Genomic DNA, 63114 nt, shown 5'->3' with positions numbered 1-63114 from the left:
AGCTCTCTTACAGTAGATAGTCGAATAAAATGCAGTACAGGAAGGTATAGGACAATAACAAGACGACACCATTCGTTTCCTTGCATTACAACGTTTTTATCTTCATGCACTTGTAATATAGATTTTCAGTTTCATGTACACTCATAAGTCAGCATGTTGACCATCAAGGGATCCTTTATGTTAATTAAGGTGTTTGAATAATTCATGTGTTTGCCATCCTTAATGCTAAGCTTGGCAAAGGCATCAGGAGACAGATGTGTTCGCTCTTAACCAATTAATGATCATCCAGGAAAAGAAGAGCAAAGCAAATCTATAGCTGTTCGTGGTGGCCATAATGAGAAAACAATGCCATTTAACTCTATTTCTGCATCAGTTGTCACCAAAAAATGTGCAAGCTAACACTTGAGAACTGCAGAGTAGTCACTCGTCACCAGCTGTTGAGGTTGATTGTGTCTTTGCACTTCCTTGAGTGTACTGATGAGACCATTTTGTGTACTGCATGTCGTGTGTTGATATTGGTGTCTAATTGCAACTAATGCACATCTTTAAAAATCAGCCTTGATAATTTTTCTTTTAATACACAAGCTAATTATGCCTGTAGCTGTTAATGCATGCTAAGTGCAGGGGATCGTTGTGTCATTGACAAGTGGAGAGTGAAAACATTCATTAGAAAGAGACTATTCCACAGTAGGAGAATCCATACTGCGGTGCGAGACATGGCCCGACGCACAACTAAATCCCAATCATACGATAGATCTTTTCATTGAACACCAATGTGTTAAAACAAATACCAGCAGTACAGATGCAGGCTAGCCGCATATCCATGGTGTGTGCTCATGTGCAGGAGGCCTCTCTGGAGAGGAAATGTATGGGAGAGAACCCATTTGGGTGACATCCTCATTGTTTGTTCCATTTTACTGCAGGGTTCACTTATGTATGAGCCTCTAATGCTGTCAAAATGAAAGTAAACACAACTCCCAACTGCCTCCTTTTCTCATGAAGGAAGCAAACATTTCATTTAAAGTGGCACTCTACCGAGCCAGGCAACAATTGTTGGGTTAAGTAAGTTGGGTGAAGCTGGAGAGTTTTCATAACACTTTTTTCTCATAGATGTTTTCTTGTGTTAAATTAAAATAGAGCCATGTGTTAAATTCAAATAGTAAATTCTCTTAGCAAGGCAGTGTCTGTATATAGTATAGTCAAATACGTTTTTTTGTGATTGCTTACACAACTTTTGCGGAATTCGACTCATTGTGTTGAAAGGTCTAAAATATTTTTAGAATTTCTTCTTTTCTGATGATATAGTCTGGGTTTGATTTTTCAGCAACATTGTTAGAGTTAGGTACATGAGTACAAGTATGTTGGCCAAACTCAACATACAATAGTATGTTGTTCTACACACTAATGAAAATATTTATTTCTCTCCACATCGTAAAATCAATCCGTGCATCAATGCATTTCAAAAGGTGGCCTTTTTCGCTGAGATTCAGGATTTTTCTTGTTGCTTTGTTGGCTTCCGTTGTTCTTGTAAACTGGGATTCACGTGGTTTTTTTTTACAGTCCTTTCCTTCTGATTGATGAGTCATCAATCAAGCAATTTGGCCAGGTGGCACATGTATTGACCAACTGGTTCATGGTTAGGGCATTTTGAATGGCAGTGTTTTGAAAGTGACTTCATGTCAGATTCCTGTGTCTTATGTAAATAATTGTGTGCAGTGTTTTGCAAAAAAGAGCCACATTGAGTTACAAAGTGGGTGCTAAGTATTATTATGTTATATAATTTTAACATCTCACTTATATGTCAAAATAAATCTCTGAAATCAAAAACAAACAAATCTTTTTGGCATTTTTGCAACAAAATGAGATGCACTGACTGCTGTTTTTTTCCAATTGCAAGACATAATAACTGGTGCTTGTGGCTGCACTAAGTCTTGTAACTCATCTATTGACCAGGAATACTAAACCTCAGGTGCATTGTCTGTTAGAAATTAGAAATTCTAAAACACACCTTTTGCAAATAACTACACAACGTTATCCTAATTAGACACATTGTTCTGAACTAAAAGCCTGAGTGTGTTGTTTGCTTAACACTGACATTGAAATGCAACACTCAATTATGAAATAATTTGCATCCAGAATGCAGATGTGAAAATATCTGTAAACAATTAGATCTCTTAGAAATCAGAGCTTGAACACAAAAAAATACGATTCAGGTTTGCTCTTTGATGTGCACAACATTGAAGGCTAATTCTGTAGAGTGAGTACTGACTGTAATTACAATTTACTGCATGTTTATCTACAGTGCAATACAATTAACTTTTTTGTGTGTTTGCTAAGAGAATACTAAGAGTGAATGTAAGCTATGAAAAGACCACATGTAACTCCTGTTCACAACTACAATGGAAGCCAACACAGCTTGTTTTCAAAAACATGTATCAGTAATTGAAAACATTGATTATGTTCTCCTTTTTTCTCTGACAATATCTCTGACAACTCAAAGTCAGACGATATCATTAAAAAAGGAGAAATATTAAAAATGTTTTAGATTGAGCAAAGCTGTGTGAAACGCATTCTAAGAGAATCAGATCATATCAATTATTGTATAGATTTGAATGCAGAGTTTAATTTTGAAGATCTGAGGCGTTCAGCTATTTGTGTGTGGTTGTGTGAATTGTGTGTCGTGCTTTGACAAAATGAGCCCTGTTTTCTCAATCGCGCTTAAGCAATTACAAAAGAACTGTAATGCATTTGTTTTACACGCTTTTTTGAGTAAGCTAAATAAATATTAACAATTGTATCTGCCTTTCAGGCCCATATCTGTTCCCTATAAAGAGAAGGTAATGTGATCCTGAAGCCAACCAAAGACCATGTGTGATTGTGTAGATTCATGCAGCTTCATATGAGAAAAAGAATTGCCACTCTCATGAGAGGTAGCCTGACCTTGTAGGTTCAATAGCTTTATTGATTGCAGATGTCAGACAACCTAATATTGGGCAGCACAATTGAACCCTGCAAACAACGTACTCACATCTACTTTATGCACACACACACACACACACACACACACACACACACACACACACACACACACACACACACACACACACACACACGCATGCACGCACACACAGGATGAGTCAATGGAAAACTGGTGAAATGAGAACTAAAATATTTATAGGTAATGAATATTCAGCTGAGAGTACTTTTGTTTCATCCCCCACATCAGTTTTACAGTTAAAACAGTTATAGCTGCTTTATTAAATGGAGCAGCCGCACAACCTAAACATTGGGGATGTCTCGGTGAGAATAAACACGCGGTACATGAGGTTCGGTCTCTATGGAAACAAAGAGTTTCTAAAAGCATGATATAAATGTGTACATCTCCTTCGTGCTGTCAAACCTCTGAATATGAGAGCAGGGAAGACTTCCTGTCTGAGAATTCATAACACATGTTCCATTCAACAATCCCCTCTTCCCACCCTTTACCACACTTTACCACATTTAACACCTCCCCTCCGCCCGTCCTGACTGAAACGAAAGCATTAAAGCAATTTTGATTTGCTTATGTGTTGCATTGGCAGAATTTATAACCAAATGAGCTGCACTGAAAATGTCTGTTCAGATTGACATGAGGACGTGGGCAGTAATGTCTGCTGCCACCTGCTCCGTTCCCAATGTTTTCTGCTCAGCAGTGCAAGGCCACAGGCAGTGAGTCTAATTCTGTCTGCACTGCGAGTTCAAGATTTAGAGACCTTTTTCCGGGGCAGTAAAGGCAACGGGAGATGACGACGTCAGTGCAATTTCATCTTCAAACTTCAAGGTTGGCCCAGAAGTAGAGATATTGACTATCAACAAACAACTGGAAGACACTCTGCTGGGTGGATCCCTGGCATCGGGTGAGAAGCGTATAGGACATTACATTTTGCACACTATCAACTGCGAGGTGGCTGCTGTTACAGACTACAAATACAGTTTAAGTGCCCTTGAGTAAGAGACTGAAGCTCAAATTACTGTGATGCTGATGTATAGCTGCTAAGAGTAAGAGACTGTTTAGCCTCTTTGTGCCTCTTTCAGCTGCCTCATGCTGGCTGGAAAACTAATTGTCACAACTGAGATTTGTATATCGCTGTTAAAAATACGTTATTTGGCACATACTGCTGGTTGATATTCAACTTCTCAATGACTCGCTTGTGTGAAGCTGTCTTTTTGTTTTAACAGTCGTCTCTGCATCACAAACGTTGCGGCGTTATATAATTCAAAGGGGACTTCTGAATAAACATAATCCACACACAGGAAAACTGCTCGAGCAAAGAGAAGCAGTGGTCACAAGTAGACCCTTACTAACGCCGACTACAAAACACTTAACTTTATCACACTTCAAACCACAGCCTCTGAATGTCCATTGGGGTGAATCAACACCTCTGAAAGCCTTTAGCACAACTGACCATTACGACTTTAACCAAATTTGTCTGTATTTTGCCCATTGCATAGACATGGATTAATTTAGTTCTGTGACTGTACAGCATTTCTGCCATCTGCCAATCAGCATGTCTGCCAATCAATTAATAATTGTGTGGCATTTTTAAAGCAATCAAAATAAGTCATTCTCGCAGTAAATTACTTGATATCATTAATGAAACAGTGCTAGAGATAATTATAGCCTCTGTTGCACTGCAGAGGAATTGTAAGTGCTGGAAAATTATGATCCAGTTTAGGTTATGACCACATTTCCAATAAACCATATTGCTTCCTGTTGCAGAGGAGGTGGCTACTGTTCCCTCCCCCAGGCATTACCCTGGATTAGTTTGTTAGAGTGGGATAAAGCTGATAATGGATAGAGTAGGTGTTTCATCAGTCTTTCACTCACACCATCTGTTGTTGCATGAAACCTTCAACAGTATGACTACTGTCATGTCCATCCTTTGTGCCATCAACCAACCTATTTGTGTCATAAATGTAGAATCCCTGTACTTAATAAAAAACATCCTATCTTTAGGCTCTTTCCTCGGAAATTACATTCCCATACTTTTGGTTATAATAAAAAGCACTTTCACGATGATTATTTCTTTGAAATGATGCAGCTGAAAGGTCTAACTCTAACCCAAATCATAACACAATATGTGTACATCCAGATACAGCAGTTTTGGGCTTTTTTTTTTCTTCATAAAACAAGCTATGATTTACAGTTTTATATATCGATCGCTCTTCCCTCCTTGGATTTTAAAAGGTTAAATCCAGAGAAAAGCATGCAGAAATGTCCACTTCCTTGTATTCTTGTTCAGGTATCGCGTTTAATCAATGTCTCAACGTATCTTACAGGGGGTTTTGTTACACACTGAGGAGACACAATAACTTGTTTTATACTGCCACAGGTTTTTTTGGTGTGGATGTCATTTTGTGTCATATTTACTGTGCACTGTCTATGACTTGTCCCAGTAAACACTGACCTACTGTTGAAATCTGAATCTAAACCGCTCTGTGCAATACACAATAGCATTCAGCTTGATAAAACTGACATTCTTGTAACGTACAATAAGCAGTGAGTGTCAACCAAACAGAGATACGTATGAAAGAAACAGTTCCAGGATTGACTGCCGTGGTGCAACAACACGAGCAGAAAGAAGCATGCATACATTGTTTTGGGTGAATTGCATACATGAAGACATGCAATAGAGTTGTGATGTCCCATGAACCAGTTACAGTTTAGAGAATGTAAAAAACCATGAGATAAAGTGACTCAGAAAAACTGCCCATAATAATTACTGATAATTACAGTCATAGTGCAATGAAGCACCTTTATTGTAAATTCAACTCATCAATACATTAACCTTATACGTTTTTAAAATATTGATAATTCATAGATAGATAGATAGATAGATAGATAGATAGATAGATAGATAGATAGATAGATAGATAGATAGATAGATAGATAGATAGATAGATCAGACCTCTCAAGCTGGTTTCTTATTGCAGGTCTGTTCTGTATTAGCCAAGCAAATTTTTCTTTATTGACCTACAGGAGGATTTATATCAAAGTGGATATTTCCCATCATTAGCCCCAGCAGAGTCTCCCTATCAGCAGCAGTGGAGAGTAAATTCTTGATCCTCCAGTAATGGACCTCCACAGCCATGGAATTGCAGTATGCAATAAAAGGTATTCTTGCCCATTAGTCTTCTATGCAAACCTGTTAAAAAGAGCCTGGCTAATGAACCATATGGAACTTCCAAAAATAAAATGAAATCAACAAGAGAAACTCAGTGAAATAATATAAGAAAGAGGTAGAGAGAACATCCATATGAAAGGCTGTGTGATATATTTAAGTGGACTGGAGATAACATTCAAATCATTTTAGATTGACAACGCGGGTGAGATATGTTGCTCTGTTGTATTATGGAATAGAGCAAATGGGTATGAAAAAGGGAAGATGAGTTATGATTTTTATGAATAAGTAACAAAAGTAACAAAAGTGAGAGAGATGTAAGTTTACATATGTGAAGCAATAGCTGTTAAATCTTTCATGAAATAATAAAGTAGGCTGCATCGTGTTTCCTCCAGTCCTGACAAATTCACAAATTGCCTTCCATTTCTGCGTGTGTGTGTGTGTGTGTGTGTGTGTGTGTGTGTGTGTGTGTGTGTGTGTGTGTGTGTCCTTTTCATAAGAGCCACTTCTTCAAATGCACACATTTTCAGCACAAAGCCTGAGGAATTTCTGTCAGGTGTGCAGTCAGGAGTTGAGCAATGGTCTGTGATGAAGAAACATCATAATTAACATCTTAAATCCCATTTGAAGTGTGTGCATTTGAAATTTCCTCCGCTACTTGGTTGAAAATTGCTGTGTTTCGCTGTCTGTTAACCGACCTGCAGAGCGAGCGAATTAAGCCGTGATGTTTTACCCTGCAAAACTGGGTTAAACATGGGGGTCGCTGCATTGTGCGATAAGCACAGATCTTGCAACCATTCACACTTTTCTTTGTGCTTTCCCAAAATTAGACAAGCTAGTAATACAGGAGAATTTACATTGAGACCTCTGAATGGTTGAGAAATAAGACCATGACTTCTGCAGCTTAACACAGGCATTTAAGGCACAATGTGCATTGCAATAACACACACACACACAAACACACACACACACACACACACACTCTCGCTCTCGCTCTCGCTCTCTCTCTCACACACACACACACACACAATGAAGGAAGTAATACCTTCAGGGGGTTGCTATTAAGATGGTTAATCCGTGGGCCTCGAGAGGAGCAGGATAAAATATTCCTGGAGGAAGCTTTTCACAACAAGCTCCTAGGATCAAGTGCATGAATAAATTACAGGCATAATTAAAGGAAATGTCAAATGGCTGCTGTATGGAGCATTATTAACGATGCCCTGGCCATGTTGAAGGAACCTGGGTCTGAAATGAGGATGATGAATGCAGGTTTAATGGGGCTCCTCCTGGACTGAGGGACTGCAGGATCCTCGATAATGCAGTTAGGCTTCCCTGAGGCTCAGTACACATATTGACCTGACTTTGATGTACACAAGGAAAACATAACTGTGGTAGTAAAGAAGAGGGATTTAGTGTTTGTGACTAACAGAAAGAGAGAAGTAATGAAGGCCAGTTGAGACAGTGTGATTGAGAGATGGAGGAAGCGAGTCGGAATAAGAGAGCAGTTACTCTCCAGTCTTGTCATGGGAGATACATCCTTTCACCATGAACCAAAGCTGTCAGCGGATGCTTATCAAACACAGTGAAACGTCAGCTTTTGCAACTCAGTAGCAACCCAATTTCTTTCAGTTGGCGAATGCAGTTTTGAGTTTTTGTCAAGTCCAGCAAATTCAATTTTCTTTGCAGAGCCCAGAATCACAAATTTGTCTCTTCGCAATCTGTACGATAATGCAGCACCCTTTATTTATCCCTAGAAACTCAATCAGATAAGAGCGGGAAAAGGCTTGAACAAGAAGTAAAAAAGAGAAACCTCAGTAAGAACAATAGAGGAAACCCTCTTCCAGGATCAACAGACATGTTATATCCGAAGAAAAGAGTCTTACCCAGCATTACAGCATGACGAAAGAAATGGCAATTTTAGTCAAATAACATAAAAGTAGATCCTGAAGTAAAGTAAATAATTCAGAAAATATTGAGAATGTCTGGCAGAGTACTGTGGATTAATGCTGCATAAAGGCAACATCTCAGGTAAAACATCACACTCCTATTGCAAAATAAAATAGTGCATAAACAGTAGTGGCATAAACAGTTTTTTTTTAAAGCAGACATTTTGGCTTGTCACAGCATGAAAAGCACAGGTGTCCCGAATAACATTAACGATGGCTCTGTTACATCCAATACCAGCATCCTGAAACTGAAGCAGATAAATCAAATTCAATCAATTTAGTTTGCGTCTGTGTTTTCCCTGCTGTGACACGTCAAAATGTCAGTGAAAAGGGCCAATTAGAAAGGGAGAAATGTCAGCCGCATTAATACCATCCATTTGTATTTGTGTGTTTTAACCGCAGGTCCCTGCTCCATTGCATTTCCGTAAAACAACCAGGTCGTTTTTTTGTGTGTGCAGTGATGGGCACAGTGGAAAACAGGTTCAGTTGTACCCACGAGACTTCAGTCTCCTCCAATCACGAAACTAGTTTGAGTGATGTCATTCAAGCCCATGCATGCCCCGCTTGTACCCTGAGAAGAAGCCACACTCATACATTGTTGAGTAATTTTAACACCCAAGTCTGCAGCTCTATGTATTCAACCACTTGCAGCTCATTCGACTGGTTGCCTATGTGTGCTTCAGTACCGATGGCTCTCTCCGAACCCACATATTATAACTGGCAGCCACTCCTAGCTCATAAGCTCCCACGAGCTGATTTCAGACGTTGGCTGTCCAGCATAAACAGCCTGCTGAAGAAGACAAGTGAGCGGTGAGAAAAGCGACCAAGACCCATGTTTTTTAGGGTTTAGTTTTGGAAACGGTACGCCCCCTTGTCGTCAGACATTTCTGCTTTACAGTAAATATGCCAAGTGATGATAATTTTCCTCCATAAACTGTCTCATCTAGCACCTAGAGTTCCTCATAGATGGGTTCTCACCTGTCTTTCTCAAAAACTGAAATATGTTCCTGTCTATATTGTCAGTTGAAAAACACAATACAATAAAGTAATTTTACCCGTGTTAGCATTCAAAGTTTGTCCTAATGGTGCCAGCTGTCAAAGTGTCACAACAGCTGTATTTTTTTATTTGAAATTACATAACTGATGGGTAATTGAATGTCACAATCCAATGATTGTAGAAAAAAACACCTTCTGTAAAACAAAATCCAGTTTACTAGTCCACTGTAAATTCACATATTGTGTTTTTTTAAAGACATTGTGCAATGTGGTTTCAGATCTCAAAATTGTCTCTATAATCAAACTAAAGTGTTGTGGAAAAAACAACATTCTTAGGTATCACTAATTGTTTAATTCGCAAAACTCAGCTTGTCTGCATTTTCCTTTTCTGACTGAGCCCTGCCTTAAACTCATCGAAACTATGGAAATGCTCCAACTGCTAAACTATTGAGACTTATACTGCAGAAGCCCTGAAGTGTTCACCTCTACTGCTGTGAGTTTGGTTTGGAGAATCGCCTACTAGTGGTCAAATATTGCTTATTGCAGCTTTAATATTCCACTTCCACACAATATCACTGTGATTCAGTTTTAGTTTGAGGTAATGTTCTATGTTGCACTACATGATTTGGACTATAGAAGTAAAATAAAGTGCTGTTTGCCTTGGCTATACTCTAGTCATGACTGTGCAGCGTCCCTTTGTAGACTAACCATATGTTGCATGTGGACCATGAGCAACTCACCAAATACAATCTTTACAAAGGAGCTTTTTGCATACTTGTGTTGTCTAAACCTCGGAGACAAGCCATGAAAAGTAAATACAAACGAGCCCGTGCTCCTCTAATAGCTGATGAATCACGGAGGCTCACAGTTCCGCTGCAGCGCTGCGGTCTGACGCGAGGAGGCGCACTCCCCCGGCAGGTGCGTCTCTTCCTCCCTCCCTCCCTTACCTTCCCATCCCGTCGCTGCTGGTTCTGGGCTGCTCCTCCGTCGCCTCCTCGCCGCCGTGCAGCCCACTTCTTCTTCGCAGGGGGAGCTGACTTGATGTGCATAATAAATTATCTCTGAGAGATTCCCTTTCAAGCCCAATTCCAGACCTGCGCGCGTTGGATTCGAGAGCGTAAACACAGGCGAGAGTCGAGCCTCTTAACCGGGGATGTTTCAAATGTGATTCAACACGGCGAACAACGTGGGTGTTGTGTGCGTGTGTGCGTGTGTGTATGTTTTGCTTTTTTTTTGGTGGGGAGTGGAGGAGAAGGGGAGCGCAGCGGTATGAAACGCGTGTGTTTATGCCTCCTGCTTTACCCGTTATCTCTGACTGACCAGCGGCTCAATTCTTCACCTGTATGAACGACCTTGCGATTGTGACCGAATTTTTTCCTAAAAGGGTTTCCATGGAGGATCAATCTGTCGCTTTTTCCGCGAGGGCTGAATTTGGTTCCTGCTGGTCTCAAGATATTTCAAGATAAGAGGTGAGAAATATTTATATATTAGCCCATGAGCGCGCTTGGCAATTGTGAACGTGACGAAATACAGAAAGCTAAATTATTTACACAGTGATATGTATATGCTAAAATATTTATTGACTGTAACAGGCCCACGTGTCGGCCTGTCTTGTCCACTGTCCCGAATTGGCCCATCAATTCTTTGACAATAATAATTTAGGCTGGAGTAACGTGACGTGCCCTCCCAACTGCAGCCAATTCCTCCACACTAGGGTAGTCTGCTTGCTTTTGGAGAGGCATGCATTCACAGGCACAGGCACGTTGATATATTGTTTGAAAGAAAGAGCTCTTTTCCAGCTCGGCCGTGCCTTTCTTTGTCAAAGTGGTGTGTAGACGCTGCTACATTACTCCCATTGTAGCCTCTCACTGCTCCTGAGGTTCCTACCTGGTGTGGTGCAGCATGTCTTCACTTTGACTCGCCCTGTGAAATGTGTTGCTGCAGGCCAACACTAACACGTCGGTGCGCATATGGTGCTAGTCTGCACAAAAAGACACCATACATACGCAAGTGTTCCAAATGTATCAAAGGGAATCAATACATTCAGCAAGCCATGAGAAGTGTGACAGCAATGATTGTCTGTATGCCTCCTGAGATACAGTAAGTGTAAAAGGTACACACACACACACACACACACACACACACACACACACACACACACACACACACACACACCATGTCTTCGCTGCACATTCACCAGGTAATTGCATGCTGGTATGCCACAATGTCAGCTGGAATATCTGTGATGAATGCAGCTAAGGCCTTCAAAGAAAGTACACTCCCACTCTGCCAGCTGGGCTATTTGTTCAACCAGCGTGGTACTTGGATGCAGGCGGAGTGAGATGTAGGTGGTAGATATCGTGATTATACATTATTTAACCCAGTGGTGTCTTGGTACAGGAATGATCCCTTCGTGAATGAGAGCGATTCTCCCTGTAAAGCTTTCTCACCTCCTCCTATCAGTGTCATTGATAGCACCATTATCCATGAGTGCAAGCTGCGAGTGTGTGTGTGTGTGTGTGTGTGTGTGTGTTGGCTATATGTGTGTGCGTGTGTGTGTGTAAACAATCTCATAGAGTATGTACATGCAAATCCCAGAGTGACCTGCTCTTTGTCATATCACTGACAGACCTCCATATTTTGCATTTGTGAATGATTTATTAGATCTGAATAAAACAAAGGAACTTATTGCATCAGCTGTTAAGCGGTGGCATCCCTGACAAAACCCAATTACAGATGCAAACAATAACATGCATAGTCGACAGTATAGTCTAATACCCACTGCACCTCCACACACCAATCCTCAGTCCTGAGGTGCCAGCAGTTTGCACACTGTGGGCCTATCACTGAGGTTTGGCATGCAGGACTCGTCTTGAGAGGAAGCGTACCAATCCAATTTAGCAGACTTTGGGTGGAAGAAGAAAGGACCGAGCAAACATGAAAGGTAGGGAGGAAAATTCTGCTTGAGACCCCACGTGTCTGATTTGACATCCAGGCAGCTGACAAACAATTAGACCCTCAATAAGTAGCGCTCTGAACCAGGCTCGCCCCAGGATTAGACCACAAATGAGCCGCACATCACGGCTTATGTCTTCTAAATGGGAAGTGTGTGTGTGGAGGCAGAGTTCCCATGGTGAGAAAGTTACTTTGGTGTGTAGGTGTTTGTAGGCTGTGTGACATTTAGCAGATTGGTGTTATTATCTGTCTCTGCCCTTAATATATCTTGAACACCTCTTGAAGAAGAGTGTGTGTGCGTGTGCGCGTGCACGCAGACCGGCTGCATGCTTTCACACACTATTGTGCATCAATCTGCATATACGCTGCACACGTGAATGTGCGTATCTGCTCACTCAACTGTTGTGTTATAACTGGTTCTCTGTTGTGGATATGTTTGACATTTCATAATTGCATCATTACTCGCTCGGTCTCCTGCAAGAAGTTGGTGTATCGCAATTTGCAGCACATGTTACAAGCAGACAGACACTTGCCCTTGATTATGGACCTGGGTGGAATGGCTTCCTCATCAGGCTGTTTTGATTCACCGAAGCATGTGGGGAGACACATGCTGCGGTGGGTGAATCTAATTGATTGGATGGCACCCAATTCCCAGGTCCAAGTTTCCTCAGGCAGCCAGAGTGAATCCGTCCAAGTGAAGGATGAGCTTAGGCGTTGGTCGCCTCCCTAATAGATTGGCATGGGCTTCTTCCCATATGCCTCTGGTATCGCCCTCAGACATCTCTGACTGCAAGTTGGCCGAAGCCCGGCACAACGTGACACTTGCTGGATCTTCACTGGTCAGAAATGTAAGAATGGACAGAAGTAATGAGGCGCCTCTTGCACCAAACCCCACAGACGATTTTATCATATATATATATATATATATATATATATATATATATATATATATATATATATATATATATATATATATATATATATATATATATATATATATATATATATATATATATATATATGCTATCAGTCTTCTACTGATGGATGATTACAAGACATAATGTTGAAAGTGAGACAAAAATAGTGGGGTTCGCCGAGTTTTGTGTTTTACAACAAAGTCCTTGTTTCAACAGGTCAAGCGCCCCTCTCTTGGAGAACACGAGTGCCATTTCAAAGCTTATTGGATGAAAGTCCCATTTGCCCTTGGCTGCCAAAGATGACGTTGCCATGGAAACAGCTTCTACTGTTATCAATCATCAACTGTCTGGCAGGTAAACCACCTTTTTATATGAGTAATGATTCTTTCCCGACATTTACAGTTGCGGAATGATAGCTGAAGAGGTGAAAATCATGTCAGTGTCAGAGATGATAGGATGGCCCAGGTTTAAAGGGACACTCCTCAGTATTGACTTCCATTTACAACAGAAACAATACTCCTCTTCCTCTTCACTATACCTGGGACAGTAACCCGAGAGTTTTCCTTCTCTGTCTTTTATCTTGTCCTTGATTTTATTAACAGAAACCACAGAGCAAAGAAAAGGATTACAACTTATTGTAAGATGTTCTTTTTACATGTAATGTATAGCAATTTACCAATGGATGACTGATCTTTCATCATATGGAAATGCAATTGTTTTAAATGCATAGGAATGGCATCCTACCAATATTGTTCATCTGGTTCTCTCGAATAAATCTGCACTTTGCGACAACTCAAGATGATATGAAACGTACAGTATTTCCCATTTTCAGTAATGTCTAATCTTCCATTGTGAGAGAGCCTCGCTATTAGACCTGAATATCCTATTTCCCCCAGAAGAACAGGGAATTGTGGTGGCCAGGACTGCACTTTTTTTTGTATTGTTACACTCCGGCTGTTACTGTTTTTCTGACAGATTGCCTGGACAGTGGATCATACCATGGTCCAAGATGGAGGATGGAGCCAGGTGACTTGTTCATTCCTATGGACTCCATCGAAGAAGAAGCTACTCTGACCTGTGACGCAAAGGGAACGTCACCTCCTCAGTACAGGTAAGACCAAAATGAAAGTGTGTGGAAGCAGTAAGAGTTCCAATTCATGTTTACTTTAACGACTAAACCAAGTGAAAGTCAATAATCCTCATGTCTGTCTGAAAACTGAATTACAAAAACACAATTTGCACCACAAAATGCTGTATTTTAGTCGGTAGTAACCATCTCCATTTATTGCTTTTCTTTGCTCAAACTCAGCGGGGCTCCAGCATAGAATCAGCAGCACTTGCTTCTCTTTCTCTCTATTCTTCACTATCATCACTGAACACACTCAGTGTCTTAAGAGGACCGTGTTTAATGTAAAGTACTGTGATCAGTAACCTTTTGGTGCGTGGGGACATAAGATAACATCGTCATTACTGAGGATTATTGATCAAAACCCTCCTTGTGTCAATATTGGTCAACCAATGGTCACCTTTACAATATCGTTGCAATATTGATATTACGGTATTTGGTCAAAAACATTGAGATATTTGATTTGATCCATAACACCAAGCCCTGAGATATGTGAAGAAAAGAAATATTTAACATGTTTATGCTTTGAGTGGAATGATGAAACATAAGAATAAGTATAAAGATGTTTCACATGAAATAGGCAGGTGCTTGCTCTCCTTTGCTTTGTCTCCAAATGAGACTGAGATGCACACAGACACTCTGCACACGGCTTTACTAACTCATATTGACTAACACGCCGCTAATCTGCCTCTGTCAGATATTATCTTTAGTGACACACGTGCAGCATCTTAATGCATCTTTAAATCTCCTGTCGTAAACGCTGTGAGACCGATGCAGGTTGCTAGACACCAGTTGGCCTGAGCAGGCATTGATTACAAGTGTCTTTGGCGTTCAGCAGTGGAGTTACTGCGGCACAGCCAGCACAGATGAGCCGAATGATGGTGGTGTGGAGTATGTACACTCATTATTTCAGGCTTTTCACATACCCCTGCCTCAGACCAGGTATTTCCATGTACTGATTAAAGGTGAGATGAGCATGTTTAACGTGGTGTCTTGTCAAGTTGGCTGTGCTGGGCTCTGCAAGTCCTTGACACCTCTCTGGCTCCTCTCTTGAAGTGTAAATAGGCTCACACTGCTCCCTCGCCCCTTCTCTCATTTCTCTCTTCTCCTTTCCTCTGCCAATCCTGTCACTCACAAAGAGATGAGACTGTCATAGAAGGCACACCGCGGCGGCATAATAATTCATGGGAGAAAACCACATCTTATGGAAAAGCATCTTCTCCTCAGCGGGTCGTAAAAAAGATGCATTTTATTTATTTAAAAAAATCCAAACCGAGGGCGACATGCCTTACCTTTACTTGACCTGCGGTTTGAAGCCTGAGGCTGTGAGCAGCAGGATGATCCAGAATACCTGAGTTTCTATGCGGTCAGATGGTCAGACGACATGTGTTCACAAAACGAGTCTCAGGCAGGGTAATTTGGTTTTGGAGTTGCTATTCGATCACCTGCCCAATGCAGGGGACTCTTGGATAAAGATAAAGTGGTGGCTCTTGGGTAAAGAGCTGAATGCATTCGAGTGGACACAGTCATCTAAACACACATATGGATATGGATGTTTTTCTTGCCGAGCCAAACCTTATTATTCAGTCTGTCAAATGGTATAGCCTTAAGAAATAGGGTTAACCCCAATACATACAGAAAAACAGCTATAAGTGTCTAGAATATGGCAGCTAGCACTCATCAACATTCAACGGTTGGGATATTCTTTAAGAAATTATTTTGGAGGTTAGACTTGAAAGCTTTTGGAAAGTCGGCCATTATGGCCTCCACGTCTTTCATTTCCACTTAAGTGAAGTAGAATAGCAGAAGGTGGCTGAAGGAAAGAAATTGTTATTTTGTATGCTTTGAGTGCAATGATGGAACATTCTTCAAAAGTGCTGTGTCCTTGAACCCACCAATACTCAATGCATTTTTGAAGAGCATTTACAAAGAGATGATTGTTGTGGAAGAAAGTGTTTTCTTGCTGAATAATGGGGCTGGTTTAAATCAATTGAATTTATATAATGTTTTTGAGAGTTCTTTTAGGTGCTTCGTTTATTTGATAACACAATCTTCACCTGCTGTGCAAAGTCTTTTTTTAAATGGATGTGATGGAAGGTGAAAGGAAGCATAAAAGGCATCCTTTGTTACTAAAGATCAGTGTTACCTCTTGCCAAGCGCTAATGTTTTGTCCTAATGAGAAGTCAAAGGTGGAATAATGTCACATTATGTAAATATAATGTGACAGAGAAGAGGTGATTATGGTTAAGACTGATGATAATATCTAGGATGGCTTCTAAAACCGTTATCTCCTGCTTCCCTTAAATAGCCGTGTGATACTCTAAGATTAAACTTTAATTATCCCTGTGGGGAAAACGGGATCGCTGCAGCAGCAAATAGTGGTAGAGCAAAATAAAGGAAAAATAGAAATGAAACAGAAAAAATACAATATAAATAAGAAATGTGCATTTTAAGGGTTATATTTAAGTCGATCAAGGGTTTGCCGGCCCTCCGCTGCGCGTCGGGCCTAACAACTCCCTTGAACAGTACATTATTGCATGACACAGTACTGCCTCTCGTACCTTATTGCTTTTATAATACGAGTACCTGCGACTGGTCAGTAAATCTGCGATTTACTGACCTGGTCGGTTGGAAGCAGGTGGAGGATGACACGCAGCCACCGATGTAAAGAAGTGCTCTCGCTGCTTCTGTCCGTCTTTTCTCCGTCATTTTTCTCCTCCATGATGTTTAGAGAGCTTGCTGAATAAACTACACCTCGTGACTCACTCTCAACCAATCAGAATGCTTGATTTGATCTACCCGTATTATAGTACGGGTAGATCAAATCAAGCATTCTGACTGCGATTTACTGACCAGGCAGTCAGTTTTATAGTCCCGTATGTGCGTCCCGTACGGGACTATTTTCTCTGTTGCTGAAATGCGATACACAACGTTTGGTGGCTACAACTATTTTGTGCTGAAAGGGAGCTTACTATTACTATTTATAAAGTCGCAGGTACCCGTATTATAAAAGCAATAAGGTACTCGAGGCAGTACTGTGTCTACAATAATGTACAGTTCAAGGGTTTGTCCTTGAACTGCGCGTCGGGCCTAACAACTCCCTTGAACAGTACATTATTGCACGACACAGTACTGCCTCTCGTACCTTATTGCTTAAGTAACCAATAGCACCAGTGTATGTTATAGCAATATGGATTACAGAACAAATAGAACAGGGACAAAACAATATGCAACAATCGTGGAACATGTGCAGAATATGGTCGGTAAAGCATGAAATCATCAAGAAGAAAAGGAAAAAGAATAAAGCAGTTTATAAAAATGTGAGTCGACAATAATGTAGGACTAAAAAAAAAAAAGACAACAAAAAACATTCAAAGGATTATCCATATATTTACTTTTTACACACATTTATTAACTGCATCTTCCAACTTATGACTACAGAAAATACTTTCTAAACAAAGTTTCAAACAAGACTCGAGGAAATACTTTTATTTGAAACTTTGTTTGGAAAGTTAAAGCGCTGCAGGAAAAGAATGAAATGCAAAAATTACAACTGTACAGTTCGTGCTGTTCTCACTTCAACCTGCAGGCCTGCAGATTCTTCGACACCAGCACGAATGTACAGTATATTATTCTTGCTTCAAGTGAGAAGCAAGTTGAAACTGAGTTGTGTTCTCCACTCGCCTCCTGTCAGACCACCTTGGTTGGTTGGAAGAAGTGGACAGTGTGTTTTGCCAGGGACTGATGGTGTCTTTGCCCTCGCAGATGGTCATTGAATGGGACTCTCATAAATCTGGGCCTGGATCGCCGGCGGCGTCTGTCTGGGGGCAACCTCATTATAAGCAGTCTGGACCGCTACCAGGATGTAGGAATGTACCAGTGTATGGCGTTCAACACTGTAGGAGCCATCCTCAGCAGGAGAGCAAGTCTGCAGTTTGCCTGTAAGTTGAAGTCAGTGTTTGTCACTTTTTATTAAGAAACGGTGTGGAGGTGAAACTGCACTTAGCAAACAATGCAGACGCATGCCAAACTAGGTGGTTGATATTTGCAATATTTATGAGCGCTGCCACATTTAATGCTGAAGTAACATGGGGGCAGTTTGAGTGTGATGTTCATTACTCACGTACATCCAAACTAAGAATGACTACTTCACTTTTCCTTGCTTAGCTCTGTCAAAAGTATGTGGTGTTTTATTGGATGTACTCTGAGGTAAAGTAGTCAACCAAATTCCTAAATGTAGTGCAGGAAGAATACCTCAATAGGGGCTGAAACCATAGTTTAAACAGACTGAAATTATAATATGCCTCTTTCTACCAACATAAGAAAGAAGAGTAATGCAAATGACTAAAAGAAACTACAAACATTGCTTTTTAAAACAACTGCATTGTCACAAAAATAAGACCGTAGTGGTGAAACCAGCGAAAATCTCAAATGAATTAAGAAATGAATACCTACTATTTATGTTCCATCTATTAAGGCGCCTTCTATTCATGCACATCTCAATTAAATAACATTTCCCACCTTCTCTTGGCGGGATCCGGCCATGCAGATATTTTTGGTTGTATTTAACAAGCTTTTAAGATGAGACATAATGACTTAAAAAAAACACAACCACAATAATAAGTGTTTGCAAAAATAATTTATTGGTTACACTGTATTATCTGCACACCTCTCTGATCTGAGTTTTACCTATTTTCACCTTCAAATGGATATAGTCCAACTGAAAAACGCGAAACCGATTGAAGCGAAGTCTGTGCATCATACAGAGTAACCGGAAGATATACCTGTGTGGCTAAATACCACCAGGGCTAAGTAGGGAAATGTGTGTGCGCTTTTTGTGATCCGAATCCTTTCACTATTAGCATGCCCTGAAAAACTTATACGATAATACTGCTATTATGTGCTTTTTATGTGACCTTATAGAATACTACATAAATGGTTACTTTAACATACTATAGCTTTACAATACTACATTATACCATAGCTTTAGCTACCTTGGTCTTGATGTATTCCTGTTAGACACTTTTTCAACGTTCTCTAGTTGTGTAATGGCCCTGGTTTAGGGGTTGCATCCTATTCCGACATGCCAAGCTCAAGTGGTTGCTCAGCTTTCTTAGATATGTACACAACTGGAGTTATAACCTGTTTTTTACCAGTCTAGTACTAATATCGTATTCAGGTCCTGAGCTCAAATGTGTGCTTTACAAAAAAAACTCATATGAACAAGCACTTTTCTGTCTCTCTGTGTCTCTCTCTCTCTCTCTCTCTCTCTCTCTCTCTCTCTCTCTCTCTCTCTCTCTCTCTCTCAGACGTTCACCAAAGTGCAATTCTCATGACAATTTCCTTATGGGCTTGTGCCAGTGTCTCACTGAAAGCTTTTGCTCAGCTCTGTTTCCACTGTGATATGTGAGATCCTGAGGTGATCTTTCTTTTCATGTTTTGCTTCCCCCTCAGACTTAGATCATTTCAAAGTCCACACCAGGAGCGCAGTGTCAGTCCGCGAGGGACAAGGAGTGGTGCTTCTTTGTGGAACGCCCACTTCCTCGGGAGGTAAACGTTTGTCTTCATCACTGTCCGTGCACTTCTTTAAAAGTTCTGGTGTCGTGTAGATTAAAGTGTAAACGTGTCACCTTTTTAATCATCATATTGAATGTCACATCTCATTCTATCCACGGTCGTTTCATTTGCGTCCCTTTTTGTCTTCCAGACCTTACGTATGCGTGGGTCTTCAACGAGTACCCCTACTTTGTTCAACAAGACAATCGGCGTTTCGTCTCCCAGCAGACGGGAAACCTTTACATCGCCAAGGTGGATCCCTCTGATGTGGGTAACTACACTTGTGTCGTGATGAACAGCATCACGAAGGGCAAAGTTCAGAGCTCACCCACGTCTCTGATCCTCAGGACAGATGGTAAGACACAGCCCACGGCCATGATGTGACAAGCATGCCGCTCAGCCATGTATTGAGGACCTTTTCTTTCAAGGCGGCTTTAATCATCGTACTTGCATGAGTTGCTCTTTGTCCTGTCGTGCCTCACTGTTGTTGAGTCACCAAGCGCTAATGCTTGCAAGTAAATAGTTGCTGCTCAATGTAGGCCAGCAAACAAAGCACCCAAATCTCTTCTTTGCTGACTTGGCTTTCTTATAATTCGTATTCCCTTTAAAAGCTTTCCCTGTGCTTTTACTTGAATTCTCAAGCCGGTTCTCTTTGCTCTGTTGTTCTATTCTCTGTTACGCCTTCATAGAAAGAGTGAATAAAGATTGCCTTGGAATGAATTAAACATGAGCCATACGTCACTGGACCATTACATTGAGTGTTCTGGTGGCTCAACCAGTTAGTTTCCACTCAGGGTACTGTACATGGAACTGAATAGATTTAAATCTCGTCGCATCAATTTCTGATCCGGGCCTTGACTGTCTTAAACACTGATGCAAACAATAAAACACCAGCAGTTGCCCACTCAAGCTTTGAAATAATAGATAAACAGCCAGACTAGCTGAAAAAAAAAAAGATTTCAAATTCCACTCTGTCCATTCCAGCAAGAAGATATTTAAATTATTCCTTGCTGGTATTTCACTGCACTCTTGCGACTGCACATTTAAGTGATGTACTACTTTGAGTTTACCCATGAGAGAATGTTTGCTCATGTGTCTTTTATTTCTCCTCTGTTAGTTTTACAGTGCTATTGTTTGGTACGTAATGCAAGCCATATTGCTTGTAAGTCATGAATAATGGACGACTGAGCAAGTTCTTGTGCTTGCTCTTCATAGGAGTGATGGGCGAATACGAGCCGAAAATAGAAGTTAATTTCCCAGACAATGTACCCGCCGCCAAAGGATCAACAGTTACGCTGGAGTGTTTCGCCCTCGGGAAGTAAGCCGAATTCCTTGAAGCATGTTTTCAATCTTCTGCTGTCTTTCATACCAGACCTCTGGATTTCTATACCGTAAAGTTACCGTGGCAATTATATTTCTTAGAATGTGGCGTCAAGACATGATTGGTCTGAAAATCATGTGAGAGAGCTTTTTTTCAATTGTTGGATCGTGTTAATTCCAAACCATTCATCAGCAGGAAAAAGTGAAAAATACAGTGAAAAGGCTTTTAAGCTCAATCAAATACTTTATAGCACTGGGATTATTACCGACACCTGCAACCTGAGTGACACTCTTGAAAAGAACTTGAATCAGAATCTCTGCTCAGGTTTTCTTCCTCTGTCTCCTCCAGCCCAGTCCCAGAAATCACCTGGAAGAGGGCTAACGGCGTTCCCTTCCCCAGTAAAGTCAAAATGAAGTACTCAAATGCAGTGCTGGAGATCCCCAGCTTCCAGCAGGATGATACAGGAGGATACGAGTGTGTGGCTGAAAACAAGATGGGCAAGAACATTGCCACTGGCCGACTGGCTTTCTATGGTAAAGAGCCTTTTGTTTGGCTAGCTAAGACGACACCAAACATGTTACGGATAGGAGGAGTTGTTGTATGTTGCTGTTAGCATGTGACTTTAAAGATTGCTTGAGGTGTTTGAGAGTTGCTATTCGGTAATATGATAATAGTTATCATCTTAGCAGCTCATTGTTACATGTACAGCCGGGGAAAAAGGCATTACCTTCTTCAGGGATAATAAGCGCCGTTGGTTTTAATTTTACTGCAGTAGTTACATTTGTGGGTTCTTGGCTCACTTCAGCCACTGTGAATTTGTGAAAGAGGGAAAATGACACCTGTGAAATTTGAATTGACGGTATGTAAAGTGCCTGCGAAGTGAGCTGTGCTTATTATGAGCACAACACTCTACCCATGAAAATTCCTGAAAAGCTGTAAATATGTAAGAGCTAAGAAGCTAAGGAGCAGTGTGTGCTGGATGGGAAGCAGGCCGGGGTGATCTTTATTAAACACAGAATTAAGGTGACAGGTTGGGGTGAGCGGAGACGTCGGGTGCACTTCAGCCGTCATGAGAGCTTTCTGATTTGCGGCGTAGTGTTTTGTGCTAATCTTGAGTTTCCACAGGCTGCTGACACATTTAAGTGATGAAACTGAGTGATACCCTATATTCACTCCTCTCTCCTCTTTAAAGACAAACCTGTTCTCCCAAAGCTTTATGATTTCCACTTATTTGAGCTTTCAATCTACGCATGCTTTCCTTTGAACTATTTTGGATGAGGAATATTTGGTGAGATAATACAGCTCCTTCCAAATCTGTCCCCCTGGTGAGTATATTTCTGTTCCCTCAGCCAAGCCTCAGTGGATGCAGGCCATGAAGGACACAGCCCTGGCCATAGAGGAGAGACTGTACTGGGAATGCCGAGCCAATGGCAAGCCCAAACCCTCCTACACATGGCTGAAGAACGGCCAACAGCTACTCTCAGAGGTAAATTACTGCCTGTCTTCTGCCACCTACCGATGTTTCATTTTAATGACTTAATCCGCAGCTTCAGCTCATCCTTTCATTTCCGAGAGCCTGGCGTCAAACACGCGGCTGTTTTTCCAAGTGCAATTCAGAGCGAGATGAGAGGAGAGGGTAAACATCTGAGGTGTGCCAGTGATGAGACATGGATGTAACTGTCTCTTATTCTGCTCTACCTTGGCAGATTACACAGTCTTAGAGAGTGGATCAGTGTAGTCCCTGGGAGATTGCTCCATTTCATCGGAATGGAGTCGGTGGTTGTTTTTCATTATTCATGGTGCATGTTTTAGCTCCTCCAGATTTAGGGACAATGGGTTTAATCTACTGTGAAATATACTGTGTACCACTGCATACCTTACCCCAGACCACCAGGGAAATACATAGCGTTAAACTTGACTTGACTTAAACTTGACGTGTTGTTGGTTTCTTTCTTAGTAGCACTTCATTATGCTCAGAGCAAGTCTGATTTTGTCATTAAAATACGTTTCTTAAATGCTATTCTTTAATTTGATTTTAAGAATATAATTAGAGTTGCAGGATTTAAAGTATGATCAGCATGTGTTTGCTGTTAAAATAGGTGTATTGTCTAGTTTTCATGATTCAGTTTCAGATTTACAGTATATGGCTTATGATGAGCATACTGTTGCATGTTCTATAATTCGAAGGGAGAGCTTAATCCTCACGCACAAAACAAAAACAATATAAGATTGGACTGGGATTCGTCACCTTACACGTAGCGCCTCAAACAACATCTATTCTATCAATAATGTCTGATGATGCATGCACATGGAAAAATAAATTACTTTTTTAACAGGAACCTTCATTTAGCCACACATACACAAGTCCTACATGCTCAGTTGTCACTACAGGATATAATTACACGCTGTAAAGACTGCTTTACATCATGGAGAGAACAAGCATGTTTGGGAAACAAAAAAGGTTGTTTCATTCACTGCAACATAATCCCGATTTGATCTACGACCAATGACGATGCTTCTAACCCAATCCGATGCTTATTGAGCTTTGCCAGAGGGAAAGCTACCTTTAAGTCTGAAGCAATAATTGCTTTCTTTCATCCTTTTTTTCACAGGACAGAATCCATGTGGAGGATGGAGTCCTGTCAGTGGCGGTGCTGACACCAGCCGACGCCGGCATGTACCAGTGTGTGGCTGAGAATAAACACGGCGTCATATATTTCGCTGCTGAACTAATGGTTTTAGGTAGGATGGCATTTATCTCTCCCTTAAATCCTCCAATCATTGTTGTCAAAGAATCTTAAAGGTCATTTTACTGTCATTCTTAAAGGTTATCTGGATTAGCGGATAATGGGGTCAGCAAAGAGGGTTTTGTGGGGGCCAAACACATTTAGAAAATCTTTTCCCCTTTACGATATCCTGATTTACTTTGATGTTAAGGTGAGGATGAGGTGACTGATACCGAATTCCCAGTTTAACAATAAACAGTCAAACCAACAGCAAAACCAATCAAAAGATAAAATATTTTTTGGACAGATGTCTTCATGAATCCATTTTCTACATTGAAAATAGAATAATAATCACCAGCAGTGATTCCATTTTATATATATATATATATTTGTTTCATGTTTCAAATGTCTCCATTACTTCACGATTTGATAATTTCTGCAGATCAAACTGAAGCATGCTTCAGATGCCTTGTGAGATTTGCTGCAGTACTAAGCACAGTTTACTATTTCCACACAGCCTCTCCTCCAGACTTCACAGGGAACGTCCTCAGAGCTTTGCTCAAAGCCAAGGCAGGAACCACAGTGACGTTAGAGTGTAAACCCCAGGCCTACCCCATCGCCAGTATTCTATGGAAGAAAGGAAACCTGCCTATCCACACCAGTGACAGGTGATGCTCTGAGACCACTACTATGATGCCATAGCATGAGACCGATGACTGTTCAAAGTTCACTAACAGAAACAATTCAGTATTTTTTCTTCCTGCGCCCTTTTAGTTTTGCTCTAATTGGTTAATATTCACTGCACTTACACAAACTGCTCGATGTCTATGACGACATGTAGACCAACCAAGAATCTGAGTTTATCTATTGATAAAAATAAAAAAAGTAGTTATATTGCAAGATGCTGTCTCTGTTTGTACAATCCTATAGGATCACACTTTCCCCAGATGGAACATTGAGGCTAGCCAACGTGAGCAAGTCTGATGCAGGCAGCTATACGTGCTTCGCTAGGAATAGATTTGGCATGTCGAGCACAACTGGAAGGCTCCTTGTTACCGGTAAGCTCAGCTGTGAAATAGCGGAATGAATGCTTGTGCATCCCACTTAGTAAGCAGAATTTGTCGCTCAGTATGGATTAATGCAGGAGAGAGCTACTGTACCGTGAGGACTTGAGTCAATAACTGGTGGGTCGAAACATAAACAAATTTCGGGTTTTGCTGTGAGGAGCTTGTCAAAACAAGGGACTTCTCCGTCCTCGAGGGACTTTACATAACTAAGTAACAGCCTTGAATGTTTTAGATACATTTTTTAAATGTCATTTTTGTGCTTATTTAGTCATTTTCGGTTGTGTGATTGTTACCCAACCCAAGTGCAACTTGCTCTTGTCTTTCAGTAAAATTATTTTGAGTGGTTTTGTGCGGCTGCGGCTGCAATAATGCACTTGGAAGGTGGTTGAGAAAATACTCTATCATTGTTTTCCTCAAAGCATTTGAAACAACCAATTCACTGCAACAAATGAAAGTGCCCTGAGTGGAGGCAATGAAAGCGCTAGTGAGGAGGTGTTACAGATGCTGTTATTGTCGAGCGTGTGTTTCCAGTGGAGTGATAGTTGAGTGTTCTCTTATTGGTTTTATTAATGTGCTGAACGCTATTGTCTGCCGCTGTAACTGCCAAGGCCTGTTATTTTTTTGTAATGCCTGGGTTATTTTTCAAAGCCATAATGCAGTTAGCGACACAGGGCCATGACCCAGACATTGATTATCACCAGCCTAAGAACTGAGGGGACACTTTTTACTTGTGCTTTTTAAATCCTTCAGGCATTCTATAAAAGGTAAGAGTGAAAATCCTCTTCCTTTGTGCTGCACCTTCGTTATTTGATTCCAGCAGATTCATTATCTTGACTTTTGAAGCACGACAGACTTAGCCCAATGATTGCTATTGTAGACTTTGAAGCAGTGCCCTTCATTTTGGTGGTGGATGCACAGAGCAGCCCATTACATGAAGTTTTATCTGATCTGCAGTGTATTGTAATTGCTATCAGGATTTGAGAAGATTATTCTAGCTGTGTCAGCCTGGAGTATTAGGCCATTTTAGTAGTGGCAGGCTGCGTGTTATCACATTATTCGACTAAGACTTTCATGAGACCTTCCTTTATATAGATAATACTCAGCCTGTGACTTAGTGTATTACAGAGCATGTGTTGGCTCACTACTGAGCGGCTATTTCAGAAAATCAACAATACGCTGCTCATCTCGCAATGAAACGTCTCATGTGCTGTGTGAGATTGGCAGCCAGAAATGACTCCCTCTCACAATGTTTTTTTTTTTTCTTGGGCAGATCCAACCAGAATCACCCAGGGGCCAGTGGACATGGAGATCATTGTGGGCGAGAGCATCGTGCTACCCTGTCAGGTCGCCATTGACCCCGTCCTTGACGTTTCTTTTTCCTGGGCCTTTAACGGACAACTCATCGCCAAGGGAGACGGTCACTTTGAGCTAGTGGGCGGGGTGAGTGACCCGCAGTCATACTTCTTCAGAATGTGTGAATGGGCAGTTGGCACCTCTTCCCGTCTTGCTTCACTTCATCCCTGCCATTAGTTAAAGGAGACAGCTGGTGGTTTGACATCATGAAGATTTACTGTGGCTAGTTTTGCTGCAATGGGTGTGATACCATCCTTTTGTGCAATTCTAAAGTGTCCGTGGAGGCATATTAAGCTCTGGGAATATGAACATCTTTCTGCTATTAGATCATTCAGCCCCCCTCGGCTTCCAATTCTACTTTTGTGAATAAAAACATAACTATGCTATGTCAAAATATATTTTACTACATAGACACCATCGTGTAGTAATGCATTAGTCTCTCTGGCATTGTGACAAGTTGTCATCTTTTTGAGCACACTTCTCCTCCTCAAGCTCAGCCTTCTGAAATAATCTTTTTTTTTTATCTTGATTCTTGAATTATTCTTAATTCCTACTTTAACATAGCCTGCTGCACAGCTCCTCATAACAGATACACAGATACACATCATCAGAGGTGTCTTGGCAGAGCCTCAAATAACAAAACACTTTCAGAACACCCTCACACCCTGAAGATTAACTATTCTTCATGTGTGTGTTTGACTGACAATGTTCCTATCTGAAAAGAGACTTCCCCAGAAATGTCCTCAGTCCAAAGAGATTATCAACTTAACTTTGCTGCTTCAAGGAAATTTAATTTCCATAATTAAACCACGTTGGCTCTTCTGCCACATTTCCCTGCCAATACCAAGAGAATGATTTCACCACTAATTTACCGTTTGCTGCTTCCGGGTGTCCTCACAGATGAGAATCCAGAGGCCCTTTTTTTCTTCTCCAGCCGAGCAAAAAACTGCTGAACTCGATAGTAAAAGCTTATTTGTGTAGTTTTTCACAACAGTTCTTGAAGGTCAGGATGATGACCTCTGTAAAAAGCAAAGGGAATAGCAATGGCCTTGTCAGACACAAAAATCCCATTTGCTGCAGACAATTTTGGTCCTGATCCTTTTCATCCCGGCGTGTCTTGGAAGTATGTGACTAAAATGTTGTCATATTCAGGATTTCATCGTTATGTTTCTCTTTTACGGCTTTGACTTCGAGAACAGTCAAGACATGCAACAATATCTTTGCTGTAAAATATCTTTTGAAAATCAGGCTGGATTTTCCTCTGCAAAGTCCTTGCTAAATAACTGCAGGATCTGCTAACGTTTTTTGGCACCGCTATTTACTGCACCTTATATATGCCTCACTACATTCTTTAATAAGCTGTCAGAAGGTCTGTTATCTTGTATGCTACATAAAGCTTTCTTTCCTCCTTGGTAGAGAACAGCAGGAGATCTGATGATCAGGAACATTCAGCTTTACCATGCCGGCAAATATATCTGTGTGGTGGACACAGACGTGGAGAGCCTGTCAGCCGTGGCTGTATTGATTGTCAAAGGTAAGAAAACCGCCTCTCCGCTCCACAGGCACTAATTAAAATAGGGCGAACAGCCAGAATTGTTTTTGGGTTCCTTTTTTAAAAAAATAATAAATTGGAGGTAAAGTGTACTCTGCATAGATCTAAATTTAAATATGTGGATACCTCTTCCATCGGTTAAAAAAAAGGGGGAAATTATTGAATCTACACTTATTGTTACACTACACTTACTAAAAACGGTATATGGTAAATGACTGCACCTGTGTAGCGCATTTCTACCTTACAAACGCTTTACAATCTGCCTCTCACTCACATATCGAGAGGCAGAGCCGCCTGGCCAGACGCTGGCCCGTCCTTTGGGAGCAACTTGGGGTTCAGTGTCTTCCTCAAGGACACTTAGACATGTAATAGTTATAAAGTGGGTGATAGATGTAGCCAACAACCCGCAGTGCAAACATGTCTGTACTCTGTAAAGGTTAACAAACAAAGCTTTGTTTATAATAAACATCTTTGGTGATATTATATGAATATGCATATCTGGGAATATAAATAATGCTCGACTGCCAGGGCATATCATGGTCACAAGGGTTTTAAACTCAAATGGGTTTGGACAAATATGCCCATATCCTCAAGATTGTGGATGTCATCAGACAGTCCACCGTATTTATGCCTTGCTTATCGCTAGTAGCAGTCACTTGATTACGTCAAATAGAGGAGGCTTGCTTTTCTTTTGTATTGCATTCAGGCATGTTTGTGGAAGATAACTTGACAAAACTGTGTCCAAATGTTCTCTCTCTTTTTAATGACCAATTTTCAATATTGCGGCATTGTACTTGGCAGTTGAATGTTTAGATGCCTGTCTGTGCTCACTCATGCAGTATGTATAACTCCAGAGAGACACGATTGTCAAGAGCTACATCGGGCAGAACAAAATAGAACAACTTTGGTTTTGTGTTTCGGGTAGAGGGTGAGAGAAGGGAGGCATCTGGCTTTGATCAATACGTCAAGTAGCCCAGCAAATTGACACTACGCAAATGTCAGATGAGGTGAGGGATGATATTGGTGTCGGTATTTGAAATGGTTGGATCCATATAGTTATCTTGTAAGGATACCCACCAGTGATTCAGCTTGGCATGTTAAAGATCTTCAAGGCAAATTCCATTAATAAGCACTTCTTTGGCTGAGGACTAAGTGGAAATGCGGCTGTTTCTCAAGCAGAAGCAATAGCGAGGCCATGGAAATGGATTGGCCCAGTATTGACCGGGGAGAAACGTGTCTGTGATTCAGATTGTGCATTATTTACACTTCCTGCTCGTGGCAGCTGTCATGGATGGCTCATTGTTTGGATCGAACAGCTCCAAATGTTGGGCAACAAAGCATGAAGCTGGATAGAAAAAGTTGCTTGATCACAACTGCAGACCTCTAACAAACTGACAGGGATCACATGTAAAGTATTCTCTTTGAAAACCTCCACTACCTATATACCTATGACCCATGAAGGATACTTCAAATGGGTAACACTTTGAAATAATGTGCAACGCCAATTACTATTCTTGCAGTATATGAACCATCCAAGATACAGGGCTTTGGTCACCCAGTTTACAAAGAGGAAAACATGTTCTATTTCATCCTTACTGGCGGTCATCCAGGATTCATAGAACTGTAGTTACCTTCATAACTTTCATTTTCTACCTCACCTCCAGTGGTACCCATGCAGGTACTTTTGTATTTGCCCAGGTTGTGTCACATCCAATTTTGAGAATGCAAACACCTCGATATAATGGATAATAACCAGTGGTGGAAGAAGTAAGCTTACTTAGATCCATTACTTAAGTAAAAGTACAAATACAACAATCTATAAATACTTCATTACAAATAAGAGTCCTGCATAAAACGTCTTACCTAAGTAAAAGTCTAATCAGCTAAATGTACTTAAAGTGTTCCTTCAGAAAAAATGTGTCCTGTGACAGATATATAATTATATATGACTTTATGAGATTAATATTATTAGTAATTAATACTACTGTAGTTTTAGCTATTTTAGGTAGTTGTGCCCAGTGGTTCCCAACCTGAAGGTCAGGCCACAGTAAAGGGTCACAAGATTTATCTGAGGGGATATGGACATTATTGATGGGTTTGAATAGAAGAAAAAAAACAAAGATCAACAAGATAAATTGTTTTCATTTTGTATCTACTTTTTGCTTTTTATGCAATATTGGGCAACTGCTAAACAACTCATGAATAGCTGAAAAAAGCACGGATTGCACATTTACATCACAGGTATTTACATTAAGTCTATGAAGGAATAATAACAGATAAATGCAGCTGAGAAAAAAAGTACGCTATCCCTCTTACATGTAGTCAATTAGAAGTGCAGTACTTAAATACAGTGCTTGTGTCACATACTTTTTGCCCCTAACAGAAACCTATTTTTAGAAAAAATTGGAACTACCAGAAAAATGTCCTGTGTTGTGTGGATTATCCAAAGCAATGTGGACACTGAATCTGGACAGAGATGTTGTTGTTGATTTCTTTAAATGTATTTCTTCATCCAAAGCAATCTATTGACCCTAATTTATTTTGCGGTGGAGGCAGACATCTCAGAGTCAGATAGCTCAAAACCTTGACAAATTAAACCAAAACGTTCCCCACGGCTATATGGAGAAAACACTCTTCCCTCAGTGGCTGATGTTTACATGGCTATAAAAATAACATTTAAATGTTAAGTCTACAATGTGAATAATGCAGAACTCATTTGACTGTGATAATGAGTGTGTCAATGTGATTGCGCTGTAGGTTAGAGCGATTGTGATCGCAGCAACATATATATATATATATAGACTAGACAATAATGCCAGTTATTGTTGTTATTGGCAATACATGCATTATTACAATCATGTAATATATATCAGCCAGTGAAAGCAGCTCAGTCATTTTTCAGGGTGCTATTTCTGATCCAGTCTTGCTCCACTCGTCTCGCGGCACTGAAGGTCAATGATAATCGCTCCTGACACAAAGACTCTTGAGTGATCATCTAGATGCTTGTTTTTCACAATGGCAGTGGAAAATGTTTTAGATGCCACTCCACGAGGCCTCACAAACACTCCACCGGGTGGTGGTGGTTATGGAGAAGGTCATGCTACACAGATACCATCATCGTCATTTGCATTCAAGCCACTCGGTGAGCACTCGTGCTTGTTTGACAGTTGCATCATCATCATCGTCCTGGACGACAGTACATAGATTTGGCACATACATGCTGCATAAACCGTTGATTGTGTATTAAAATAGTGATAGTACAAAAGGGAAACACGCCAACTATTCAACATTTAGTAGTGTTTTATCATTTTTATTTTATCACTTTTATTACATACTATTATTCAGATTTCTGTCTGACGATTGTGACGCTGTATCTTACAAATAGGGGTAATATTCAGCCCAGATCTAAATAATACACTGTGTCTGGAAGTATTCACAATACAGAGAGATATTAATTTGCCCTGTGCCAAGTTCACAATAATAACCCAGACAGTCTGTCCATATTAATAACAGATTATTTGAACACCCTCAAGACACTGTCAGCACCCGTTTGCCTCAGCCAATGAAATATAATTAAGAGGATAAGGAATTGATCCTTGATTATGTGCGCCATTAATATGTATTACTGAAGCCAGTGTATTAAAGTTTTTTTTAATCAGGAGCTGCTAATGAGTTTTACAAGGATCAATATCTCTAAAGCCAGGGCTGTGAGGCCAAATGTATGTGGGCTGCACGTTCATGGCTTTTGTAAACAAAAAACAATTGTGGTTCAGCGGTTACTTGTTTAGCACACATGTACTTATAGATTTGGCACATACATGCTGCATAAACCGTTGATTGTGTATTGAAGTAGTGATTTGAATGTTTTAATAATTAGAATATTTTGCCTCTGATTATAAACCTCTTCAGAGGCGGTAAGGAGTGTGAGCGGAGCTACGGGCGTTATTATTCTGCGGTCGGTCTCAAAGCTCTCTAGTGGTCTATTATTTCTGATGAGCCGACACGTTCATTAGAACAGGAAACAGAAGATGGGGCTAAAGTAAAACATCATGCCGCTTAATTGGTAGGATAATGAAAATAAATGATAAAACTCTGGTGCTTCAGGGCTATGAGGCCCTTTTTCATCTTTTACCTTTTAATTTGACTCCCTGCATCTACTTACATCTGCTTTTCCATCGATCAATTACTGGGAGGACCATGAAAGGGAAGGAATACAAGTTGGCGTAATATTGGAGGATAAATCTTGAATTAACTTTTAATTCCTTGCGAAGGGCATTAACTTCTACTCGCACTCAAAGCTTTTAAAAAAACATGTCTCTCTTGCTAATGTTGATTTCAAGCTATAAAGGCATCGTACCCTCTTGAAGCGATATAGTTTTGGTGGAGGTGTTTTTTATGCAAATGTTTTTTGCTGTTCATATTTTTCTCGCACACATTCACGTCCACATTCTGCAGTCTGTGCCTCTGCGTGTGCGAGTGCCTCACAGTGTGTGTTCCTGTGATTGAGCCAGGCCCCCCCAGTCCTCCAGACTCTGTGACGGTGGAGGAGGTGACAGACAGCACAGCCCAGCTGGCCTGGAGTCCCGGCAGAGACAACGGCAGCCCGATCACCAATTACCTCATCCAGACTAGGACTCCCTTCACCGTGGGCTGGCAGAGGGTTAATACAGGTGGGCAATGCTTGAAGATTAATTTCTATCTTATTCCACACGTGATGCTACTCAGATAATTCATGGGTCCCCACAGAGAACGTCTCTTACTTCTCTCGCCGCACCATCGGGGCAGTGAGAGCGTCGGGTCAGCGACAGAACGAAGGCTCAGGTGACGGTCGGGATTCAGTGTCTTACTCAGGAGAACAAGAGGTCATTGTTGCTGCTTTTACGTGATCTCATCCAAAGCACTTAAATGGCCTTTACATCTGCCTCGATCAAAACCAAAATCCTTTTTCATCTGCTGAAGTCAAGTCTGTGTGGATGTCTTCTTGAGCTCTTGATGCTGTGGAGGTGGAATGCACCCATTGCAAGTTGCTTTGGACAAACATGTCTGCCAAATACATGTAATTCATTAAAATAAATTCTATTAGTTTATTTGATGGGGACAGTGCTCATTGTTCAATGGAAAACTGTAAATGAGCCATAGTTAGCCAAAAACGTTCATTTGTATTTGTTGTCCTTTGCTAAATGTTGAAAAAGCCCTCGAAATTGTCTCTGATATAATTAATATACAAACCATAAACAATGCTCAATAGTACTGTACACATCCACCAACAAGTAATACCAAAATATAGCACACAGTAGTTGGCTACAATCCCTGCTAAATAAGCAAATGAGAGAAAAACTAAGCTATAATAAATTATTATTATTTCAACAAGGGATCACATGACAATGGGTAATGTAAAAGGGGTCACCTGACTATGCAGTTCCCCTCAGTTCTATAAACCTTTTTACTTCACCATCAGGTTATTTCAGCGAAGAACGTAGAAACTACCGGAGTGGAGCATTTAGCGCATACAGAGCCAGACACTTCTCTCAGGAGACATATAGCTTAACTTGGTCGTCTGCTGTTCACTCTTCCTTAGTATTAAGAAGCAGTTAGTTAGCAGCGGCCTCCTCTGAGCTTTCAGCATTTTAACAATTGCATGTCAATTATTTTAGGTTCTCCTGCACAACACAAGGTAATGAAAACAAGACAAAATGTCCATGGCATGTCCTTTTACAGACTCTTCATCACAAAGACGGAGTATCTTTCATTCAATATTTTGTACTGCGTATAGATTTGGTTCTCTTGTTTTATTCCACATGTTCAGCTATTTCTATGCTTCTATTTTTATAGTGTATGTTTTGTGTTTTATTCCAGTCCCAGAGCGAATCGATGGGAACACACTGACAGCCACTGTAGTGGACCTCAACGCCTGGGTGGAGTATGAGTTTCGGGTTTTGGCCAAAAACAGTGTTGGGGCTGGAGAACCCAGCCCTGTGTCAGTCAAGACCAGGACAGAGGACGCAGGTACAGTACATCTGATTCCCTTTTTCGCCCTCAAATAATTCCCTCTTATCAAATAGCGAGTGATCTTCAAAAAGAAAAGAAAAAGGTTTTAGGACTGCTATACCATCTTGTTTCGTTCAACTTTCGCAAGCCTGAAGTGATCCTCATATGGAGGTCTTGTGTCATGTAGTTCCTGATGCGGCACCAGGTGACGTGGGAGGAGGAGGTGGAAGCAGATCAGAACTCGTCATCACATGGGAGGTAAGCCATCAGTCTTATGCTCTAGTCTGTTACACAAATTGCCTGCAGTTAATCATTTTTATCCTTGAGTGAGGTGCTTAATATTTCTCGCTAAATCAAACCCCCTTCTCTGTTTGGCTTGCAGGTATCATACATTTTAGGGGCAATTGAAGTCTAGCGCTGCAGTCGTTGTAATTTCTTAGTTAAAGAGTCTGCATGTAAAGCAGCAACAATGTATACACAAGCAGAATGGACAGTTATTGTCATTAATGAGTTTTGGATCTGTGGTGAATTACTGTTCACAATGACATTGCTCAAATCTAGTAAACTAGTAGGGTAGTCGAAAAATAATAGAATAGTGTGAATATTAAAGAAGTCATTAGTTGGCTAAATCTATCTCATTATTTGAGTTTTCTCATTTAATTTAATGCGGAAATAACTTTTAATTTCAAAAGCTGCACGGACATTTTATAATGAGATTAGATATTTTTCAAATGGCATTTTACTGCTCATTTCATTTCGTCAGGTGGGTCACAAAAGCAATTTATGGGTCACGCAGTTCTTTTGCCGCCATGAGAGTGGGTGGTGATGGTGTCAGCCCTGCGGCGGGATGAACGTGAGTGGTTTGTATATGTTTTAATATCACTATAGTTTTGTGTTTCACTCTCAGCCTGTCCCCGAAGAACTACAGAATGGTGAGAGCTTTGGTTACATCATTGCTTTCCGCGCCTTCGGAGAAGTTAGCTGGACCCACGTGGCCACCTCTGCCCCTGGTGCATCGCGCTACGTGTACCGCAACGACAGCATCGCACCCTTCTCTCCATTTCATGTGAAGGTTGGCACTTACAACAGCAAAGGACAGGGTCCCTTCAGCCCCGTGGTCACCATCTACTCTGCAGAGACTGGTGAGGGAATGAATGATCATGAGTGAGGGGTTTTTGCAAAGCTACAAAGCTTTCTCTGTTTTTGAAAAGGACAAAGACCATGAAAATGGTTTTATTGCATTTACTGGGATGAAAGCGCTGGAGAGATAAAGAGAAATCTTTTTACAGGTAAAAAAAAACATGCAACATGTTTATGTAAGGCTAGGCAAATGGTCTCCAAATTCTATTTTGAAGTGAAAAGCGGTTGGCATTTAGATCTATGCTGCCTCTGAGAGGGGGTCAGTCTGAAGTGTAGTGTTGGACTATTTACCAGCAGCACCTGTGTGTGTGTGTGTGTGTGATGAATCATCCAAGTGGAGATCAACAAGAACGCGGCACAGTCATAAATGTAAAAATTCAAGAGATTTGTTCTGCTTGTCTCTGTTGGAAGAAGGCAGCAATGCTCAGTATCTTGTCGTCTGTTTTCAGAGCCAAGCGGGATGCCAGCAGGAGTTTGGGCCAGAAGTGTCTCAGCCTCGGAGATTGAGGTGAATTGGCAGGCTCTCTCCTTCTCCCCTGAAAGGGTTCTGGGCTATGAGGTACATTTTACCCTTTTAAATGGAAATAGAAATCTCACACACACACACACAACACAACACAACACAATACAACACAACTACAATGCTTGTCATCACCCGTGTTGTACCTCAATGCCATCACTTCCAAACTCTGTGTCGCCATGGAAATGGATGTTTCAGTTGGCCGACTGTTATAGCCAAAATTATACAGTGCTTTGTACCGACACGGCGGGAAAACAACATGTCAGAGCGTTTTTAAGAGAACAAAAGGAAATTGCCTGTCCACATGCCTTTTCAAGTGGCTGTCAATTATGGGTTATGGGTATCACGATACAGAACTCATGATAGTCTGGGTGCGCTGCAACATCAGACCTCGTCGCAGAATACCAAGAAATGCCCTCACACCAAAAAACTGCATAATTATTCCAAAAGCAGCCTTCTGTTGTTTGTTTTTACAGTCTAACAAAGCAGCACCCTGGGAGTGAAGTCTTTTTCATTGTTCACTAAATAGAATAGGAATGAATTAAATTACATTTTAAACCCAAAACAGTTGCATTCTATTTTTTACCTTCAAGAAGTGGGACAGCCTGATTGCCTCACCTGCATACTTGTGGCTAGATCATCAGGCTGATCAAAGGGCTTTATTATAAGATGTTGTTGTTATTCATTTCTTCCGTTTCCCATCTGAGCTACCCCAGCGATGTTGACATCAGCTAACATTGACTAATGATGGCAGAAAGGTAGATGATGGATACTGTATCTTCAGGTTAATGGTTATAAAAGTTACTTATTTTATGACCAGTAACTTTAGTTGGTATTCGATCTGTATTATTTTTATTGAAATGCATATCACAATCATAATTTTGATTAGTGGAAAAATAAATATAAAATTCAGCAACACAGATTGATAGATTGATTGTAGCACTGAAACAATTACACAATAAATCCATCAGCCGAATGACAAAGAACTCTTGATTGTTAATTTTGATAATTGATTAATCAATTCAGTCATCAAGCAAAAATCTAAACTGGTCCTACATCTCGAACATATGATGCTTCTCTGTTTTATATGATTGTAAAATAAATACCTTTTGTGTTTTCAAGTGCAGGTTGGACAAAATAATAATTTTGATGCTGCTTTGGGAACGTTTTTGACGTTTTTATGATTTAAATAATGTCTCAAAGATCCATTAAAAAAAAAAGGATAATTCACTCCCTATTGTCAGTCTCTTAGTTGTATCTGAACATAGTGCAACAAGGTGTTGTAAAAGTCCATTAACAAAGGCTTTCATAATGTCAGATCAAATATCCTGCTGGAAATGTGAAAGAAAACTGTGATCTCTTTTAAGAGGATACACCCAGTCAACCCTTTTAACAACACCACATTTCTCCCAAGACATCAGATACAACTACTCGTGCTGTATGTCACATTTTGCTCCAATCCCAAACAATATATCACGGTTAAATCCCAGATGACACACTCTCTGTCTTGAACAGGTGGTATACTGGGAAGATGACACTAAACCAGAAACCATGGGGAAGATGAGGGTGCCTTGGAACCAAACCTCCGTCACAGTGAGCGGCTTGGCAGGAAACACGCAGTATTTCTTAACAGTCAGCGCCTTCAACACAGCGGGCACCGGCCCCTTCCTCCCTGCAATCAACGTCACCACCAAAAAGCCACGTAAGTTGCAGCACCCAAGATGCCCTGCTGCTCGGGTGTTTGATTTTGTGTTCACACTGGTTTAATCCAAGTAAGATGGTACAAACAATGTCTTCTTCTCATGTCATTCTTTGAAGTAGTATAATTCCAAAAGAGGGAAATTATTATTCCTGTCAAACGAAGTGACAGCCATGTGTTTTTTGTACTGACATTGAGAAAATAATTATTTCTAAATCACGCAGCACCCGCTCAACCGCCGCTGAATGTCGAATGGACCCTAATTGGCTTTCAGCTGTCTCTTTACTGGGAACCTGTGGTGGCAACGGAATCAGAGTCAGACGTTACAGGCTACAAAGTGAGTTTTACGCTCTCAATATGCTCCACAGTAGCATGTTTATTCCTATTATGAGTGAGTCTAAACTGTCAGACTCTTAAGTACATTGCACTATGTGTCACCCACCTTGTTTCTCCCCAACATCCAGCTGTCATACAGGAGACAGAGGCACAAAGAGGTAAACACACTCACAACAGCCAATTCAACAGCAGAGCTGACCCTCCCCGAGGAAGATGACGACTACGTCATCCACATTCAGACGCTGAGTGAAGGAGGGCTGGGCCCGGCCTCGGATCCCATACGAATCCACCAACTAAGTAAGCGTTGTTGCTCACAGGTGCGGTGGCTAACACAGGAAAGTTCATGGACTAGTTTAAGTTTGGCTTGTCTCTCGGGTGGAATAAAACAATGTTTTTCGGTATTGAGTTGTAGCACGGAAATATGCTGATGCCACCATGTCCTAGAGAAACACAACATTTGACATATCGATTCACCGGGACCTCAATTGCTCACAACTTCTATATTTTATTATTTACCCGCTCTTGTAAATGAATTCACTTAGTACTTTTTAAACCTGACAGGGACATTTTGTTCTCCGTTGACTCACCATTACTCGTGTCCCCAGCCGCCCTCGTCGGGCTCTTCCAGGCTCATATTTTGCAGAAATATGCAGCGCAATCCATCTCTGTCGCAGAGGTTGACTTCCTCTTTTACTAGATGCTATTACTGTCCTGTGGGACTCCAGGGGGGCTCCTCTTCTGCTCTAAATGCTAATTTGCATTGTTGATATTCTGTGTTGAATCCCTGAAAATAGCAATTGAGAGAGATTGAATTCCACACTGGCTTTTCTTTTAAATTTCATTTGAAAAATAGGCAACTTTTTTCCCGGAGACTCTTTGGATACCGCAAAGAAAAAAGATGTGGGCAAAACACATTAGCAGGCAAAACAGAGTGCTGTGTTTATAGAAACTAGGAGCTCTGAAGCATCAGAAGTGGTTCAGGATGGTTTTTTTGCATAAATAATATCTTTTTTTCCAGGAAAAGGCTTTATATGGATGTCATTACAGGAAGATATTCAGTGATCCATATGAGCTAATTGACTCACTTAAATCATACATGAGAAACTAGTGATTAGAGCAAACTGCACCAGGCTCCGTTTCACCAAATTCCCTTAATACATTTTTTACTTACAATTGCAGTCATAAGCCAGGACATGAATACGTTTTTACCACATTTTAAGTTCCCCTGTGAAACATCAGTATGTATGATTTATGATTTGGAGATTTAAGTATCTAATTTTCAGCTAGAGGGCTAATCTGTTTTCAGCTGTGTCTACAGGTGACATAACTAAGAACTCAAACGTAAGATAAGGAATACCATCCGCTTCCTCCAGCAGTATTCACATTAGTTCATTGTGGTTTCTTTTTGTGTTCCAGGTATGAGTGCCCGCGGCTCCAGAGCCTGGAGTGCGTACATCTCTCCCCTCTCCCTGCTCATCGCCATCGCAATATCAACATTCAGGTCAACGTCGTGACACCATGACAAACTCTGCTCTATTTTTCAACCTTCTTATTGGTATTTTTTTCCTCAAATTTGTGAAAGTTGCTGAGTTTTTTTCTCTCATTTTTGGAGGTGACCACATACTATTTTGCAGCGTTAGATTGCGGGTATGAGGCAGCACAAGAGTGGAGCGTGCTGTCAGGCACTTGATTAACATTAAATGCTTGAGCTTTTTCTTTACGTGGGTCTGACATTTTTGCAGGTTGGAACAATGCTCCATTTCAACTCTATTTATTTTCAACTCTAGATTGATACAGATGCCTTACTTCCATCCATGTGCCAAAGTAGTTTCAGCCTTCTTGTTGTTGCTAAGACAGCTGGTTTCCTCAACATTTTATTCATCACAGTTTCTTATTATAGAAGGTCTCAGTGTACCGTGATGAGAAGATGTATTTTGTATTTTTGAATATTTTCAGTTTTCCTCTCCACATCTGAATTGGCGAGTATGAACATGTTTATTCACCCGTGCCCGTGCCTTTGGAGATTCTTGTAACGCCGCCAATCATCGACACTAGTCAGTCAGTGTTCCAGAACGTTCTGCAACCGCCTTCATCCTAACCTGCTCCATTAAAGTTGTCCCAGATGAAACTCATAAAACAGCTCACTGTGCCAGTGCAGCCATTTACCTTTTATCATTTGATTGTTGGAGAGCTGAATGTGTACCTTGAGGTTTTAATGGCTCAGACCAGCTATTGTTATGGCCCGCTGATTGATGCATTGGACTTGACTCTGCATTCACAACGATTACATCTGCCTGTATACAGCAGTAGTGGGAGAGGTATATGACTGCCAGTGTATTTCCTTCAACACTAATGCTGAAACAATCAGTCATTCACCAGAAAATAATCAACAACAAGTCATTTTGGTCATTTATCAAGGAAAAAATGCCAAACATTGCAATTGCCACAGAATCCAACTCGGTGGGTATTATCCCACTTTATACCATGGCCACATGCCAACAAACTGTTATATGGCTTCAAAATAGAAATACCATTCAGGCATTCAGTTACTTATATCACAATATGATATGAATTTTCTGTTTTTACTGTGAACATAATATCCCCATATTGAAACAATTATTGCATTTTACCCCCGGCTTTAACAGCTTTCTGACACTTTCGTTGAACCATTCCTTTCAAGAGTACTCTCTGAACTCTGCAGAGTACTGATTGCACTCAAATCATGAAGTAGCTCTTTATCTTGCAAGTAACGGTAATGGTAATTTCTCACAAAGTATTTCAATGAGTGCTCCAAACTTCAATAGCATAACAGTGTAATACTTTCTGAGCAATCTTGACCTCTGGAACTATAGTTTCATAAAATAATCTCCCTTTAAGGTACATTTACTAGATTTCAAGCCTTGAAAATGGTAAATTTACCAGAAGTGAGGATTATTTTGTCAAATCAATTGGATATTGGTGCATTCATTTATGATAGCAAACAAACACCCGTGTCAGAAGTGTCTGGTTATACTGGCCCGTTACCAGACATAAAGGGACACCTGACAGCCAATCAGGAATCCAGAGTGCTCAGCGGCCATGGCATCCATGGTATAGTGTCTTGGGGTATTAAACTTAGTCACACAAAACAAGATAGACATTTGAAAACAGCACCGTGGGCTCTGGGAAATTGTGATGTGCATTTTTCTGAAGTTTCTGACATTTTGTAGACTGACTGATTAATAATCGTTTGTTGGAGCTGGAGTCTACATCCATCTGGACAACACACAGGAGCTGTGCCAGCGCATAACGTCCATAATCATCCATTGAAGTCGAGACGAGAGGTTTAAAGTGCTGCCAATTGTGCCAGTCTGATAATTGAAATCTAGCTACCAGCTTAGACATTATTTGGCAACATGTATGGTCAGCTGTGCTTTAATACTTTGTTAATCTGTCTATCTTGTCAGTTGTATTGGCTTTTTTAATGTGGTACGTGTTGTCATTGTTTAGTTATATATTTCAGCCAAACCCCACTGCTCAGGTGTTCAGACCTGCTTCACGCTACGTTTCAATAGCCCTAAAGTGGCAAGAGCAGATATACCAGTAATCTGTCAGCACACAACACAAGGGTCTATTTAACAGTCTGACTTGAAGAATGGAACGCCTGATATGTGCCATGATTTAGCAGACATTAAAACATCTTAATGAATTAGAGCAGGCCTGAGGGGCTTCTGTGGGAAAGGGCATAGGAGTAATGGTCCTAATGACACCCACACAAGACTAATGTATCAGGATTTAGGGAGAACTAAATCAGGACAATCCCATCAAGATGACACCAGGAAGATTCACTGTGTGTGCGTGTGCGTGTGCGCGGGATTGGTACCTCACCCTACAATTTTTTTTTGTTCCAGAGAACCATTCTGCTGTTTAGGGTAAAAAATGGTTTAAACTCATTTCTTGTATTTAAGCGTGGTTCAGGGCTTTGGGCAACTGAAGCATTGTGGACATTCAAATAGAGTAATACAAGGTCAGTATGGAAGGTTGAAAAAAAAAAAAAACGAGTTTCACCAAGGGAGGTTGAAATGCCTGTTTTTCTATCAAATTACCATGGATTGCAGGTGCAAAGAAACATGTAAAAAAAAAAAGATCCAGAATGTCCAAGTTTGTATTACATGTGAAGACAAAAGACTTTCTGCCCACAATGAGTGTTTCTGAATGCGGTCTTTGAATCCTGTTTTGTTGTTTTGGTGGCTTTACGTGTGGTTAATCTCTGTACATTCATCCATTACAGAATGTCATTGTTAAGCTAACAAATGTTTACACAGGAAATGCATCTTTCTGGCTGATTTATTGATTATATGAACTTAAAAAAGGTCGACATTACGCCATTTTTTAACTTGTGTCTAGGGTACATAGAAGCATTGCCAACCTCTTTGTTTTTGTGGCGTATCAGTACTGTGGAGATGTTTTAAATTTGACTTTGATTTTCTTTTCTTTTTTATGGTTCCTGATTGTTTATTTTGTTTCTAACAAAAATGCTGCACAAAGGTCAAGTGTTGCTTTAAAATAGCGATTAAAAGCCGGTGCAATGAGATCTCTCGTGACTTCGTACAGTAAAATATACTGTATGTATGTTGTTGTGATTTGAAGCGACACCCCCAACTGGGAGACCAAACTGTGGTGTCCTACTTCCAATTGCAATTCTGTGTCAAACCCAGAATCTGAAAAATACATGAGCAGAGCGAAACATTTCTTAGCGGTTGCTCTCACACACAGCCTTTTGGTGCAATGACACAAACACTACCTGTTACAAGGTAGTCGACCAGTGCACGGTAGATAATACCACTAGTATTATCTACTGTTAATTTTTATATCAGTACAATGTCACAATTTTCTTACTCCTCTCAAGATCAGAAAAGGAAATAATTGAGTTCCCTAAAAATTTGTAATTCTCAAAAAAATATTGATGAAGAAATCGATTAGAGCTCTGGGTGACAACGCTTGGCCTTTCTGTTGTGCCTCCTCAGTATTTTGATGTCTGGGTGATCTCCATGAGATCGTGGCCGTAATGTTTTCACATTGAAAAGACGTCAGCAGATCTTGATATGCTGAAGCTGTGCATGTACAATATTGTTTGGTGCATTTGTGTTTTCTAAATGAGGGAGTTAATAAAAACAATTCACTGAGGATTTTCTTTTGGATTTCTTTGAATTATGTGTGGTACGGTGTCATTTTCAGCATCAGCAGTTTTAGTGTCTTTTACTGCAGGAAGAATTTGAGTGGTGCCTTGAGGCACCATCAAAGCTATAAAATGCATAATATTATGAAAAAGCATTTAAACGAGAGTAAATGGCAGCAGTAATATCCTATTCAGTGGATAACGAACAAATTTGAAATGATTTTTGCTGCATATAGTACTTGTTTTAATATATAATAGGAACCATCATCAAAGGGAATCTAAGGTTTTGAATCTAAAAAAATACACTTTCTGAAAGTAGTAGGCAGTAGCTTTTGCAAAGAATACTGATACTTTTCTTTTTATTATTAGAGCATATATCTGTGAAAGTAAAGATGCCTTCCACTTAAACAAGGGAATGACATGGAAAGCTACTGTGAAATATTGATTGAGCCAGTGTTGCAGAGATGCTTTTAAGATAATAAGAGGGAGAGGACCCTGTGAAGAGATCAATAGGAAGAGGAAGTGAAGAAAAGAGAGGTTTCTCCCTACACACCACAGATCATCCATAATGAGCTGGTGTGTCAATACTTCGGCAATGGCTCCTCACATGCTATTGACCGCTGAATCACAACACTAGGCTATTGTAGAGACATGATTAGTATACCCGCAGCATCACCTCTATTGCTGAAAACTGCTGTGTGCAAATATTCAGATATAGATTAGATAGCTCTTCCAGAGATATTGGCTTAGACATGATTGGTGTATGTGCCTTTCCCCAGTAGCACACAAATACAGTGCAGATGCTGTAGCTTAGTCTTCATATTGCAAATGTCAATACTGCCCCCTCATGGCACCAGCATCCTGGTGCAACACTGTGGTCAGATTGGATGGGTGAGCCAATACAAGGAAGGCAGTGTCTGCAGTGATACTGCAATGGATGAACTGGTACATGGAGGACCAGAGCCTGGCTATGCATTGGAGTAATGACGAGATTCATGACCAATCTTAATTTGGATCTCAATCTGAGTGGTGGCAATCAGCACAACATTAAAATAAAGATAAATATCATGCACGACTTCAGATTCAAACACAAACATTTTACATGTGATCATGTGGCAATATTTCTCTTAAATTCTCAATAACGTGTAGAAGATAATATAGTCCGTCGTGTGGCGGCCCGTCCACTCCACGCGGCCAGGGGGCGCTGTCTCTGTCTCAACTTCCTTCTGGCAGCGCAGAAGAAGAAAGCGTTAAGGCCGGGAGCTGCTTCCTGTGGCTCACATGTACACAAGCACCCAACAACATGATGGCTTCGTCTAAGAGTAATGACTCCACAAACAGTGGCCTTCAAGACTCAAATTCAAAAAGCAACGACGAGGAACCAGACGAGCTGTGTCCCGGTTTTATAAACACGGATGCTTTTGTGAAAGTGAGTGAACAAACCGAGCTGGTCGCAGCTTTTGAGTTGAGCCTAGCCGTCAGGTGGGGGCAACGTGGATGTGCTTGTTGGCTGCGAGCTGTGGTCACGTTATGAGTTAGGTGTTGGTGGAAGACGTGCACAGCTATCTGTTGACAAAAGACTTGATTTGATATTTATTTATCTTAAAAGTAATTGGTAGTGGTCGACGATAGGACACTTGAGCTCCGCTGGTGCGTTAATTGGCTTCAAAGATGTCTGTTTCAAGCTAACGAGACATGTTAACGCGAGACCATGGTCGACTCGTCTCTTTATTTTGTCGATTAATGGTTTGACTCTTCTCAAAGTGTTTGTTTAAGATTACTGATTTTAATTCAGGACCCTATGTGAGTTTAGTCAAACTCTAGCTAACGTGATGACGTAAGCTATTAAAAAGCAAACAAATATCCAAATTTGAAAATGTCATAATAAAATGGTTAAAACAAGTCCTTATCAAAAACTGGATTTATACATTTTTAGTCATTCCAGTAAATGACATCGCTCATGTCAATTTTAATATGTATGTTAACTCCCACGTTTCAGTGTTTAGGAACAACCTTGTTGTGAAAACATTTATACTAGACGTTAAACCAAAAGAAAAACAATACTTAACAGACATTGCTGTGTTTCTCTGACCTACAGTTTAGATTGTGCACTTTATTATCTTGCTATTGACTAACCGCTCAGCCTGCCTCTGCAGTATGGACTGGGTGCCGTGGTATCTGCCACCAAAGCCTCCACCGGCTTGCCTCAGACAGGAGACGAGTATGATCTGTATCGGAGCTTCCCGGGATTCCGGGATTTCTGTGAAAGTCAAGGGGACAAGCTTGTGCACTGGTGAGTATGAATATGTGTGTTGCTTCATTCTCAGTCAGACCTGCACCCGCCCCTTCTCTTGTGCAACTGACAAATTCAGGAATATGTTCACCCTTGTGGTTTTGATGCATCCCACCTTTGGAAAACGGTGGTCGTGATTGATTTGAGTCGTGTCGTATCGCCCCAGTTTGTTAAACACTACCAGACTACACACTGCAACAGTCTCAGTCAACTAACACTCGTACAATTTTGTCAACTAATCAATTAGTTGTTGAACTGAGTCTCCCCTCAAAGATCACACGCAGCACCACTCTAAATATTGAGAGCCATATCTGTCTCTTAGGCAATTCACTGCCGCTCAATATTTCCTGTTTACGTTTGTCAAAGCAATGACATCACATCCTGTTTTGATGCTAACTGTGTGATAATTGTGCCACACTGAAAGAATAGAAGAAGAAGAATTTTATTAGTCCCACAGTGAGGAAATGTATTCTCTGCATTTGACCCATCCGTAGTATTTTAAGGAGCAGAAAGCAAGCCGTAGACATGCAAACACAATAAATTCTCTCAACTGTGTCCCCGTGTCAGCATGAGTCAGATAATGCAGCACCACGGCTGCAGATCTCACTTGAGAGACCAGAGCAAGCTGACGGGGCTGGAGGAGAGGTTTGACTTGGTTGTGGACTCGAACGACATCATCCTCGAAAGAGTGGTATGGCCTACATCTTTTGGTGTTTTTACAAGTTTCATCATGGAGTAAGTCTTTTGAAACCAACCACGCTCTTATATCTGATTTGCAGGGGATTCTTCTTGATGAAGCTGATGGGGTGAACCGGGGCCAGCAGCCTGTCCTGCCTGCCGGGTTTCAGCCTCCCAAGATTGTAGTTTCCAGCTGGAATCGCACGGTTAGCTAATTAACCGCTCAGCTCTTGCCATGTTTATTTTTGGGATGCTATAATTAGGTTTAAACATAATGTGCCAGTCCTCATTTAAGCATTGGAGAGGTTATTTTGGACACTTGAATATTCATACCGGCCCAACACACCTTTTGGTAAACGGTGCTTTTTATCGATCAGGGTTCAAGCTCCAGAAGTCGTACTGAGACGTTCCGACTGCTCCATGCCAAGAATATCACGAGGCCTCAGCTGAAATTCAAGGAAAAAGTTGACAACAGCAACACACCATTTATACCCAAGATCTTCATCAAGCCCAATGCAACAAAGATTCTTCCTTCTTGTAAGTTAAAGCCTCTTCCTCACATCTGTTGGTGCCGTAAAGTCATAAACACGTGTAACATATCTGTTCTCTTGCTCTCCAATCGTAGATTTCACCAACAAACAAATCCGTAAACAGAGACCTGAGGACCTTGATGTCCCAGCTGCCCTGGCTGACCTAATTCACCAACAGAGGACTCAGGAACATGTTGAAGACATGTGAGACTTGTCTCTTTTGTAATAATAACATTTGGTCTTTTTTGATTTCCCTTTGTCCGTTTTAACTTGTGATTGTGATCCACGTAGGTTTGCACACCCATACCAACATGAACTGGATCATTTTACAGTACCAGAAGGCCTTCTGTCTAAGCCAGAACCGCAGGTTAGTTATAGTGCTCCTATAACCATGTGATCCTCTCACTCTTGGTTGGGTTTCTACTAAATCTGTCGGATTGTTTTTTTAGATGTCCAAGCCGATGGCGGAGACCAAGTGCTCCTTCATTGACACTCTGGAGGATCTGGTGGCTCTGAATGAGAAGCTTTGCAAAGTGTCTGAATTTGCAGTGGATCTTGAGGTACGGGATTAGAAGTAATTGGATGTACAGGAAGTAATATCATGTGATCCAGTACCACAGCCAAGCAACTGGTTGTGCCTTTGTGGAGGTTAAAATGCTGATATTTTCTGTCGGGAAGGCATTAATTACCAAGCCTGTATGTTCTTTTGTATAAACGTTTTATTAACACTCTGTTCTCTGTCACAGCACCACTCCTACAGGAGTTTCCTCGGCCTCACCTGTCTGATGCAGATCTCCACCAGAGAGGAGGACTTCATCATCGACACCATTGAGCTCCGCAGCGAGTTGTACATCCTCAACGAGGCATTTACTGACCCGGCGATTGTCAAGGTAATGGAACTGCTCCGCAAATTGATTCTTCCTGTATCCTGTTCTGTGATTTAAATTACCTAAAGGGAAGATGAGATTACATGTCTGATTAGATTTTCAAAATGGGAAACTGTACAAGGTTTCTTTTTTTTTTAAGAATTACATTTTGATATGCTACAACAATGAAGTGAAGATCAGAGAAAGAGAGTAACTGAATATAGCCGTTGCATAATTTCATATCTATCTTATTATATTGGAATATGTTATTGTGGACATGTGAGGACCGCTATCGTGCCCAACCAATCACCTCGGTGCCCAAGCCTAGTGCACAGCTATGAGAGATAATTCTAGTCAATTCCTTTTTGTTTCCGTTTTATTTCCAAATGAGTTGTTTTAAATGCTTAAACTTAAACAAGGAAACACTTGTTCCACTTGTAGCATTGCTCTGCGTTTTTAAAGCGGTGTCCAGCTTTGTCTTTAAATGCCCAAATATCAGCACTTAAGACCTTAGAATTACCTCAAAGGAATTTTTTTTTTTAGGCAGATAAAAAAATGATGCCTAAACTCCCTTGTGAACTGGTTGCGTCTGAACCGTTGAATCTTCTACCTGGAGAAGAAACTCTCCAACAGTTGGAATAGGAAGTTTGATAAAGTTGGTGGGTGTCCCGTGGGGCGTGTGTGAGCCACTGTGACTCACACACTGTAGGATACCTGTGAACAAGTGTGTTGCGTGGGCTTGAACCGCAGAGAGATCTGTGAAAATAATCCAAATGGAAGAATGTCACATGGTGTCCCCGTCTCTTCCTCCCCCGACCCCTGTTTTTGGTTAAAATATTTTCTGTATTCTAAGCAGTTTGTTTCTTTCTCAAAAATAAATTAGTAGTTTTTCAGGGAGGTTTCAGCTGAATATACGCTCTCCTGTTCTCAGGTATTTCACGGCGCCGACTCTGACATGGATTGGCTCCAGAGGGACCTGGGCTTGTACGTCGTCAACCTGTTTGACACGCATCAGGCCAGCCGGGCTCTGAACCTGGCCAGACATTCCCTCGACCATCTGCTCAAACACTTCTGCAGTGTGAACTCAGACAAACGCTACCAGCTGGCTGACTGGAGGATTCGGTATGACGTTTTATATTTTTTTGTTTAAGAGTTCCTTTTTAATTTCGTAACTGGAAAATTGATTTCAGATTGTTTGTAGTATTACTCTTAAAATATATTATTATTGACTTCTAAAAAATGTCCCATCACTTGGCCTTGTAGCCCCTTGCCAGAGGAGATGACGCAGTATGCCCGGACCGACACCCACTACCTTCTCTACATCTACGACTGTGTGAGGGCGCAGCTGTTAGACTTTAACCACGGGCAGCCAGGTCTGCTGCAGAGCGTCTGGAACAAGAGCAGAGACATTTCTCTGAAGGTGAGCACAAACCTCACTTCATACAGCAGTAGGATTAAATCAACACGTACTGGAAAAATGCTGCACCTCGTTTTTGTTTTGTTGAGGATGTTTAATGGGTGCTGATGGTTAATATAGTCCATTGAAACAATAAGTTCCCTCGCTATATTGACAGAGAAAGCATATTTCTCCTGCTCGCAAGGCTACATTTTAGAGTCCGCTAAAAATCTATAAAAAAAATTTTTATGAAATGGTCTCAATTTAACACTGATGACCTACATAAGGAAACGAGATCATACGCAAGAGGATTGGCTATTTCTTTATATGTAGTTATTCTTCATGCTCGTCATCGGTGCCGCAAAATCGGATGACATCATGTAGGTTCTTCTTTGCCATGCGTCACTGTTACGTCGCATGACTCTGCTGGAAGTAGATCAAATCTTGCTGCAGGATAATTCGCACTATATCAACACTGATTTGGCACTTAAACAGTGGCAAATGAGAAGTAAGCATAACTTGACCTTTTGTATTTAGTAGTCTAGTCTGAGAGGGCGTTACTGACTTACTGTGCGCGTTTCATATCATACATCATTGTTGGTTACCTGACAAACCAGACTTTTTAAACATTTCTGCTGAATTTGCAGTCAGTGTGCATGATGATCTAAATTGGCATCCCTTGTCGGCTGAAAGGGAGCCAACCATTTTGTTTAATCTTTACTCATCAGGGCATACCAATAAGATATTTTATTGTAACTTTTGTTTTCAATTTTTTTTTCAATTACGTTGTCGTTACCATTTAGTCATGAAATAAAAAAGACATTGACTTATCGGCCAAATTTCCATTGACAGAATTAGCTCTGTCTAATAGTGATGTGGTTTCTGTATTGCTGTCATATTTTATATATTCTTTTCTGACATTTGTCATGATTCCCTCCGTACAGAAATATATAAAGCCCATATTCACAGAGGCATCCTATTTGGAGCTGCAGAGGAAGCAGAAGCGGTCTTTAAACACCCAGCAGCTCACTGCCTTCAGACTGCTGTTTGCCTGGAGGGACAAGCTGGCCAGGCAGGAAGATGAAAGCACCGGGTAGGCTGTTTGGAAATGGATGGACTTGCTGTTCTGGAAATTCGCTAGAGCCCTTTTCCTATTTATAGTTGATGCCCTGCCAGATTTGGCAACCCACATTTTTGTGACAATCTCCCTGCTTTTAGGATCCTTCAGTCTTTCTACATCTGTCTTAACATGGAGTTATTTGTGTGTTTTTTAGGTTCACTCTGCCAACTCACATGATGAACAAGATCTCTGAGGAGCTGCCAAGGTAAGTTGAATAGATTTCCCGCTTAACTTTTGATTCATTTTGTTGTCCTGTTCTCTCACTTTTAGAACAGGTGAGTTTAGTGTTATTATTCAAACCCTCCAACCGAGCATTTTGTCTTTATCGACTCAGGGAGCCTCAGGGCATCATTGCCTGCTGTAACCCTGTACCCCCACTGGTGAGGCAGCATGTCAATGAGCTGCATTTGTTAGTGCAGCAGGCCAGAGAAATGCCTCTCCTTAAGGTAAGAAAAGATGGGTGGCAACAATGTTTCTCGTGGTGTAATTTCAATGTGAAGTCACTTGTCGATGAAGGTACCTAAATGTTTTCTAAACTTCACACAGGCTGAGGTTGTAGGTCCAACGACAAAAGGACTCACAACCATAAAAAAGGTTGGTTAAAAACTAATCAAACAAGATGGCATTTTTTGATTTTGCTTTCAGTATTTTGAAAATAAACCATGACTGTGATCAAAGTAATGTGATTTTGTATAATTTTCCAGCCAGAAGTCACGATGTTTGGTCCTCATGATACATCCAGGGTCCCTGAGAGCGATCTTCAGCAGTGTTCCAGTGATGGTAAGCTTGCTACACATGCATGTTCTGCATTATATTTGAGATTTTAATATTCTAGCCCATTAGGCCTAAAAAAAAAATGATTTTTTTCTTCCAGAAATGCCTGTCAAACAAGGGATGCTCTTCTCAGAGGAAGAGGACGAAATGGATGTTAGTGTACAGAATACATGTGGTCTCGTGGCAACAGCTAAAATCACCCAGTTTGAGGTAGATATCGACTCCTAGTTTACTTTATTCCGCCAGTCGATTTGTATGCAGCTGTTTTACCTAATGTGAGAACTCGTTCTTTTTGAAGGAGCTGGAAACACAGAATGACCCAGACTCCATCTCTGTGGCTCAAATGAAAGCCAGACGTATCATTGAGTCTTTTGAAAACCCTTTCAGAATGGTAAGATATGACATGATTAAGCCTCACTATTGTTTGCATTGCATTTTATTCAACCGGGCACACAGCATTCAACTATCTTCTTTGTAATTTCAGTACTTGCCCTCGGGTGATGTCAACATCAGCAAGAATGCCAAGTTTGACCCATCTTCGAAAATATTTGAGGTAATCAAAAAGCGCCTTATAGCCATCCACATCCAGACTTATCTGTGTTTCCCGCTTAACGACAATTTTTTAACGACTAAAGTCATGCTCTCAAATTGAAAGAACACGCTCTATATAATAAGAACTTTTTTATTTACTTTATCCTCTGGATGGAACTGTCTGTTATATACACCTCAGCCTTGTGTAAACAAATACACTTTAAAATGTTTAAACTTACATCAGTTATGGTAGTCACAGAAATGTGAAGTTTTTTTGATGATCTGAAAGCTATAGCTTCTGTTGCGCTTTGCATTAAGACTCTCCGAGGCTTGAGAATCAACGACAATATGTGTGATATCGGACATTAAAAATAACAGATTCAACTTATTTACAACATGGTCCTTAAATGTTGGATGTTTCCAGACAAAACACAAGCTTTAAAGCGTGAAACTAAATGATGCAATCATGAAATCCAAAAAAAATACATCACCACATATTTAATAAGAGACACCCTCATCAAAACATAGTATTGAATTCATATTTTTGGGATTTACAAATACTACATTTTTCTTTCACCCAGTCGCTCGTTTTTTTTGTTTGTTACCTTCATAACCATACCTGAAAGCTGTATTTGTGCTGGGCAAAAAAGGAGTAGCTTGATGATTGTACAATCTGCTGTTATACAGTCAAACATAGCCAAGCAAGCCATGCGAAAACGGACACTTTTAGACTTAGCCTTAGCCTGAAGAGAGTGAAAGGTTTTTTTAGTTCATAAAATATTTATAATCTTGGAGGAGGCTGTACGTTAAATTACAATAACCAACCAACTCCTGTTTACAGATTAGTAAAAGGTGGAAACTGCAGAGTATTGAGCAGCAACAGAAGGAGTTGGAGGCCAAGAGAGAGGCCAAGAGGAAATCTAAGGAAGAAGCAAAGGAACGTTCAAAGAAAATTACAGGTAATGAAGTCAAAATTGCTCTAAATGTACTTTTTTTTTTTTTTTTTTCTTTTCTTTTCTTTTCTTTTCTTTGCAACGTCCCTCATTGTATTACATTTGTTGTTGATTTCCGCAGAGGAAAGGAAGCTGGCTAAGCAGAGCTACCAGGAGTCTCTCCAGAACGTTGCCACGGTTCGCCAGCAAGCAGCTGTGAGTTATTTGCTCTCTTGTCCGTCCTTTTCCTCGATGCTACTTTAGATGGGCTTTGCGCTCTGTCAACTTCACTGTTGATGTCCCTGTCGGGAAGGTACATATTCATGAAAAACACGGTGTTATATTCTTCCATGAGCCTGGCACGGCATATTAAAGATAGTGCTGTAATAGGCAGTTTAACCCTCTGCAATGCCCCCCATTTTCTAAAGACATGGCTGATATTTCTTTACAGCAATATGGTGACTCACAAGCGAGTGAACCACTGCTGCCAGTCTGCATCTCAGGCATGTCAGTGGCCTTTTAATATTTATATCTATCACATGATGTGCCTGGGGGAAAAGAATGCACAGCGTGGGATTGCAGCATTAGAGACATGCACCCCACCCATAAAGCGCTTGTCTTCTCTCCTGGGGAACACAAATAGCTTATTTCTGCCCAAAAGCCCACTTCCTGTGTGCGGCTTCTGTCTGGGCTATGTCTATGCATCCTCCTACCCGGTTTCTTCTACATGCTCTTGCCACAACTGCAAGAAATGCTCAGTGAGACAAAAGTCTTGGGTCTTCATCTTAATTTCTCGGTGCTGGGAGGCAGAAAGAAATGTCTCCTCTGACCCTGGTGGCTGAACCACTTCCCCTCTGCCTTTTGACTGTGTGGGCTTTGAGCCATCAGTCACGAGTGCACACATTAGTGGCATGCACCACAGCAGTCCATTGTGTGATGATGAATTAAGTGAAAAGTTAGTTTGAAGCTGAAATGGCGGCTTCAAATAAACATGTTGGTGGCATGCATTATAGTCAGAACTGTTGGCAGCAGAACCTGAGAGTAACACTCCTCAACCTGCCAACTGCGGGCAAATATTGGCTGTCGGCTAACTGTTTCAGCCGATGCTTTGGCAGTGAAGTTTTCTTGTCTAATTTTAGTTTGAAAGAAAGGTTTCCAAAGCTTCTTCTGCACTGATATTATCACTGCTTTTGGTTTCTAACATAACTGCTTTTCTCTTGTCATATTCATAAACAGTTGCCTCAATTACATTTTTTTTTTTTAAAAGCATGTTGGATAAATAAATCAGAAATGATCCCAAGGAGAACACATGATATGTTAAGACTCACAAGTTTGATGCCCAACCATAAATATGACTTGACATGTATGAACTCTACATGTAAAGAATAAAGGTAGATTCTGAGATCTTGACATGAAGCTGCAACCACCTTATTATAGCTAGTTGGTAGTCGGAGTATAACTTCACCCTGAAGACTGGTTGCACTTCTTCTATGGTAAAAGAGTATTGTTGCACTGATTCCAAACGGTTAAAAGACTAAATGGTTTCTGGGCCTGCATGTCCACAGAAATAACAATTTGATGCAGCAGTGCATGAAGCAAAGTGAGAATGTCAACCTATAGATGGCAGTAAAAGCTGGATTTTCGACTGCAGACTTTCATTACCAAGTCAATATAATGTTGACGTTAGTAGGTCCATTCTTTCAACCTAACTATTATACAGTGACATTTTTCTGTGGGGTACGTAAGTGTGCAGCAAAAGAAAACCTTGTTTGGCAAAAGATGTCAGCTAATATTAATCTCTTTATAATTCCTTTTAATCCCTTTTTTAAGATTTCAGTTATGCATGATATGCAATTTTTAATATTGCACCATAAATAGATAAACACCGGAATATTAAAATGTCAAACGTAATCAAAAAGATGAAGTTGTTTGATTACTGGTATAACAAAACTGCACCCACGTACCGCTTATCCTCAAGCTGGGGACCGTTTTCCAACAGTGGTCATTATCTTGTTGGTTTACCGAAATACATCCATTTAAGAATACATTTATATGTTTGGTTATTCTAAGGATTGCACAGAATATAATGCTGCTGACCAATTTCACTAGGAATATGCAAAAGGCGGCGGAACGAAAAGGGAGAGGGTTGCCAGTGAGATTGGAGAGTCAACTCCCAAACCGAGTAAGAAGCTGATGAAATCTGCAGAAAAGGAACCGCCTCCCCAAGAAGACTTCAGTCCCTTTGACTACAGTCGGTCAAACCTCAAAGTCTTTGCTGGTAGGCATCATCTCACTACTTATTTACATTCAGCTTGGTGTACAATATTGTATTCGAAAAATAAGTTCAACTCGGTGCACCTGCTTTGTTATTACAGGTACGAAACCAAAGGACAACACGCAGTTTGATCCAAATCGGCAAACTGGTTTTAAGAAAAAGGTATTTGTTTATTAATAAAATAGTAATAATAAATGTGTTCCTAAAACAATATGTATTTCAAGAATGCATGATTTAATTAACATATTGAATTCAACAGAAAACTGCCAAAGGACAAAAATCCAATTCTGGACCTGGAAACCGTAGTATGTCGTACATGACTGGAAAATCCGAAAGGTAATTAATTATGTGCAATATACAGTCGCTTCTTTGCCTCTGCAAATTCAAACATCTCAGTATCTGAACCATTCTGTCTTTTTCTTCTTTACAGATTCCGGCAAAACTGGCCCAAAAGATAAACTCTCGTTCCAGCTTATTTTGATTTTTTTTCCTATTTCAAAGTATTTTTTTCCCCATCCTGCAAAAAGTGTTCCCATTTTTTTCCCTTCAGAGTGAAATTCAGTAGTTTCACTATTTAATTAATTTCAACGTTTATTTTCGTCCATCTTAGGAACAGTTTACTCTGTAAATATGTGGAAGCACAGACCTCTTTATAAAGATGATTTTAGACGAAAAAGTTCTTGTCTCCTTTTTGTCTTTTTTTTTTTTTTTAAATAAAATATATATATTGGTAGGGCAGTATCATGAGGTATCATAGTTATATGGAGCTTTTTTCTTATCATTCTTAAGTGGCCTGTCGAGTGATTTAAGAGAACTTTGAATTTTCTCTAAGGTAGGAGCTACATTTCAAGTGGTACAGACCTGTCATAGGAGTCATGTGCAGTTAGTCTGCTATTACCCGAACAAACAAAATGTCACTAATGAAATGTATATTTCATAAAAATATTGCTTTAAAAAAAAATGACTTCATAATTATGTTGACATTATCCTCTTTAACTCTGCAGTTGAAATTATAATATAACAAATTGTCTATTGATGCTATTGTACAAAACAACATTATCATTATGAAACTCAAGCTGCAAAATGACTAAAATTCACAGTAATTGAAAGTTAATAAGGTCAGTGGGAAGTGTAAACGAGCGCTTCATGGCGAGACAGCGCAGAGACAGATGGATGTTCTTTCTATGCAGGTCCATGCAAGTGGCTGTTCAGGAGAACATCCTTTAATGCCCGACAATGCAACATAACCTGTTGTAGCACCTATTCGTTCGTCCATCTCCGTCATTGAGACTTCCCTGTGACGCCCTCCTGTTGCAGTAGTTGCTTGTTTGGCTGTGACGAGATGTGTTTTCAAGCCGTTATGATATCGAACCATTTTTTCACTTCAGTGACTGTACAACCCTCCGTTGACATTTCCCCCAATTCTTACTTTTAGCAGGTCCCTGATTCCGCTGCTGACGGTATTTAAAAAGTAAAGATTTTCCTTTTTGTCTCAAAGTACTAGAAAGTTATTTTATTATTTTGTGCCATGCTCATGAATTAACGCATATTGGGGCATAGAATGCCAGGTAAAGTGTTGACAAATGAAATGATCCCTGTCTCGTTGCAGGTGCGTTCGGTTTACCAACCAGACATGAAAATCCCTCACCTTTTGGCGAAATTCACCGTTTTGAAACCAAAATATGTCATCCACGTGAATCACGTAGATCCGAAGAGTTTTTGTTTTTGGGAGGGGGGGGGACAACTGTCCGCCGTTTCTGAGATTGGAGTGGGACACGGAAAAAAAAACTGAGGTCGTGTTCATCTTAGCAATAGAAGATCTTTGACGTCGCGAGTCTTGGCCAATCAGCGTTAAGATGTTTACAGCAGCTTCATTTCCCTCCCACCAGTTTAATAATAGCAACCTAGTCAGCTAGCTAACACGTTAGCTATCGTTGGAGAGACAGCGAGTGAGATTACTGGCAGCGGAGAGTCCGTGGCAGCGTGTGACGTCAGACAGGAGAGCGGCGACTCAGTTCTACCTACCGACACCTGACTACATATAAGGAGAGGACAATGGAGATTTTATCCAACTTGTATTTCAATAAAAAACTCGAAATGAGTTTCCTCTGTAGGGTGGCCGGGCTACTGTTTATATTTAAGGGTTTAAGATCTACGTGTAGAAAAAAAAAGTGTATCCTCCAGTTAATTATAATCTATATAGTTATGCGGTTATAATCGCTGTCACACAGAGAGAGGTGCATGTTCAGGTTTACTGGTGGAAACATTATTCAGTGTTCTAGACTAACAGTGACGTTTCCTCAAAGTAAAGTGGTATAACAGTATCACATAATATGGTCAAATAAAATAAAAAGGCTGGTACATTATACATATTATGGCATATAAGTGTAATATTATGAAGTGAAATGTAGTAGTAGCAAAACAATATTCAGTATAGTACAGCAGTATTGCATATTGTAAGTATTAAGTCTACAAAATATATACACACACACACTACTGTTCAAAAGTTTGGGGTCACTTAGAAATTTCCTTATTTTTCAGAGAAAAGCACTGTTTTTTTTCAATGAAGATTACATTAAATAAATCAGTAATACAATATACATTGTTAATGTGGTAAATGACTATTCTAGGTGGAAATGTCTGGTTTTTAATGAAATATCTACATATGTGTATAGAGGCCCATTTCCAGCAACTATCACTCAGTGTTCTAATGGTACATTGTGTTTGTTCATCGCATAGAAGACTAATGGAGGATTAGAAAACCCTTGTGCTTAAAACAGTTATGCTAGAGAGAGAAGCTTTACAACTGGCCTTCCTATGCATAGCATCACATGTGTGGGTTCCATTATACTCTCAAAATGGCCAGAAAAAGAGAACTTTCATGTGAAACTCGCCAGTCTGTTCTTGTTCTTAGAGATGAAGACTATTCCATGAGAGAAATTGCTGAACATTTGTCTGGGTGACCCCAAACTTTTGAACGGTAGTGTATGTATATGTATGTATGTATATATATATATATATATACATACATACATACATACATGTATATATATATATATACATACATACATGTATGTATGTATGTATATATATATATACATACATGTATGTATGTATATATATATATACATACATGTATGTATGTATGTATATGTATACATACATGTATGTATGTATGTATATGTATACATACATGTATGTATGTATGTATATATGTATACATACATGTATGTATGTATGTATATATGTATACATACATGTATGTATGTATATATATGTATACATACATGTATGTATGTATATATATGTATACATACATGTATGTATGTATATATATGTATACATACATGTATGTATGTATATATATATGTATATATGTATGTATGTGTATGTATGTATGTGTATGTATGTGTATATATGTATATGTATGTATGTATATATATATGTATATATATACATATATGTGTATATATATATATGTACGTGTGTGTGTATATATATATATATATATATATATATATATATATATATATATATATATATATATATATATATGTACACTTGGGTATTGACAAAAGAAGGATTAAAACCCATAATGATCATAGTTTGTCAGCTTTTCGACGAGTGACGAGGACACAGAAGCAATCTGAGTGCAAGGCAAAAAAAAACTGAAGCTCGAGCACATTAAATATGTGCAAGCAATAATATATCTGAGTGCAAGCATACAGTTTAATCAAAAACAGCAAATCCATGCGCAAGGAGGGGCTATTCGTGTTTAAAGACAGGTTTTATTTTAATGCAATGTAAAGTCAATGAGTCATGCTCTCAAATTGAAAGAACACACGATCTAAGACCTTTCTTCAGAGCTATTATACATTTTGGTTTACTTTATCCTCTTGGTGGAACTGTCCTGTTATATAAACCTCAGCCTTGTGTAAACAAAGAAACTTAAACAAGTTTAAACTCTCATTAACAACTAGTAAAAATGTAAGATCTTTGGTGATCTGAAAGCTATAGCTTCTGTTGTGCTTTGCATTAAGACTCACGGTGACTTGAAAATCAATGACAATATGTGTGATATCAGACATTAAAAATAACATATTAAACACTTATTTACAATATGGTCCTTTGATGTTTCTCGTCGTAACACAAGATTTGAAACGTAAACTAAACAATGTAATCTTAAATTATACAAAAAAAACATCACCAATTAATAAGACATCAAAACCAATTAGTGAATTCATATTGTTGGGGATTTATATATTTACATTTTTTCTTCCACACGCATTTACTCATTTTTTATTATGTTTGGACACGATGTCATCTATTACATGTTACAGTAACCTTCACAAACTAATCTGAAAGCTGTATTTGTGCTGGGCAAAAAAGGAGAAGCTTTGATTATTGTACAAACTGCTGTTATACAGTCAAACATAGCCAAGCGAAGACGGACACTTTTAGGCTTTTCCTTTAAATGTTTTGGAGAGTAAGTTTTTTTTTGTTGATAAACTATTTAAAACTTTAGAGGAGGTCGTACGTTAACATACAATAAACGAACGATCGTCCTGCCTTGTGTTCTGGTATGCGCATGCGCGGTGGTTCTTCTTCACGTGGGCTCCAGCCGACGGGCGTCGACTACTGGTGTGAAAGTCAAACAAACTATACAGGAAACGATTCGTTCTGGCATCCCATTGGCTCACACAACTACACGTCACGGACGTCAGCGGCACCCCATTCGCTATATAGCGAGGCGTCACGTTTAGTCAGACGACGATCAAGTGTCACTTGATCACATTGCCACACTTTCAAACACGTTAGTGTTATTTTGTGGCCGCAGAAAACTGTCATGGAGCACATAAAGGATGGCTGGTTCACGGAGTCGTGCGCGCTGTGGCCGGGGCAGGCGATGAGCCTTCAGGTGGAGGAGGTCCTCTACCAAAAGAAATCCGAGTTTCAAGACATTATGGTTTTCAAGAGGTGAGTACTTTGAGCTACAAAACTTGGCTAACGTCGCTAGCTCCTTAGCGCCCGCCAGCAGTGCATGAGCAACCTGAAGCTCGTGGGGTTTTTGAGAAGTTTTTACCCCGCTGGTGACGTTAGCTCACCTGCGAATTGTTTCATGTTCTCCCCGAACATGTTTGAGCTCGCGAACGAACTAGCTAGGTAGCGAAATGACCACATAGAGAAAGCTACGGCGGGGGGATAACTCTGAGTCGGTGGAGAGCCACGTTAACGGTATCCGATATACTGACAGGCGAGTCTCTGTTTGGGTTTAAGAACGTCAGCAATCAATGCGCGAGACATCTGCAATTCAATTCGTCTTATTGCCATGAAGGTAAAAAAAAAACAACTAAGAAAAAACATTCATATTAATACGATTGTGTACTTTTATTTGTATGCGTTGGGAAGATTAACACAACGCTAACATGTGCTGCATCTTGCTCAAGTTATGCAAACCATATACGTTTTTCGTGTGACTCTCATACTTTGCTGTGTCCTCACTTTTCAGTAAAACCTATGGGAACGTCCTGGTTCTGGATGGAGTGATCCAGTGCACAGAGAGAGATGAGTTTGCCTACCAGGAGATGATTGCAAACCTCCCACTGTGCAGTCACCCTTGCCCCAAGAAGGTATTGCTCAATGTGTGTTGTTTGGGTAATGAAAGCTGCTGCAGTCGGGCGTGACCCAGGAAGACTCGCTCTTGTATTGATAAGTCGGCCGTCTTTCCACTTTCACAGGTGCTGATCATCGGCGGTGGAGATGGCGGAGTGCTGAGAGAAGTGGTGAAGAGTCCACTCGTGGAGTCGGTGGTCCTGTGTGAGATCGATGAGGTAGGAGCATAAACACTGACAAGCATTATCTCTCTCTCCATACGTTATATTGGACCTGAGCCATGCCTGATCGTATCCTGGTTGATGACGTCTTCTGTGTAGGAAGTTATTAATGCATCAAAGAAGTTCCTCCCAGGGATGGCCAAAGGGTTTTACAGTCCCAAGCTCATCCTCCATATTGGAGACGGCTTTGAATTCATGAAGAAGAACCAGGATGCCTTCGACATCATTATAACCGACTCCTCAGACCCTGTTGGTGAGTGCCACTTTGGAAGTGTTGCAACACCTTTCTTTGCCAACTGTTAACGGAGGCCATCCATTTATTGAGTTCTGAATCTTGTTGCAGGACCTGCTGAGAGTTTGTTCAAGGAGTCTTACTATCAACTGATGAAGACGGCGTTGAGAAACGGTGGAATTCTATGTTCCCAGGGTAACTCCATAGTTCATACTTTACTTATACTTTGTATTTTCACTTTTTCTTGTTCAAATTTGGAGAATGGCTGGAGAGGAATTTTAGGAAAATGCTGACTTCAGTAGAAGTCATAACTATGCTACGCCCCATTTTCAAGTTTACCAACAAAATACAATTGGTTTCTACTCATCAGCCTGGAGCTGTTATGTTTCTCATTTATACAGTCTAACCTCAAACTTTGAAAATGAACATGCCCTTCCTTCACAGGAGAGTGTCAATGGCTCCATTTGGAGCTGATAAAGGAGATGCGAACCTTCTGCAAGACCCTATTCCCTGTGGTGGACTATGCCTACAGCACCATCCCAACTTATCCCAGTGGCCAAATTGGATTCATGCTCTGTAGTAAAAATCCCGTAAGTGTGCTAGTCACTCTCCATTTCCCATCCACCATCTGCATGATTGTTGTCGGATTGCCTATGAAATCCTCTGCCTTTTTTTTAAATTATAGAACCGTTGTGTAGCAAAATGAACTTGTCTGCTGTTTCTCGGTGATGTCCGTCAAATGAAGGTGCCCCTTCCCTTTTTTGAATTAGGAAACAAATTTCTTGGATCCAATGAGAGCGCTGTCAAAAGAAGAAATGGAATGTATGAACCTTAAATATTACAACCCGGAAATTCACAAAGCATCATTCGTCCTGCCTGAGTTTGCAAAAAAGGTAAATGTTGTTAAAATCAATTTCATATTCAATATCTGCGCACTTGAAAACTGTTGACACATATTTGCCTCCTTTCACGAAGTGTCTTCTTGACCATTGACAGGTACTCAATGAAGCATGACCAGCAACAATGGACCATGTTCATCCTCTACCTGGCCCTCAGACCACAGATGTACAACCTTCTAAGGCTTCTTTACCTCCTCTACCCAGTTCAACGCCGCTGACGAAGGGCTCCAAGATTTTATGGATGGGGCACCAAATAATGATCAGTGGGCAGGAACTTGCAGAGTTATACAGGGAAAAGTGTTAGTTCGCTCCAATGTTTCCTTCCTTCCAGTCTTACACGCTCTTGGTGTTTTTATTTATTTTTACTGATGTATTTGGTTTTTCATTTTTACTCTTAATTGTTTTATCAGCATTATGTGAAGAGCAATTTAGCGGACTGGGCTAGATGGGGAGAGTGTTGCCGTCAAACCTGACCTCAATCTGAAACCGTGTGCTGTCTATTGGATTCACTGCATCTACACCTCATGTAATGCATTACGTTACCACGGAGTACTTTGATGTACTTGTATTTGTAATGTTTAATATCAGTTTGTGCTCATAGGAAAATGCACAGTCGCCATCTGTCATGACTGCATATTCACAATACTAATGCATCCTCTACACAAAAACCCTATAGTGCCTGAAATTGGTCGTTGTTGTTGGTAGGGGAGAAAAGACTTGCTCTGTATCCAAGTGTACCAGGCACATAGTGGCCTAGAAGAAAGCTCACGTGTCCCTTATCACCAACACTGTTGGATTATATACATTTTCTCAGCTTTGACCATCAATTATAACAGTGTTAAAATGCAAATTGTCAAAAAAATAATTAGATATGGTATTGGAGTTTTGCAATGAGAAAAATTGATAATTATGCAGTTATAAACGTGCAGTATTATAGAAGGCTTGTATTGTAGTAAGCCTATATGCTGAGTCATTACATGTTAAACATTTCAGTTGTACGTATTAGTGTAAGTTCACACGGAATCTGTTGAGAAATATCTGAGCAATGAATTTGTCTTTTTTTTTTTTTTTTAAGTACTGTAATAAATTGGTAACAAAGTGGTTCTTTGTGTTCTGTGTGCATTTGGCCATATGCTTTATTTGCATTACCACTAAACACAGGGCTACATTTTAGCTTATGAATTTACTGATATCTTTAAAATGTGTTGCGCTTAAAAGCAGTATTTGGAAATGATTCTGTGCTTTTTTCACTCTGACTTCAGGGCTGCAGAAAAAAACAAGTTATCTGTTCAAGGTTTCTATCTGCCAAACCTGTTTATTTTTTAGCTAATCTTTGCCAATTGCAGCTTCACTTTCCAGCAGTGCGCAGATTAATAAATGATGTTTCAGCTGAGCATCACTGCAAATGAGTAACCCTCAACGTATCCGCAGAGGTTCTGGTGTGAACAGTGTTGTGAGGCCCAAGTGCAGATCCGTTACGCAGACACTAGATGGCATCCTTTAATCTCATGTACAAGCTGGTTCACCTTCTATCCAGAGAGGGATACAGGAATGCATCGAAATTATACTCTTCAAATGCATATTGTGAGAATACAACATTTCAGGTTTTTTTTTTTTTTAAATATTAAAGGAAGGCCCCTTTAAATTGTTTAGATTAGTCAGTATTTTTGCGATGTGAGGCGCCACTGTTGCCTTCAGTTGCATCAACTGTGGTGATTGTGTAATACCTCAGCCCTCGCTGGTTTTCTATTAAAAAGTGACCAAGCTGCGACAGTGCAGTACATTATTATTGTACTGCCTTTATAGTGCGTTACAGTGCTACAGTGAAGGTGCTTCCTGTTCATGAGTGTTCTCCGACTGTAATATAGGAAATTAAACAGACAATTTAGGGAGTATCCATACATATTTAATACAATATGTATTTGCTTTAGTGATCATTTCTGTACTGCAGTAACAGGACTTTGAAGACTATGTCTCTTGTCTTTTTAAACTCCACCAAAGTTTCCTGTGCAGTTTTTCCCACACAACAGTCAAATGATCCTTGAGTCAGTGTTCCTTTGTGATCCCTGTCAGAGAGCTGTTGAGCTGTTGTTTGAGGCCGTACGTGAAGTAGATGTGGGTAAAATGGAGGCTTCCACGCACATTAATAAAACCTGGGGGCACCCAGACCTGTCGTCATGCTGACGTTTTTCACAGTGTGAAGCCTCTTTCAGGTCAGACTGCAGATATTTGTACGG

The 63114-nt window shown here is 40.4% G+C and overlaps 3 protein-coding genes across 4 annotated transcripts; all 3 read left to right on the top strand.

The window, feature by feature from the left end:
• Window positions 1-13274: 13274 nt before the first annotated feature.
• cntn3a.2 (contactin 3a, tandem duplicate 2) lies at window positions 13275-38873 on the top strand (the record flags this gene model as incomplete). The annotated part of the gene is made up of 22 exons (XM_079226729.1): window positions 13275-13329; window positions 13951-14086; window positions 17867-18042; window positions 19556-19651; window positions 19809-20012; window positions 20873-20975; window positions 21327-21511; window positions 22328-22464; window positions 23591-23720; window positions 24222-24372; window positions 24635-24762; window positions 26042-26211; window positions 27541-27658; window positions 32188-32346; window positions 33533-33682; window positions 33852-33922; window positions 34572-34806; window positions 35254-35363; window positions 36840-37026; window positions 37248-37360; window positions 37488-37656; window positions 38776-38873. 22 exons carry the CDS (start codon window positions 13275-13277, stop codon window positions 38871-38873), a joined length of 3081 nt encoding a protein of 1026 aa, XP_079082855.1.
• A 4947-nt stretch (window positions 38874-43820) lies between these two features.
• On the top strand, window positions 43821-54556 carry exosc10 (exosome component 10; the record flags this gene model as incomplete). The annotated part of the gene is made up of 25 exons (XM_079226128.1): window positions 43821-43946; window positions 44674-44810; window positions 45378-45501; window positions 45590-45694; window positions 45866-46025; window positions 46114-46222; window positions 46310-46385; window positions 46468-46578; window positions 46765-46908; window positions 47816-48006; window positions 48148-48304; window positions 49225-49373; window positions 49555-49605; window positions 49735-49846; window positions 49947-49994; window positions 50105-50180; window positions 50275-50384; window positions 50473-50565; window positions 50659-50727; window positions 51547-51664; window positions 51780-51853; window positions 53747-53915; window positions 54013-54074; window positions 54172-54248; window positions 54343-54556. 25 exons carry the CDS (start codon window positions 43821-43823, stop codon window positions 54368-54370), a joined length of 2676 nt encoding a protein of 891 aa, XP_079082254.1. The 3' UTR covers window positions 54371-54556.
• A 4202-nt stretch (window positions 54557-58758) lies between these two features.
• Window positions 58759-61978, top strand: srm (spermidine synthase; the record flags this gene model as incomplete). 2 transcript variants are annotated; one of them, XM_079226129.1, is made up of 8 exons in its annotated part: window positions 58759-58889; window positions 59422-59542; window positions 59651-59743; window positions 59846-59999; window positions 60090-60173; window positions 60423-60568; window positions 60749-60871; window positions 60975-61978. In XM_079226129.1, 8 exons carry the CDS (start codon window positions 58759-58761, stop codon window positions 60990-60992), a joined length of 870 nt encoding a protein of 289 aa, XP_079082255.1. In that variant the 3' UTR covers window positions 60993-61978. The 2 variants fall into 2 exon arrangements, with proteins under 2 accessions (XP_079082255.1, XP_079082256.1); XM_079226130.1 differs by having other exon boundaries at window positions 60954-61978.
• Window positions 61979-63114: the final 1136 nt, after the last annotated feature.

Source organism: Taurulus bubalis (assembly GCF_910589615.1).
Source record: "Taurulus bubalis genome assembly, chromosome: 11".
In the NCBI taxonomy this organism is placed as follows: Eukaryota; Metazoa; Chordata; class Actinopteri; order Perciformes; family Cottidae; genus Taurulus; species Taurulus bubalis.
Note: the sequence above shows the minus strand (reverse complement) of the source record. Positions and strands in the feature narration are given on the sequence as shown.